The sequence below is a fragment of the Dryas octopetala genome, chromosome 7 (genome assembly GCF_963921425.1).
Source record: "Dryas octopetala chromosome 7, drDryOcto1.1, whole genome shotgun sequence".
NCBI lineage: Eukaryota > Viridiplantae > Streptophyta > Magnoliopsida > Rosales > Rosaceae > Dryas > Dryas octopetala.
This window is the reverse complement of record NC_141372.1, coordinates 15,615,573-15,687,661: the sequence shown is the minus strand read 5'-3', so window position 1 is coordinate 15,687,661 and position 72,089 is coordinate 15,615,573. Positions and strand designations below refer to the sequence as shown.

The 72,089-nt window shown below is 36.2% G+C and overlaps 4 protein-coding genes and 1 non-coding gene across 5 annotated transcripts; 1 reads left to right on the top strand and 4 right to left on the bottom strand.

Annotated features, from left to right (window-relative positions):
• Nucleotides 1-2,672: 2,672 nt before the first annotated feature.
• LOC147280049 (hydroxyproline-rich glycoprotein family protein) lies at nt 2,673-8,857 on the bottom strand. The gene is made up of 5 exons (XM_086251126.1): nt 8,471-8,857; nt 4,959-5,068; nt 4,498-4,869; nt 3,413-4,022; nt 2,673-2,834 (listed from the first exon to the last, which is right to left on the bottom strand). Exons 1-5 carry the CDS (start codon nt 8,709-8,711, stop codon nt 2,746-2,748), a joined length of 1,422 nt encoding a protein of 473 aa, XP_086107252.1. The 5' UTR covers nt 8,712-8,857; the 3' UTR covers nt 2,673-2,745.
• An 8,454-nt stretch (nt 8,858-17,311) lies between these two features.
• On the bottom strand, nt 17,312-28,584 carry LOC147280048 (putative RNA-dependent RNA polymerase 3). Its single transcript, XM_086250156.1, has 19 exons — nt 28,102-28,584; nt 27,625-27,736; nt 27,340-27,469; nt 26,539-26,613; nt 25,832-26,021; nt 24,914-25,112; nt 24,717-24,804; nt 24,457-24,597; nt 23,773-23,847; nt 23,556-23,627; nt 22,279-22,385; nt 22,002-22,150; nt 21,562-21,787; nt 20,646-20,874; nt 19,594-19,754; nt 18,890-19,052; nt 18,344-18,482; nt 18,071-18,237; nt 17,312-17,959 (listed from the first exon to the last, which is right to left on the bottom strand). The coding sequence occupies exons 1-19, from the start codon at nt 28,556-28,558 to the stop codon at nt 17,717-17,719; spliced, it is 3,123 nt and encodes a 1,040-aa protein (XP_086106282.1). The 5' UTR covers nt 28,559-28,584; the 3' UTR covers nt 17,312-17,716.
• Nucleotides 28,585-40,264: 11,680 nt separating this feature from the next.
• LOC147280045 (putative RNA-dependent RNA polymerase 3) lies at nt 40,265-61,319 on the bottom strand. Its single transcript, XM_086250304.1, has 19 exons — nt 60,830-61,319; nt 60,079-60,190; nt 59,790-59,919; nt 58,976-59,050; nt 58,269-58,458; nt 57,351-57,549; nt 57,155-57,242; nt 56,895-57,035; nt 46,444-46,518; nt 46,227-46,298; nt 44,949-45,055; nt 44,672-44,820; nt 44,236-44,461; nt 43,316-43,544; nt 42,284-42,444; nt 41,580-41,742; nt 41,034-41,172; nt 40,761-40,927; nt 40,265-40,649 (listed from the first exon to the last, which is right to left on the bottom strand). Exons 1-19 carry the CDS (start codon nt 61,284-61,286, stop codon nt 40,407-40,409), a joined length of 3,123 nt encoding a protein of 1,040 aa, XP_086106430.1. The 5' UTR covers nt 61,287-61,319; the 3' UTR covers nt 40,265-40,406.
• LOC147280046 (uncharacterized) lies at nt 50,088-56,448 on the bottom strand. Its single transcript, XM_086250084.1, has 4 exons — nt 56,344-56,448; nt 52,190-55,535; nt 51,206-52,090; nt 50,088-51,076 (listed from the first exon to the last, which is right to left on the bottom strand). Exons 1-4 carry the CDS (start codon nt 56,446-56,448, stop codon nt 50,088-50,090), a joined length of 5,325 nt encoding a protein of 1,774 aa, XP_086106210.1.
• On the top strand, nt 54,838-54,944 carry LOC147280047 (small nucleolar RNA R71). Its single transcript, XR_015123719.1, has one exon. It is a non-coding gene; the product is annotated as a small nucleolar RNA R71 (small nucleolar RNA).
• Nucleotides 61,320-72,089: the final 10,770 nt, after the last annotated feature.

Genomic DNA, 72,089 nt, shown 5'->3' with positions numbered 1-72,089 from the left:
ATGATTCAAAAAAGCTTTACTCCACAATATAAAGGCATTTCTGCCACAACTTGAAAAAGGGATGCTATGAAACTGTTTGTTGAAGGAAAATCTCAATTGCTGTCTTATTTTGAAAAATATGAAGGCATAATTTGTTTGACTTCTGATGTTTGGTCTTCTAGACAAAAAATTGGTTTTATGTCACTAACTGCTCACTTCATTGATGTTGACTGGAATTTAAATAAAAGGATTATTTGTTTTAAAATGATTGAGTATCCACACAGTGGACAGTCACTTGCAACTCATATACATGAGGAACTCAACTCTTGGAGTATCCACAATAAAAATTTTTCAATTACACTAGATAATGCTTCAAATAATAATGTGGTTGCTAAATTGCTGCCTTTATATCTTATGATTGATGATATGCCTAGACAAATGTTTCATGTGCGTTGTTGTGCTCATGTTATGAACCTGATTATGAAAGATGGTCTGGCTATTTTAGGTCCTTCTATTGATAAAATTGTTGCAATTGTGCGTAGTTTGAATTCTTCAAATAAGAGACATGAAATTTAGAAAAAATGTTGTGTTGATGTTCGTTTGGATAGGAGAAACATAGACAATGATGTTCCTCATAGGTGGAATTCCACATATGCACTGTTAGAAGTAGCCATTCACTATAAAGCTGCCTTGCATAGATATGTTCAGACAATAAATCAATCAACTAGAAGTTCTATTTTACCGATTCCATCTGAACATAATTGACTTGTTGCTCAGTTTGTTTGTGGTTTTTTAAAGACTTTTGATTCTTCAACAAAAAAATTGTCTGGTGTGTATTATCCTACTTCTAGTCGTGTGCTGACTTGTTTGATTAATATTTATTGTGCATTTCAACCATATGCTCATGTTGAAACTGCTATGGTTGCAATGAAAAGTAAATTTTGATAAATATTGGGCAACTTTCCCTAAACTGTTTTGTTTTACTACTATTATGGATCATAGGTTCAAAATTTGGGCAATTAGTGAGTGGTTAAATGTTATTGGTTGTGAGAAAGATGACATTAAGGTAAAGGTAGATGAAATTAAGTCTTTTCTGTTTAAATTGTATGACCATTACAAGTCTAATGTGCATGCTGCATCATCACGAAACTCTATTGAAACCACAACTAATTCTCAAAGTATTGTTTTTGGTAGTAGTACTAATTCTTCCCCAATTTCTATTCCTAACTTTCAAAACAGTGCTATGAGAGCCTTGAAAATGGCAAAGGTTCAATCCTCTGTTTGTTCTACTTCTGATTTGCAATACTATCTTGATGCACCAGTTTTAGATGATGTTGATGAAACTGCATTATCTGTTTTGGGATGGTGGAAATCACATAATACACAATATCCTATGCTTTCCATCATGGCTCGTGATTTGCTAGCTGTTCCAGCTTCAACTGTTGCATCCGAAGCTGCTTTTAGTGCAAGTGGTAGAATGGTATCGGAGAAAAGGGCTAGCTTGAGTCCGAACACTATAGAAGCTCTAATCTATGTCAAAGATTGGCGCTTAGCTGAAGCAAGAATGCAAGAGGCTGCTCAGGAGAAGGATTGGGCAGAGGATCTAATGAACATGAAGGTATCAAGACCTGAATTTGTTGAAGAAGAGACTCATTCCCCTACTACATCATCCACCTGATTTTATTTTTTCAGTTTTGGTAACAAAACATTAGTTTGTAATTTGTAAACTCCATAAGGAGTTAAGCACCATATCTGCATAACGTTACTTTTAGTATAATTAAATCAATACAATTTCAGTTTTGAGGGTTGTGTATGTGCCAACTTAGTTGGAATGTACATATATAATGCAAATGATAGATAGGTCATAAGTGTATAGGTTCCAACCTAGTTGGGATGTACACATTCTATAGTGATGCATTTCCCCCTCTATTTATAATTAAATTATGTGTTGTTACAATTGTGACTTGAGCGTTAACATTTCAAAATTTTGGCAAAGTTAAAACCAATGAATTAGTCATCTAATTGAATTCTAGGCTAAGTTTTATACTTAAAACTGACATAAATTAGGCAATTTGAGAAGTCAAAAAAGCCCAATCTAGGCCGCCCGGCCCGACCCTCAAAGCCCGTAAGTCTCAAACCCAATGGGTGGGCCTCAGACTTGTGTATCAAGGCCTAAGCCTAACCCGGCCCGACCTGAAAGCCCTGTTGGGCTCTTTTGATTCAAGCCTGAGCCCGAAAGATTAGGACCGGGCCAGCCCGGCCCGGCCCATTGCCGACCCCTACAGCCCACTCAATGGTTCACCATGATGTTTATATATAAAGATGTACCCAACCCTTTCACAAGTATATGATACCAACCTATACAACTTTGGGTAACAATTTTCACTTGCAGATGCTCAAAAAGAGCCTGCATATTTTACAATTGATTCAGTATAAGAGATGGTTCTTTTTGAAAATTCTGCAAGCTAAGGTAAGCTACAACTGGTCACACTACCTCGGGAGGTTTTTCCCTTGGGAAAGAACATCCCGAAATTGTGACCATCAGAAATGTAGAAGCGAGATGAGAGGCCTGCCACCTTTTGGCTTTGACCTGCAATCATCTCCTGAATCACTTTTATATGTGTTGCTTAAGGAACCTGTTCTGTCAAACTTTTCACATGGGCACTCTACCATCCTCGTGGAAACAAAACTGCGTATGGGACATCATTATGCTGTGGTGTTTTTGTATGCCTTGCAAATTTTCTTTTGTATAGTGGAAACAAACCATCAAAGTAACCAACAAAGGAGATGAAAGATGAAGAGTCCAGAAAATTCCAATAACCGGATCTCCTTGTAGAAAGATCTTACTGCCAAAGCTGCAAAAAGCACGTATCATGTGATTTAAGTTGCATGAACAAAAGTAAATATCAAGTAATGTGACATGCAAAGCTAGGCAACTGGTAAATTAAATTATGTAGGCACAGGGGCAAAAGACAATGTTCACATATGCACCAAAAGGAACATTTGCTTGTCTTGTCTTTTGTCTATAACCCCACTGTAAAATTATGAGAATCATATTTCTTTGGTCTATAAGCGTAACTTCTTGTAACCTGCATTAGGAACGCAGGGCACATTTTCTATTCTATCAAAACCATGGTATCAAAAGTCTCATAGCTGACAACCGATGGCAGGGACCTATTTCTATTAGAACGAACCTATATTGCTAAATGGAAAAATGATCAATAAAAGGTGCTTAATTTGTAATTAAAGAAGCACAGAATTGCAATTTCCCATCAACCTGAACTCTGAGCCTGCATTTCTTCAGGAATAACTAACACTACCAAAACTATAAAAAAATAAAATAAAATAAAGTAAAACCACATAATGTCACAAACTATACATGACAGATAAAAGCAGGAGAAAAATTTATTAAATCTCATTAATTGTAACTTACATGATGACAGTGGGGCAGGTGAAGGAGACATCAAGTCTTTTGCACTTCCCTTGTTGCCTGGGCTGGGAGCATAGGGCACTACAGGCGCAGGTGAGACATGAGGAGACAATTGAGATGAGGGACTCATAGACGATGGGTAAGGGGAAGCAGTAGGTGCATAAGTGGGAGGAACAGTAGGGTTCAAAAGAGAAGTTGGTGAGGAGCTTGGAGGAATTCTAGAACGATGGTATGGACATGGCTGATGAGGATGTGCAGGTACCTTGGATGGTGCTGGTGGGAGATGATGAATGTCAGGTGAGGGTGCCGGAGAGTAAATTGGAGGATCATAATATGGAGAAATTGATGGCTCTGGAGATGGAGCGGGAGAAGGAGTTGGAGGGGTTGCAGAAAGTGTACCTTTCAGATAAGAAGATAAACTGATACTTTTAACTTTACCAAAGATTGAGTTATCAAGGCCTAGATTTTTTGCGGAAAAGCCTGTGATTGTTTGAGCCAACTGCTTCAATCTCTGCGGCAGAAGGCCGCCTAAATCAGACAGAAGAGAAGCTTGAACTACAACTGGGGGAGTCGTAGTTGAACCCATTTTGTTTGTTATTTGCAAAAAGACATTCTGCATGAAGAGAAAAAATGAAGTTATTTATCATAAAGTTGAGAGCATCAACCAGTACTAGATTGTTATGCTGATACTTCAGGTACTTAATAACTAAGAAAAATCCAGATGGACATTTCAGTCTGGACCATACCCAGTTGTTTATACATTTATCTTTTTAAATCTTCTAGAAGAAAAGTCTAACACTTATGTGGCTACCTTTCTGGTGTCTTTGTTTCCTTAATTGTTGAAGAAATGCTTTCTATTGTATAGCCGAAAACAATTCTTGCATTTAAGGAACTTAGAAGCTAATATAAATGTTTGGATTTGAAATGATGGGTTCCATCATGTTAGAATATAAGATAATTGTTGGCCATGTTCTAACAGCTTAAGCTTTTGGAAATAGTGATAAACCAACAAACTTTAATACATCAAAAGCCCAAAAATTGATGCCCAAAGAGAAATGTGCAAAAAGTAACTAGAATAGGTGTTATACCTCATAAGACCGTAGATGCAGTCCAAGCTCCAACTGCTCCTTTAACTGACCAAAATTGTCCACTACTTCAGATATTGAATTATTGAGAGTAAAATTAAATAGAATCTGGGGTATCTGCCAGATCGGAGCAGATTGCCCAGGAATCACAGTGATTCCCCCAGGATACTTCAGAATCTCAAACTTAGCTGGGTGCCCGAAAATTGATGTTGTCAATGTAAGATTGGATTGCTTAAGGAACAGCTCCAGTAAAGATGACCTCAGTACGCTAAAGGACACTGGAGCAATTGGAGCATTTATTGGGTCAGAAAGAACACCAAACACCACATCAGTCCAGTTAGATGCACCAAATTGATGCATGGACAAGATAGCCACCTGTGACAATATGAAGGCTTTAGTTTGATTCTTCAGTTTGTACGAAGGCAATATGATATGGAACATAATGGAAAAAGCTTGAATTGCACCTTTGTATATGGGACACCTATTTCCCCATTGATATCATATTCTAATCTCCTGATGTGGGGAACAAGCTCCGAAACTGGCTTTTCCAGTCTGAAGTATGCCTGAACTGTGGCTGTAAAAAAGATAAACGAACAAATAAGCATCTAACTATTTACTTCTATGAGCACAAGTAAAAATAAAAAGGTCAAAGCAATAAAGAGAATGCATACCCGCTCCAAACCAACAAAAATACTATTGGAAATCAAACCTCTTCAAAGCTCTAGTTAATCTTTGAACTTTTTAAATACACTAAATGATCTCAATTTTATCTTTGGGCAGCGCAAAGGGTCGTTCTAGTATGGAAGGTATACAATACTTAAACGGATCCATCTTAAGTCAGAAGCAATTATCTCCAACAATATTAGCAAATTGGTCCAATATTACCATAATCACATATTATATGGCCTGAAAATATTAATATAATTATATGCTTTTTTATCTGAATATATAATAATACATTCCAATCATAATTAATATAATCATATTATATGGTCCAATCTTTCCTATCAAAAAAATATGCATGTATAGAATCCAGTCTCAGCACCAAGGAGTCATTAGGAGCTTAGTTGACTTTTGGAGTTCCTTAAAATAAATTCAGTGAGTTTCAGGTTTGTATCCCACTGACAACATAGGAGTTGTCTTAGACCTCTTAGTCACCCAATTTAGAAGTTGAAATATTCATGATACTTGGTGGAGTTTTAGTCCATATATAGAACATTTACTCTTGAGAATATCATATTTTAGTTTCGTTTTATAGAGGGACAATTGAATTGTATCTTTGAAGCATAACCTTGTGTTGATCCTAGACTATTGAGTTTTAGGCATGGAAGGACATGTTTATTTTTGGGGATTGCATGACGCCTAACATGTTTATGGCTGTTCCTTTAAATTTTAGTTCTTCCAAATAATTATTGTTATTATTGTTGTTGTTGTTGTTGTTGTTGTTGTTGTTGTTGTTGTTGTTGTTGTTATTATTCTGATAAGAGACAGAACACCTTTATTAAAATGAAGTAAAAGTACAGCAGTGAACAAGCAGTCCACTGAAGGTACAGTGATAAACTCTATCAGCCAGGTATCTATTCAAAGTTAATACAATACACACAAAAAGGTTTATATCTCTGAACTCTTTAGAAACCAGTGCCCATAATGAAGCCCAACTATGCACTCTACCCCACAAAAAGTCTACCACCTCACATTATTAATATGCAATCATGTACTCAGAGAACTGTTTTGAGTTGGATATATCATTCGTAACTGTGTTTTGTGCTATAATATGATTTTGAGCACCTGACTGTGCTTTGAACTCCACCAAAGGGGGTTAGACACAATGGGGGTTAGACATTGGTAGTTGAAGTTCCAAAATGAATTTGGCTTTTAACCCATGCTGTAAGAGTTATATGTGGCGACATTCAGCCCTGTCACAGGGATTATGCATGGTTATTTTGAAGAGATATTAATATAGACATATTAATCATGACAGTTTTTGTTTTATGAATGTGTTGACACCTTATGAAAGGGTTTCTTTGAGACTTTTTATCATTGCTAATTAAGTGTAGTCAAACAATGCTTTGGCTTTTGCTGTTATTAAGACTAGTTAGTTGGTGAAACCTAGCATGCTCATAAGGCTGAGCACTATGAACAGGCCTCTCTAATTAACTTGGAAAGATAATTAGCTGCCAAGCAAGCACACTCTAGACTGCTCAGAGTTCATATTTTATAAACATCAATTAGATTGCACGACCTTTTTGTACGTGTTACATTACAAATTAAGGATTTGGTTTTTTGTATTCTCAAAAAGTAAAAACTTTCGAGCATATCTATCATAAATCTATTCAAGAAAACTTAACAAGAGACTGAGTGGATTGTGGTGGAATAAAGTATCAAGACAAACAGCAGTATTCAAAAGTAGATGGAGAAAGGATTGCATAATTTTGGAGCAATTTATGTCATTTCTTGATCTTGGTAATAATGATTGTTAATTGATTTTTGTTCCTCTGTGTAGTTATAATGGCCTCTATAACTGGCCCTAGCATTAGAGTTTTGACAGACATGATAACTGAAACTAAAAACTGATAATCACCATCTTATTCTTCCTCTTCTCTCTTTCTTTTTCTCCCTCTTCTATCTTTCTTGCATCAGTAGAATTATAAGACTTCTGGTAAATTATTTCCATCTTTCTAATAAGTCTAAGTCCATTTCCTTTCTTACATAGGAGGAAATAAAAGGTACTTTTCTTGACTATCTAACATTTTATTATCTCAGTTCTGTCTAAGAACCAGCTGCAGAGAGAACATATGACAAATAAGAAAGACCATTATAAATTTACGTGATTCATTAACTGCTAATTCCACTAATGGAAATCAGGCTATTTAGCTACATGACAGAAAACTACCCAGTGAGACATCCAATTTCAGACGAATTCCATATCGACAGTCAACTACAGAAGCATTGTTCCTCATGAATGCACCCCAAAGGCCATTATAGATATTGATAACTATTAGAATAGCAGTCCTGACATGGCAGGACATCAGTCACTCAACCATGCAAACATATAGTACAATCCATCGACAACAGAAAAAAGAGAGCATTTTTAAAAATATGAAAGTTATATAGGTTTTAATGTCTAACTAGATGCATCGAACCTAAGCATCATAAATGCAAATTCAACTAAATGAAAAGGATAACACTGTATTCAGAAAATCTTTACATGAAATTCCTCTTTTCATGATTTAGCCAAAGCTACACATCTACATTTAAATTTAATAATACCTAGAAAATTAGAGCACACATCAAGTGCCTGAGCTCACGCACAAAATCACCAGAAATCATGATCGAACCCATCCCTCCCCCCCCCCCCCCCCCCCCCAACCAAAAAAAAACTCCTAAATTTAATGTGAATTAACTTGAACCATTCAGAACACAACATGAAAGCTTAATTGCACATCAAGAAGGTTAAATAGCACATAACTATCTCCCAAAACATCAGAAATGATTAAAATGAAGTGACTAAGTCATATCCTATGTATAGCCAGGTGAGTGAAACATTGCAAGACCTGAATTATAGAACATAGTGAACTACCACTTGCGCCTTCCCTAAATAATCATACACCCCATATATATTTGAAAAGCACCAAAAATCCCTAATTACTAGGTAAACTAACACTAAAGGCACACCAACAGGAAGATGAGCCGCAACACCAAGCACCCTAATCTACACAACAAGAAGATAAAATACCAGGAACCCATTTTCTCAAAAAAATCCAAAGACCCCAAATTATGCAACAAAGATCAATATTACCACATACCCATTTGCTTAAAACATAAGATGATGTAACTGTAGTACCAAAAAAAAAAAAAACATAAGATGATTTTATTATGCAAAAAAAAAATAAAAATAAAAACAATCAAAGTGAAACATATAAAAGAGAGAGAGAGAGAGAGAGAGAGAGAGAGAGAGAGAGAATATTGGACATACCACTGAGCTTAATTGCCTCTTTGGCATCAAAACCAGACTTGGTTGCATGGTGAGGAAGGATCCAGAAGATCCCAGAGAGAAAAACTGATAAGCTGAGAATTAAAACGAAGACGCATCTAAAGCTGAAATCTCTGGCGATTCGGTTAAAAACCATGGAACATCCGGGACAGATGAGTCCTGAGGAATTGTTGGCCTCATGACTCTGTTGCTGCTGATGCAGAATTTTCTCACTTTTCCCCATTTGCAGAGCATCTGGGACTCCCCTCTCTCTCTCTTTCTTTCTCAGTCTAAACAAGAAGAAGGAGGCGAAGATGTGAGAGACAAGTGTTCATGGTGGGTATCGCCCTGTTTAAACCATTAAAAAGACAAGAACCCTCTTTTCTTTTCGTTTTTTACTCTCTCTCTCTCTCTCTCTCTCTCTCTCTCTCTCTCTCTCTCTCTCTCAAGTTTAAAACACGCACTCAGTCACAGTCACAACAAGTCACGAGTCGCGCTCTATTCTTTTGTTTCTTTATACTATTATTTTATTTTTAGGCTACCGAACGTTGAGGTGAAGCAAAGCTGAAAAAGAAAGTGTGTGTGAGAGAGCATAAAGATTTAAGAGATGAAGCTAAGCCAATTGATTTTCACCCAAAAAAAAAAAAACAAAGCTAAGCCTATTGATGGATAAAATTTTACAAAAGTGGAAAATGTTCCATCCACTGTGGATTCAATTAGAAATGTGGCCATCACCTTATTGGCTTATTCATAGTGGCTTTGAACAGTATTATTTTATTTTATTTCTTTCTTTTTAACTTTTGATTAGTATCGATTAGCTATCTAGGCACTAGGGACTCTCCACCTAAGCAAGAGCATTTTAACCTTGACAACTACATTAGGGTTTCTTCAACTCAGCAACTAGGGCTAGGGACTCTTCAACCTTGGCTAAGACACTAAGGCTTTTTCATTTATTCTTTTTCTACAATGCGTGAGATAGAGATAAAGCTTGATGAAGAGGAAGTCAAAAAATAGTTTCAAGAAAATGTTGGTTCTAACACAGGATGAAGTCAATACCGTGCCATTTTGGAGAGCGGAGGCGACGTTGAATCAGGAAGTTTTGCAACTGATCTTGGTGGGTCAAGTGTTAACGACAAAGCCATTAAATCGTTTGGCGTTTAAAAACACGATTTTAAAACTCTGAGACTCCTTCAGGGCCGTTGTCACGAAGGACCTGGGAGTAAACATTTTTCTCTTCACTTTCGCCTTCGAACAAGACAAAGAGAGGGTTATTCAATAGGGCCCTAGACCTTTGATAGGGCACTGGTTGTTTTGGAAGAAGCAGATGGCAAAATTGCCTTATTGCATATGCATCTTTGTTGTGCGGAATTTTGGGTGTAGTGTCATAATATTCCGCTACTCTATATGACTGAGGAGACGTATCAAATGATTGATGACAGTATTGCCAGCTGTTTGGAGGTCATAGGCAGGGTTGAATCCCATCTTGTTATAATGCAACTGTGATGTCCCACAAAATTGTTCAAAATGAACTTGGAATTTATTTAAGAATTTGGAAATTCTTAAATTCCTATTATTCATATTGAGGTTTTTACAAAGTATATTTGTGTTAAAAAGGAATCATTTTATTATATAAATTGTTTTAAGGTTGACCATATTTTGACCAGTAATAAATATTTGATTTTTGAATTTAATTTTTGTCTAGATGGATAGAGCACAACTCTACTATCGCGTAGATGCAAACAATGCGTGAATAGAAGCAACGGTCATCAAGTTTTAGGATGTCGCGTGCTAAACTAGAGTTTGGACATGCAACAGCCGCCACATTGACCATCTAGACCTAGAATGAATTACCAAGTTCTAGTAACTTACTTCTAGAATCAAATGATCAATGCTAAATCTGATACTTGTTTTTGAATTCGGGTTGGATCATAGATAAATAAACAACGGAAAGTAGAAAGAGTATTAAATTAAATCAAATTTTTAAAACCAAACCAACCCCCAAGATTAAAGGAATTAGTGTAACTAAGATGATTTTAAATGCCAATGAGACAAAGTAAATATAAAACAACCTTACAAAACAAATTACAAAATAAGAAGATAAAATTTGACTTCTGGAATGCATACTGTCATGCGCTTCCCACACCACCTCCCTCATTTTCTACCACTCTACGAAGTAATCCCCTACACCATGGAATGTTGTACTGGGTCACATGAAAAAACCAGTAAGCTTTGACACTCGTGTAAGTGAAATCGACTCAAGTACAACATTTTTCCATAGAAGTATCCAACAAGTTTCACACAGACATGCACCACACCATTATACCCTCATGCTAAAACATGTTTTCACAAGCATCAACATTTAACCACAAGAAATGATAACTCTTTCAAACATTGGAAAACATATTAAATGATGTAGAAATAATCTTTTAAGTCACATAATATAATTATAATTAACATAAAATTGCATGTACAAGAATATCCAATATGCCACTGAAGGGAAATCATATCGAAGGTTTTAAAAATTTTTATGAAATTCCCTTGAGAAACACCAAGATTATAGTTAATAGAACATGGAAAATCAAAGATTAAAGTGAGAGAGGTGCATAATATACCCTTGAGGTCGAAAGGGCCAAGCCCTTGTGTCTACCCGTGGGGGTACCCTCTCCTTGTGGTTTTGGCCAAGGTGAGAAGGCCACCTTCTCCTCCTCCTCTTGCACCCAAAACTTTGGTTCCTATCTCCTAATGAGATCACTCAAAAGGATTAACACACTAAGTGACCACCTAGAGATGGGATTCTAAAAAAGAAACTAGCTAAACTGATTTCTCCTTTAGAACAAGGAACCAACAGAGGTAGGTGACTTAAATCATGGATCTAGGCTCATCACATGAGCATGATTAACTAGCTCAACAGGCTTTTGGTGAGAAAGATGGTTATCTAGAGAAAAAGAGAGGAAATTTGAGGTTAGGGTTCTTGAGAGACTTGAGAGAGATTAGAGAGTTATGTGAACCACACAACACAAGTGAGCCCTGAGGCCCTTGTGATGCCACACACTCCCTTGAGGAGTCATGTAATCAGTGATGTGACACACATGACATCACCATCCACTCACATCTCATCCTCTCATTTCTTATATATCTTATCTTTGACCCTTAGATGAAATAGGATAACCAATCTCATCTCTGGGATGAAATTTCCTCTCATTTAAAAACATTATGGGAAATTCTAAACATACCCAAAAATTTTCTTATTTTACCCAACCATTACTTTTTTGAAATTAATATTTTCTCATTTTACCCAACCCAAATTACTATGGTACCCTTATTAATAATATCCAATCCACTCTTTTATATGTTCTTTCCTTACCCAACTTATTAACATACCCAACCTATCCAGCCAACACATTCCCACCGAACATCCATGCTTCACCCATCGCTCCCGCCGTCCCCGCAAGACAACCCACCTTCACCGCTACGCTAGTAGATCTCACCTGCAACATCCCACCTGAAACAACCCATCATCTTCCTCCATGAACACAAAAAAATTAATTTTTGTCCTCATGAATGAATCTAGGTTCGCGCTTCATTCGGTGGACCAATGATGAGTGTGCATTTTGCATCATTTTATAATACTAATTCTCTAACCTAGAGTGTTAGAACTCGGTACTTTTGTGTCTATTGTCTTGTTTTTGTGTTTTTAGGTCAAATGAAGCATAAAAAGAAAAAAGAAGCGAAAGGAGCCGTTTTGGGACATTTCCTAGTCAAACTATGAAAAGAGCAGAAATACTAGTCAAATGAGGATTCTTAGTCGCAAGAGGAAACATCAAGCCTAGAACCATCATTGTCAAGTCAGAAATGAGAAATCTTAATTGGAGCAGGAATTCCTGGTTGAACTAGGAAACCTAACTCTATTAGGGAAATGAGTCTTAAGGATGCTAGGAGTCACTAGGGGCAATATGGTCATTATGAGAAGTTGAAATGGATAAGGAATCCTACATTTACAAGGAACGATAGTAAGACTAGGAAAAGTTCGTCAGAGTCAACTTAATCAAGTCAAGGTTCCAAAAGCTTCTAGAAGATATTGGACATCCATGGAATCAAATGTGGTGAAGAAATGAATTCGAATCCAAGAGGGAGAGAAAGACGAAATTGGAAGTCAAAGTCAATGGTCAAGGGTCAACTATGTCATGTCATAAAGTCAAATGAGCCATGGGCCTATGTGAAGTCGAAATCAAGAGGTGGCAGCTCATGCATGCATGCGCAAGCTATGCAGCCCAACAGCCCATCACGATAAGTCCTTGCAGCCAGCCATGCGCATGTTTAAGTGAAACCCTAAAGGGCCATACGCATGTCACTTAAGCCCAATGCGTTAGCAACTTGCAGCAGCCCATGTGTGTTTTAAAACCATAGCCGCACACACCCCTATGCCTTGCCTCACAAGAAATTCTTACCCTACTTCTATAAATACATCCTACTCTCTCACAATTGAGGAGTTTTGGAAGTCCTATCAGTTCACAAAAATTTAGAAAGAGAGAGAGAGAGAGAGAGAGAAGCGTGACAAGAGAGAGAGTGAGAAACCTTGTTGCAGCCCTAGCTCACCTTGTCGTGAACCTCCTTGCTACTTAGGTTCTCCTTTCTTCTCCTCTCTTGTGCCGCAGCCTCTTTGTGATGTTTTCTTTAATTTTCAGTTTTCTTTTCTTTTGGAATTCTAGATTTTAATTAGTTTGTTAACCAACATGGATTGAGAATTTATTTATCTATTTCAGTTTTGTTTCTCTATTTTAATTATGTAGTAATTTATCTTATCTCGCATGTTAAGTTGTAGGTTGATTTTCATATTTGTCATGCTCTAACAAATCGTTTATCCGTCTCTTTCTTAGAACCTGCTTGCTAGCTATATGCACTCTTTGACTGATCACCTTAGGGTAATTGCATCTAGTTTATTTGTTAGGTTTAGCTGTGAAATAGTCAAAGACACTAAATCATAAGTAACAAGGGAATACGAAATTATTCTTGGTAATGGTTTTGTAAGACATCTACAAGGAAATAGCCAAAGTTTGTATGTTGTGCATGTTTGACGTTCTCATAATGCTTAATGACTCTTACATGGGTAACAGCTGCCTTAGCTTAGTACTAGGGAACATGTAAGTTGATTAGGGAAGACCTAAGAAGCTCTTAATTATGTCTTAGAGGAACAATTGCGAGAAAGTAACTAGCCAAACCTTTTTAGCAGTCAAACTTTGATATGTTGTGTTTAAATTGATTTATCATTAGCCTTGGATGGTTAGAGTATGCTTGTTTGAATTGATGGTTGAATGCTTAGCATTGCAAGATAGTTTAATGTGTATGTGCGTGTGGTGATGTGTGCGTGCGTTTCCAACTCCCAAACCCCCCGTTTAGTTATTCTAATTGATTAATTGAATTGATTTATTGTGTATTAATCATTCCCTGTAGGATCGACCCCGTTCTTCTACGCTTTGCTATTGATGCGATTCGTGCACTTGCGAATATACTTAGAATATAATATGTATTTTATTTTGTTCTAAGAAAACAATCAACAACCAGAACCGAATATTTGTATTATGTTCGGCAAGTGCTTGCCGAACATTTGCATTATATTCAGAAGGTGCCCACTGAACGAGAGTTGTGTGATAATTTTAGACATTTATGCACTATTCAGTGGGCACCTGCCGAACATCCTATCATGTAAGATTCCTTGTCCATTTTTATGCACTAGGATTCCTTGTAGATGTAGGATTCCTTGTCCATTTTTATGCACTAGGATTCCTTGTAAATGTAGGATTCCTTGTCCATTTTTACTTCTCATAATGACCATATTGCCCCTAGTGACTCCTAGTCTCATTAGGACCCTTTCCCTAGTAGGGTTAGGTTTTTTTAGTTCAACCAAGAATTTCTGCTCCAATTAGGATTTCTTACATGGTTAGGAATTCCCTAGTAGGGTTAGGTTTCTCATTTATAGCTTGACAATGATGGTTCTGTGCTTGATGTTTCCTCTTATGACTAGGAATCCTCATTTGATTAGGATTTTTGCTTTTTTTTTTTTTTTTGCTGGTTTGACCATGAATTGACCCATTTTCCTAGTTTGACAAGGAAATGTCCCAAAACAGCTCCATTTGTTTCTCTTTCCTATTTATGCTTCATTTGACCTAAAAATACAAAAACAAGACAACAAACACAAAAGTATCGAGTTCTAACACTCTAGATTAAGGAATTAGTATCATAAAATGATGCAAAATGCACACTCATCAAACCAGTGATAGTGAGGAGGTGTGATTTGGTGGATGGACTAGTGCCTGGTTTGGGTGGGGTTGTTGGGTTTTTTTAATTTTTTTTTTCTATCTTTAGCATTATGTAAGGGTAAGTTAGGTTTAGTTGTCCCAAAAAAAGGGGTAAGTTAAGTTCTTTCAAAATGAAAGGTGTAAAGAGAAATTTAGAAGGGTATGTTTGGAATTTCTTTTTCAATATAGGAGTGTTTTAGTCTTTTTTATTGTTTTTTCCCTCTAAATTTCCAATTGTGACTAATTGTTAAAGTGCAAATTATTTGTTTGGCCGGTAAAAAGCTCTGCCAAAATTGTCCCAATAAATTCCCCACAACATTTGACTTAACTAATTTTGAGCATTAATGATTGACTTAACTTTCCAATATCACAAAATCGTATCCACTTAATAAATGCGAGGTGAAAAATATCTCACTAGTAGATACGGAATTAATTACATTTTTATAATATTATCAGAACTCTTTTTTTATTAACTATAAATGAATAGATCGAATATTAGGCTTGGTCAAGCATTAGAAAATAATCAATGAGCCAATTCAAAGAGTTTTGAAACCACCGGCCGGTGTTATAAAGTTTCTACAATTCCGGCCATGACATGTTTCCATTGTAAGATCATTTCTACAAAGTAAACTTAGTTTTCACTCAATCTTAATTTTTTTTCTCCAATTTAATAAGGTTTATGCTTCCTTTAAATTTTATATACAATCTTTTATACATGACCTTAAATACTTCCACATAATGTTCAATAGCTTATATGATCATTTTTTCTTGTACTAACTAAATGGTTTTTATAGAAGATGCTACTGTAGTTATCAATAATTCCCCAATTGGTACAAGAATTATATTGAAAATTTACATTAAACTTACTTTCAAGATCTCATAAGTGTACGATTCATTAGATCTACTCATGAATTTTATCCTCTTTTTTTTTTTTTTCTGCTAACATATCTACTTATCTTCTTATTTACAGCAATCTTGGAAGGATTTTTGGAAACAATCATGAGAAAGTCTTATTTGAAATTATGAATATATATTCAATCGGATCAATGATTTACCAGATTATCAGACTATATATATGGTATGTAATCACCTGAAATGTGTGAGAAGCTTTTAATGGCTTGCTTTGTGTAGCTCATCATAATTGTGCTAATTTTGGGTCACCTATAATTTTGTGGAACCCTGCCACAAGGGAATTTTGGATCCTCCTAGACTATCTTATTGGTACTGTCGATGTGCATAATATGTAGGTTTGTGGCATTACTTATTGATTTGGGTACCACCCACTTATTGATGACCAAAGGTTGGTGAAGATTGTATTTTTTACTTGTTTGGTTGAGCAATGCCACAGTCCTACACATTATCATAGTATGGAAGGATAAAAAATCTCTAATCTCTGGATTTCTTAAAATTATAGGTGACACAAAATTAGGAAATTATCAAGAGTTACACAAAGCAAGTCATTATAAGTCCCACAAATTTCAGGTGCTTAGAATCCATTACAGGTAACCACTTGTGCCTGGGGAAAGCAAAGGAATGATATTCTTGCGATGTTTTACCAGAAGACACCCATTTTCCTTGTTTTCTTTTCCATTGAGGTGTTGGAAAATAAAATGGGGATCGATCATCATAAGAGCTTGCGTGCTTCATATATTGATTGGACCCAAACCAGAGATTTGAAAAGAAGTCTGGAGAGAATTTCAACTGCCACATCTTTCAGTGGTTCGAACCTTCAAACGCTTTAGCCTTTGTAATTGTTAGTCAATAGCATCATCGTGTTATTGATCTACTAACAAGTACAATCAGATTTTTCAATTTTTAGGGGTTTTTTTTTTTTTTTTTTCTTTGGACTTGTATGTATTAGTGGTTTGAACATTTGATTATGCTTTCTATGACTTCTATGTATACCAGTTATATGAGCGAAAGAAAACAGCTTATGTATAAATTCGCAAATGAAGTTAAATTACTTTTTTTTTTTGGTAAAAGAAGTTAAATTACTTAAGTATTGTATTACAAAGTCTATTTCATTCGCGAAGTTAAATACCGCATGGAACCAACTCCATGAGAAAGGGTTAACTGTGGTTACTATATATGACACATGGCAAGCTTAGGAGGAGGTGGCAAACAAAAATGAAAAAAAAAAAAAAAAAAAAGGCTGAAGAAGAGCCAAGAAAGGAAGGAAATTGTCATCTATTTCTTTTCGAAAGGGGAATGAAAAAAAAAAAATTTGGCATTTTATAGCACCAATCCCTGCCCCACTAGTGTCATTAAAAGGAATCTTGGATGTTTTAGGATCTAATATCTATAACGTTATTTATTTATAGTAAGCAAAATTATTTGTGGGCCAATATATAGTAAGCAAAAATTTAAAACTGGTAATAAAAGAAACAAGTGGGCAGGAAGACCCATTTTCTTCGGTGAAGATAAATTTGAAATTTCCACCAAAAAATACTTGGGATTGTATCTAAATTTCTCCAAAATTTTTGAAATTTAATACGATGCTTTTAACATCATAGATATTTTAATAATTATAAACCGCCACAACAGTACATTAAAATTTACTAAACACTTTTTATAACTGTCTTTACTTTACAGTTGTTTTACTTCGAGAGTTTTTTTCTAACGCACGAGGAATAACAAACTAAGCCTTAGTTTCTTTCTAATGCACAAGGAAACTCGGGTTTTTCAGATTGAGACACGTATGGATTAGAGTATGGACATCTGGTCAAATGCTCCTTACTGCTTTGCCCACGTGTCCAATAAACAAAAACCTCACAAGTTGGGTTGTCATCTCTATTTTTTTGGCCAAGTTGGGATGTCATCTCTATGAATAGTGAATACTAGACACAAATGTTACACTACTTAACTGTTACACTAGAAATGTTACGCTATATACACCATTTTTCTTGACAATAATCTAGGACATGAACACTGTACACATTAATTAATTAATTAATTACAAAACCTCCTTCAAAATAGAGGGTAAAGCAATAACCAGCCTTTCACCTTGTTTTGAAGCGTGCATGGCGTGAAGCTTGAACAGAGCTGGACCTGCAACTTTCCATGCAAAGCCACATTTACTGGGAGATCCTTCCCTCCTAGCCCAGTCATACCACAAATGATATATAGCAAGTGCCTCGTTAAGTACTTCATCCATGGCCCTTGTACACTTCTCAAATTCCTCAGCACCATACAGAAGCTACAATAAAGATAATTGAGCAGTCGGTCAAACAAAAACAGTAAACATTACTAGTCCCAAAATGTTTGTTTGTCATGAATGATCAAGAAATATGAAGCTAAAAGCTGTCACCTTTTTATACTTCATAATGACCTCTTCGGCAGCCTGATTTTTGCGCTCTTTATTCTTGTCTTTCATGGCAGAGCACATCTCAGTCCTGTACCGGTGGAAGTGTGTCCTCCACTCGATCAAGCTGTTCTCAGGGACTTCAACGTCGAAAGCAGGAAGTTTCTCAACTTCTGAATAGGAGGCAGGAAGCATGTTACAGGATCATAACTCTTGTTTATTCACATGAATTTAATTTTAATAACCAGCTAAATAATATTAGAGTACTACTTTTATCACCTTTGGTACAAGGGTCTTCTGTTTGATAAGCATCCACTGTGTCATATATTAATCCCAAAATGGAAGTTGAAGTATAAGAATTTTTCTTCTCCATGTAATGCGGGAACGCTTGCACCTTCAATTCTTTGGGAACTTCAACCTGTTACACACAAGTTAAAGCAAGTTAAAGCCAATCAACTGAAAGCAAAATATATATACTTCGGAATCAAGGATCATGCCAACTGTAAATAACTGAGAATTGGCTACTGATTAAGTGATTTCTCATTCCAATGCATGAACGTAAGAACAGCATGGGAAATAATTAAGGGTGAGCTGAAGACAGATAAAATGCTCCAAAATCCAACTAGAATTAATGTTGCAGAAAATATCAAATTAGTGAAAATAGTCTGGGCCTCTGGCATATGCATTTTGTAGGATCATGCTTCAAACAATATAACACGAGTCGGCCCTCTGAAATGTTTGGTTAGACACACAATTACCATATGTAGACAACACACATGATTGCATCGTCAAACTGGCACCACCAACAAAAAACACACAACTAACCTTTTCACCTTTTTTTGGTGCATCTAGAGCATCATAGTATATATCAATCAACCGCAGTATATTTGCCTTCACAAGGTTTTTCTCGTCGATATTACTATCATCTAGTGTCAAAAAGCGGTCCATCAATGCCAGCCAGTTATCAGATGCCTCACCCATAGCAAAACTGAAACAGCAAAAATTAAGAAATTGTTATGCGCACAAGAATATAACTCACAATGGATGTGTATCCCAAATTTAATACAAACATTAACTCAAGAATAAACAGTATAGCCAAAGAATGTTGTCTCAGTTCCAACAACAAAGAGAGAGATCCACCATTCAATACCATATCAAGCAGCATGAAAACTATTCTAATCCATTTTTAAGAGTTGAAAATAAAATTTTAATTTGGCATGATTATATGCATAGCAATAATTATTTACACTAGCAGACAAATGGATTAATTTCTGGTTCATAATTAATTGAAACTTCATAATGGTCACCAACATTTGATTTAATTAAGAAAAATTATAGTTGGAAGTTTCTTTTTTGCCAAAATAATTAATGGACTATGCTTCACAATTCACATGTCATTCATAACAACACTGAAAGGTTTTGTTTAGGATAAAAGTAGTAAAAGATTGAGCAAATAGAAGATAGGACACTTTGGGAACCTAATAAAACCAGAATTTCAATTTAATACAAATAAAAAGTCAAATGCATACCTTGGTTCAAACCTAGTACTTAAGAATAGTTTAATGAGCTCATCTTCCAGGTCTTCCTTCGAAAGGTCTGCTGGTTTCTTCTTTTTGGCCGAAAGGTCAGCTGGTTTAGTAGTTGATGAAGTTGGAACCCAAGGTTCACTTGGTTTGAAAAATTCCAATAGCTGAAATAATTCCAATAATAAGCATTAAATATAAAAAGAAAATTAGGTAACAATGTAACATCAATGAATTTATGAAAATAAAAATCCTCTAAGAACTTTGGCCCTTTTTGGTGTTCAAACACATTGTGAGCTGAAGTGTTAGGGTCCAACGTTTTCTTCTTGAATCAGTTCAACAGTTCAAGAGACTACTAACAGAGACTCAGCTTTTGAAGAGACTTGAGTGATAAATTAGACCATTGACATTGTTCCACCATGTTATCACATCAGTATGGAAACAATTGAAGTGCAATGCAGGCCACTCAAATAAAGATTTAGAAAAGAACATCGGCTGTCCAATGCTCGAAAATTTTTAAATCCCAATTTTTATTCCTTGGCATGAAATGGATGGCATATAAGAAATTATTTACAATGGATGGCACATTATAGTTAAGAGGTATGATAAGCAATTATTTACAATTTAATGGATAAATTTGTCAAGATTTCTAGTGTCTTTGCACGTCGAATTTTCAAATCAATGATACAACAACCATGGTTTACATAAAACAACTTATTCACTTGTTCTGAACAACTGCAAGAAGAACCTGACAACTGATCAAGATGATTGTAATATATTAAAATGAAACGATGATGGCACCAGGGAAAAGACAACTGAAATGAAAAAAATAAGGATACTACCATAGTGAAAAGCTAGAGAATTGACTGACAACAAAAACAAAATATGATTGTTTAAACATAAGCAAAGCACTATGATGAAAAACTATCGTACCAAACACCAATTCTGTTTTTTTAATATCTATTTCTTATTATTATTATTTTTATAATGGAAAACAGTTTACCAAAAGGGCCTAAGGAATTCCCCGGTCAGAAATAAAACTTGAAGTAAACGCCAACCTGAGGGTTTCTTGAGACCCAGTAGAGACCACCGTCAAAATCTCCACCACTCATTTCATCAGCAACGGAACGTTTACCTTTGCAAGAGAAGAATATAGCATACTTGGCATTTCCAACATACGATTCCATCTCCTTCACATAGGTGGGCTTTAAAACGTGAATATCACCAAAGTGTATACCAGGATTCCGGTACACTAATACTTTCTCCCCCGACATTTGTCCTTTATCACTACATATAGCATTAGGCCCAAAAAACACCCTCAAAATATAAGTGAACCATATTCATTTACACTAAACTCCACATATATGAAGAAAATTAACATAGGAAAATCAAGTAAGAAAAAAAAATGCATCAATAACAACTTTAGTATATATAATACAATTATCAGACCTAGAAAAAAATACAATTAAAGAAGGAAAATACAGTAGCATACCATATGCTAGAAACAGTTCTACATGGGACAATTAGTTCATAATCCAATACATCATAAAATAAATTAGTGTCCCTAGAATTATCAAATAATTTTGTCAGTTGACTCGGTTCTGAAAATAATTTTGATACTTTTTCACCAAATTGCAAATATTACAATTATGGATTGCTTCCAATACAAGTGGAGAACTTTACACCTTTAAAATAGATACCTATGTTTCATCAGAAATATAACCAAATTAATTAATATCTTTCATTTATCATACAACTTTTAATTCAAGCAATCGTATTTTATAAATCATGGCAGGGTATGAAGTACTAGAGAAGTGAGGGCATTGTTATGCTATGCAATATAAAGACAAATGTGAAAGTATAATGAAATGAATATCTCAAGTTAATCTTTTAGGGTAATAGCAAATATGTTATCAAATTATTGTATGGGTTTTATATAACAGGGAGGAAAAACATGCCAGAAATCATACGTACAGGATAACACAAACTTCATCTTCATTCAAAGTCCCTGTTGGATCAGCTGTCCCCATCAAATAAAAACACTCAGGAATATGAAGTCTCCCTTTTTTAAGACTCTTGTTTTCCTCTTTCATTAGGATTGACAGACGATATTGCAAATATGATTCTTCAAGAGGAATACCACATAATATCATTCCTGTCACATTGTAATTGTCATCTATCTCACCATGGTTAGTAGCAACTGCAAAAACAGATACTGAGGTCAGGAAATCCATGAAGTAAAAATAGTGTGAGAAGTAAGTGAAACATAAAAGAAATAGAAAATTGCTAGAATGCGTTTAACCCATCAACTGATACAAACAAGAAATTAGCTGCTAATTTGATCCCAAATAATCCAAAAAGAAAGAGAAAAGTTATTGGCATTTTTTCAGTTCTAAGCAATATCATCTTAACACCTCTGAATGCTGCACGCTTATTGTGGAAAACATCCTGAGCATCTTCCAAAGCTTTCATAAGTATATCCAAGAAAAATTGGTTTGGCACCCCCCCATGGCACAGAAGTACAATTAAATTCCTCGACAAAAATGCCTTCCCAGGTGGATTACTGGAAGATAAAAACTTGAAGTTAAAAGCAATAACCAAGTTGATACAGAGCAACAGATTTCACATCAACTGCTGAAAGCAAAAGCAATGCAAATTGTGCAAATATAAGTGTTAAATTGAGGGATAGACCTTGTTCCAACAATCTCGAATGAATTCACTGTCTGACCAACTGGAATTTTTGGATCTGTCTCAACTTTAACCATTGATGGTCGAACTTCGATTGTTTTTGGTGGCAGCTACAAAGTTTGATATAGAAGATTTAAAATGGTGTACAATATTAGAAAAATCAGAGAATGAAGAGAAGTCTAGTAATCAGAACTAAGACACTATTCCTTAAATTTCGCACTATGATCAAGCATGAACTTCTTATTAGGATCGTACTACTTCCATTTACTTCAGCGATGAGACCCACATTTTAATTAACAAGGATAGAATTGGGAGTGTCACCTCCACCTGAACAGTACAAGGAAAGAATGCTCCAACTGAGATTTCAATTAACCCAGAGGTGTGTTTAAATTCAACCAACATCATCCGGGTCATGTCTGTAATGTTGTCTATTAATTTACATTCCTACCCGGGGTTTAAATGATCCTTTCCAATAAGAACACTTGGTACCAATAAAAACCAAATGACAAAATTTTTGCATTTTTACTGAGTTAAGGTTGTACTGCATTCAAAATTGGCTCATCTGGGTCCATGTTAGCGTAAACTAAAACTCCAGTGAAAAATTTGGAAAAGGATCTCTTTGCTTAAAAAAAATGACAAAATAATCAATCTAAATGGATTCTTTAAGGGTCCATTTGGATGGAAAGATTTAAAATGAGGGATTTGGATTTGAGTTTTAGTGTAAGTGGCTGAATTGGACTTTAGAAATATCAATTGCTTAGAGAATGATTTAGAGCCCAACTCTCCCTCACATGAGGTGGGACCAATAATATCGTGAGACCCACATAGGACCCACCCATGTGGAAGACTTGGGAAAAGGGTTGGGTTATATAAATTTGATTATTTAACAAAAGTATTTTTAATATTAGAGAGAAAAGTGTTATTTTAAATTTTTAACTCCCACGTTTTTCTTAAATAATCAAATTTATATATGGATTTTGTTAGCATACGAAATTAATATTCTCAAAAATCCAATTAAATGGAATCAATAACTTCCAGTTGACACATGCACATACATGGAGAAGCTCTCTCTCTCGCTCTCTCTCTCTCTCTCACACACACACACGCACGCACACTCACAGAGACGAACGGACAAATGCATACTGTGTTTTTTACAATATTACAGACAATGTGGTGAATATTAGAAAATTGTAATCATAAAACTTGGAATCAAGTTGGCTGCCAATAGAAGTAAATTTTAATATGAGGGGCATTCCATAAGAAAATGACAGATACCATACCGTGTTGTTGACAAGAACAGTTCCCTTAACAGCAGCGCCATTTTCAAAAAGTCGGAACTGTATGAGCAAAGGCTACAGAGGGGAGGAGGGGGAGATGGGGAAAACAAAAGCAAAATGAAAATGAGAATGTATTGCAAGCCCACAAGTGAACTGATGCAGCTCAACAGAATCTTCAAAAGAGAGAATAAAAATAATTTGGAATACTACATCCACATACCGGTTCTTGAGTTCTAGAACCTGGTTGTTTCTTTTCAAGAACCTTAGCCTCAAGTTCATCAGGATTAGGAAGTCTCTAACATCACAAATAACAAATAAGCCATGCACAGAGAAGAGTAGAACGTATGTGTATTTTTGGATAAGGAAAATACAGAAGATAAGAAGACAACATAAAGTTCTAAGCCATAACTTCAGATTAGTACAAGCATTAAGACATAGGCCAAAGAAATTAATTGCATAAGGTACAAAGTAATCTGGGGGCACAAGATGACTCTTGCAGATTATACATATTAGCTTTACACACCAAGAATTTAGCTGTGTAACAAACTACCCTATCATTAGCTGTTATTATATGGATGGAAGTGCTAGGCTGCATTTCTGCTTGATTTCTATTCCTAACTATAAAGTAAGTTATTAACAGCATTGGGTGACCGAACCAATACCAAAAGAAGTACTGCCGTGGACATATTCTTTCTCTGTACCCATTTTCACATTTTAAAGATGCCTGTGTCTACACTCAAAGATTGTCCATTAAGTTGAAAAACTCAATTTTTTTCAAACACTTATTTCAAAATCTTTATCTTGATAAGTCAGAGTTAAACATAATTCAACTATGATCTTAGTAAACATACTTCAAATAATAAATGTAAACCTAGAAAATGAACCACAATATAGAATCACAAACCTTGATTTGTTCATTGCTGATAAACTTTCCTTTCAATAAATTCTTCGGACAAATGAAAGCCAAATCCTCAGATATGAATCCAGTGCCGTCTGTGTGTATAAGATCTTTTCCGTCTCTATAGATATGATTACCAGATTCATCCTGCAGTTCACAGAAAAAAGAACAAACTGCATTTTCAATTGAAAAATGAACCGACAGGAAATATAAGTATAATCAGGAAAGGCAGAACTTTCATTGGAAAAATAGTTTAAGGATCATACCAGACAATATTCATCGTCAATGAGTACAACATTCACAAGTGTCATATCTACTTGCAAGCTGATTGTCTTCGATAAAATGAGTGAAAACCTGAGTCCCCAATGAGGATGGTACTTTAGAATTATAATGGAACAATGCTTCTATACAACATTTGAAAAAATAAAAATAAAAATTATTTGTGCTACAAACATTTACATACCTAGCCATGTAGCTGGCCACACTAGGCAGAGTATGTGCATGCATAAACAGGCATCTAGCTTCATAAATTGTTTTATTAGTTAACTTATAGCCATCATTCCTGTCTATAAAGGCATCAGATTCCATGCGAACAAAATAGCACTTCACAGCTGATGAAGTTGGATTTTTCTCCTTTTCTTCTTTACCACCATCTTTGAACACTAACTCATAACAAGATTAAGATTGACAAAAAATCAATTCTGCTAGGATTCTCAACTTAATACTAAAATATAACATGTTGAAGTATCGAAATACAACTTCAACAAAATATGTCGAAATTAACATAAAAATCAGTTTCCAAATATAGAATCTTAAATCCAAACCATGTCCTGATTCTTAATCCTATTTTTGACATGTGAAGTTAACAAATGGTCGAAATTAACAAAAAGTCTTATTATCCAACTATAAGAATGGCATAATATTCAAGAACAAGTGACCCGCAAATAGACAGATTTTCTAATAGACAAGTCTGTAAAAGATTATGAAGATGTATATCTACATAAATGGTAGCACGTGTTTCTGTATAAAAGAAAAATCAAGAGAAAAATATCCTCAAACACCTTAAGATGTTCAGATGGATGATTTCAATTCTGGATCATACATATATATGCATGCATATGTGTCTATGTGATCATTGTAATTACATGGAAAGAATACAGTATTATGATTTTAATAACTTGTTCTTTTTCTTCTGGAGCATTCATTATATCAAGCTTATTATTTCACATATTAAGCGTATTATTTCACATAAGGTAATTAGACTTACGAACCTAATCAAGAAAGGTACACAATAGAAATAATTCCGAAATAGGTTAGGAAATTAAAACACCTTAAACATTGGAAATTCAAAATCCACCATACGAAGGCATTTAAGGCATACCAAAGAAACGATATCGACGCAAGCCAACCAGAATCCCTTCTCTTGCAACCTTGCTATATGTAGAATAAATATTATCGGAACAAATACTGGGACCTGTCTCTGCCACCTCTTCGGCAAATTTGACCATCAAAACATTGTCATCTCCTAGAACTTTCTGTAAGTGAGTTTTTGTTTTGTCTAGATAGGGGCCCTGAATTAAAAGTCAAAGGAAATGAGAAGATATCACTTATACAACGTATGCAAAATGACAAGTCAACAATGGCAACAGAAACATGAAGATTTTAGTACAATTAAATAAAAATGAATCAGCTGATTATACATTGCGAGTGGGAGCTTTAGAACTTGAAGAAAATGGAATAAAAGCATCTAAGCTCATTTGCTGTGCATATAAAATGAATTGCTATCAAATGTCAGTCATGAAAAAGGTTCAACGTTTTCTAATTACATCGAATGCACAAGATTCAAACTTGAAACCACCCACAAGACCTAAGCTGAGCACATGATCCCTCTCGATTCCTTCAGTAGGCCCATAGTTGTTATTGATACAGTGATACCACATTTCATGATTGGATGTAAACTATGATTACCTACATTACAGTTTCTTTCAGAAACCTATCAACTTTTGCTCCTTGTGTGTACGCATATACAAATGTACAAACACATGTTTGTGTGTGATTACACATATACTGGGGAGTAGAAGTACAAACCTTGAATTTGTAGCTCCCATCTACTGAAACATAACAATGGTAGATGTGCGTTTGTCCAGGATCCCAATCAACAGCCTATGATAAACCAAAAACATGAAAGGGTCACCAGGAAGATACAGTAATGGATACAAGGTTGGGTGATGCCTATACTAAAGAAGCTAACAATGATTCATTAAAGAGTTTTTTTTTTTTTTAAATGAAGCTAACAATGATGGGGCAGAAATCTTTATCTCAATACCTTAAAAACTATGAAACAAGTTATTAATTAATACTTTAACCTCGGAATTAAGTCACTGAATTCTAGAATTACTTATAAAATTTAAATTACCAAAGTATGAAACTAATGAGTAAAAAGGTTTTAACCAGGGTAGTTTCAGCATTATGGAATTTTCAGCAAAGGTAGTTTGGCTATATAAACTCAAATAAGAATTATGATCTACTCTTTAAATTGTCAGTAATGCATCATTCCCTTATTAACTTTATTTATTTGTACTTGGTTAGGATTGCCATGAATCATTTATGCAGGGCATAAGCTATACAGCCTATACTGCTATAGCTCAAACGATCAGTGTGAAGTAAGGATCTTCTGCAACCAATTACCCAATAAATTTGTGTTTTTACAGAAAAGCACCCAAATTGAAATGCCTGAATTCCCAATGGCAGTGAACATGGTTAAAATTCCGATATTCTTTCCCGGAACTTAAATAAAAAATAGAGCAGAAAAGGAGTGAAAATCAATTAATGAAGATTAAGGTGAACTATTTATTTACAGATGAGCAAGAATCAGAGAGTTGTAGTTACCATTCTTCGGTCTTCCTTGCTGATAAAATTTCGACCCAAAACTTCCCAAACTTTCGCCTCAAATGCTCGCATTGGCAAATGCTTCCACCTCCTAATATCCTCTGCCGATATAGAACATTTTAATGTCATCCTAAAAAACCAAAACAACAGAAAAAATAAATAAATAAATAAAAACAGAAAATTTAAAGACCCGTCAAAATCAGAGTAGCTAAAAAAAAAAAAAAAAAACAAACCAAAACCAAACAAGCAACAAAAAGAGAGGAAAAGAAAAAAGCTTTCACATACACTCCACCATAACTTAGCATTAGAAACTGTTTTCTGAACTCCAGTTCACCGAGAGCTTCTAACTGTGCTTGTTCCGGTTGCTCTGGACCTGGTGACCGAGTCGGAGTCTCAGCTGTACCAACACACACTCTGAGAGCTTGTTTGACAGTGCTTTTAGATAATAAAAACGCTTTTATTTGCGTTTAGTAAAAAAATTTAAAAAGTGTTTTTGCGTTATAAAAAGAAATGCTTTTTGGTGAAAGTGCTTCCTTAGTTAGTGCTTTCAAGTACGTTTAACAAAAGCACTTGGATTTTTTTTTGAATTTTTTTCAAAAAAATCTATGTGCTTCTAACAAAAACGCTTCTAGTGAAAGCGCTTCCTATAGAAGCACTCCCAAACAGGCCAGACTGAGAGAGAGAGAGAGAGAGAGAGAGAGAGAGAGAGAGAGAAATTGATAAATATGTGGAAAATGCGAAGGTGTTAGAGGAATGAAAAACCTTGGGGACTCATTTGAAGTCGTCGAGGAGTAAGACCAGCAGACCCGCTTTGAAACGGAGAAGCCATTACAGGTTTTGAAGGCGAAGCAGAGGAATAGGAAGGAGAAGTACGGAGAGCTTTGGACGGAGAAGGAGAGTGAGGAGAGGAGGAGGAGGAATTATAGGGTGGTTGGCGGAGCAGGTAGCTGATGAAGCCACTCAGGGTTTTGATTTCTTTGCTGCTGTAGATTGTGAGGAGGAGCTTGACCGCCAGGTCCTCGCTTAGGGTGGCGAGCCACCGCCGGACATTGGCGTCCGGCTGGGTCTGGTTCCTCTCGACGCAGATTCGGTTCAGCAGTTGCTCCACGGACGGAGGTAGAAATGCATTTGCTTCTTGGAGTTGCTGCGCCGGAGAACTAGAACCGCCGCCCACGGCAGTTGCTGAAAGCTCCGTCATGTTGTTGCCGTTCTGGTACATTGTTATTGTACGACACCAACCGAGAAATCATGAAGCTAGCTGCTTGCTTTTTCTGGAAAGTGGAGAGTGGAAACTACTATTAATAGCAGCATTAATATATTAAATTTACAAGGAAAAAACACAAAGAAGAAAACTTTCATTTCCATAAAAAAAAAGTACTTCTACAGTGCAGTTGAGATTCTCTGCTCTTTGTTTTCTTTTTTGGCTTTTTTGCACAAATAGCACCTGGACTATAGGGGGTGTGCTATCATACCACCCAATCTTTTTTTCTTGCCAATTTACCACCCATAGTTTGTTTCTCGTGACAATCTGCCACCTTCCGTTAGAATACATCCATTTGAGTGTTAAAAGCAGGGACATTATCGTCAAATCAAGTTAGATTTGTGTTTCCCTCACTTTTCCTTCCACCTTAGCCATTTAAGCGCCAAATTTGGTGATCCCTCTAAAAACAACAGTTATCTTTCCCTCATACCTCTTGTTGGCTATAAAGGTAAAATGTTTTAGCTATTTTATGGCTCATCAAGAAATAAATAAATTGGCCAAAAAAAAAAAAAAAGAGACAAATAAAAAAGGAGCATAGGAGAACCATGGTTTTGCAGCACTTAATGGTATATTTTATCTCTAATATAACAGAAAAAATAAAAGCAAACAAATTTATATAGTACCATATGTTATCAGAAGAAATCAATTCATAGAATATGTGCAATACAATCCAACTAAGGTATTCAAAGCAAAGAAATTTCAAACTCCATGAAAGGACCAAAACATTGCAGAAACAAGTGTCAAACTCCAACACTAATATGCATAAACAGTTACATGAAAGGACCAAAATAAGGTAGCTACACCTGTTAATACATCAAGTTCCAAAAGAAGTTTACATAATTAAACCCATACATGTAGATCCAAAAGAAGGTCCTAAACCCTGTGCAAAGTTTCAAAAGAGCCTCAGTAGCACCAAAATACACCAAATTTATAAGAAGCACCAAATTAGATCATTAACAGCACTAAAATACAATAAATTCATCTCCTATGATTTCCAAATCCTTCTTTTCTTTGCAGGTGACTTAGTGATCATTTTCTTCAATCGAGTGGTTGTCATGTAGGACTGTGTTGGAAATGACATGTAGGCATTTGGTTGGCTGCTTGAGGCAGTTGGTCTGACTGGATGGCTGCTTGAGGCAGTTGCATTAACTGGTGCACTTGGTCTTGCATTCACTAGTGCACTTGGTGGTTCATTACTCCCTTCAACCTGAGAAGTGGCATGCACCCATATGAATTCTTTATTTAATCAAGTAATGGCACACCACATGTATCACAATCAATTCATTAGTTAATTGAACTACCTGTGGAGTATGGTAAGTTGCATTCGTAGGCTCCACAAATGAAGTTGATGCTTCTGAAACACTATCATTCACTTGACCCTACAGTTAAAAGTTTAAGACTATTAAATTAAATTAATATAAATTAATTGCTAAAAAATCACAAAGTGTAGATAATATTCCACCTGAGCACTTATGCCCTTTCTCCTCCCACATGTCCTTTGATTGTGACCTTGTTCCCCACACTTTGTGCATGAAATGGTGATGTGGTAGGTTCTTGGCAGCTTGTTCCCAGTGGGTGGTGCAGGTGGTTCACCAGCCTCTCTTATCCTATTTTTTTTAGGCCTGCCAGGTTGTTTTTTGTAGTGGGGGGGTATTATTTCAACCCCATCTTTTTGTTTTTCCCATTGATCATTATTGGGTATAGGGTGAATGAATGGCTCATATGACCTTTTCCATGCATCCTTCTTATAGCAAGAATGGACATACAGAACAGGGTCTTCATGTCTTCTTCCAATGCATGCAATTGCATGTCCACAAGGTATCCCTGTGAGATTCCATCTTCTGCAAGAGCAATGGTGCCTTGCCAAGTCTACCTCATATATTCTATTATGCATATGTTCCACTTGATATTTTTTCTCACCTGTATAATATGCAATGCACAAGCTACTGTCAACCCTATTCTTCTCAATGATAGCTCGAATTCTTGGTCCAATCTCACCTACCCATTTGTCACAAGCTGCTCTCTGATTTGCCATCCTTAACATCAAATACATCCTTATCCTCTCCAACATACTCAGAATTGGCTTATCTCTAGCATCCAAGATGGATGCATTAAAAGCCTCACACAAGTTGTTCAACAAAATATCACATTTTGGATCCTCACTGAAGTGTGATATGCTCCAATGGGAAGCATTGGTATCCCTCAACCAATTGGTAGCATGTTCATCTAATTTCTCCATTTTCTCTAACTCAGTGTCAAACCATTCTATAGTTGTAGCCCTTGCAGCTGACCATAAGATTTGTTTAAGCTCCAAACCTTGATATCTCCCTTTGAAATTGTTATAAAGATGCCTAACACAATGTCTATGTTCAGCCTTAGGCATTAAAGACTCCACAGCTCCTATCAACCCCTTTTGTTTGTCACTCATAAACACCCAGCCATGCCCATCTTCAATATCTAAGTCTTGCATCAACAATTTCAAAAACCAAGACCAACTGCTCTTATTCTCAATTTCAACTACAGAATAAGCAATAGGAAACATTCCATTGTTTCCATCTATGCCAACTGCTGTTAGAAGCTGTCCAGGATGAGGTCCTTTTAAATGACACCCATCTACTCCCACAACAGGCCTACACCCAAGTAGAAACCCTTGCCTAAGGGCTGCAAAGCATACATACAATCTCTGAAACCTAGCCTTTCTACCCTCCAATGTTGTTTTCATTTTGATTGTACTGGTAGGGTTATATTTCCTAAGAACAGCAGTATAGTCCCAAAGCTTCCTATACTGCTCCTGATAAGAACCAACAAGCTTTAGATTTGCCTTTGACCTAGCTTTGTATGCCTGCCATCTAGATATGTCACTCATATAGTCTTTCCTCACCTTAGCTTTAATTATGCCAACATCCATTGTAGGGTTCATTCTCAAATCGTCTTCATACCTTTCAGCCAACCAAGAACTTCTAATACAATTCTTGTTCTCATCCCTATTACATAAGTGAGTCCCAACAAAAGTCTTCACCCACAAAGGCTTGGTCCTACTCGGCTTCCCATCCATTGATGCATAGATAAGCCAAGGGCAACCATCCGCCTTGCACTTAGCTTGTACCTTATAATAATCATTGATTGGAAACTTGTACAATCTACCTTCATTAATGAAGTGTTCCTTCACAGCTGCTCTAAAATCATCTGCACAGGCATATGATTGACCTAATTCAGGCTTCACTGTTCTTAAATCAGTAGCTCTCCTAAATTGTTTGAATCTTGGCAACCTCTTCTTTTTTTTCTTCACAACTTGGTTAACCTCATCATCACTAGAGCTACCATCTAGGCTTATAAGCTCATCAGTGTTTGCCTCATCAGACAATGGATCCTCTGGTGGCAGCTCACTTTGAATTTCTTCCCTACTAGCAGCTTCAACATTCTCCTCGAATGTAAAATCATCATCCTCCACATGTATAGAAGTATCTGCAGGATTCTGTTCATAATCAGAATCTACAAATTCTGAATCTTCTTCATCCTCTCTCACCTCTACATCCACCAATTCATCATCCTCATGTGTAGCTTGTGGTTGAGGCAATGGGGATTGGTGTCGCTCAAGTTCAAGCACTGGTGAGTGAGGTCTCTGAGGTGGTGGGTGGTGTGGTTGAGGTACAGTCATAGAAGCCAACATCTCATAAACTTCAGATGTGAAAAAGTGAGAAATTTGACCATCTGCACAATAAACAAGTTATACAAAGTGCAATATAAAGTGCAACTCATAGTAAAATTTATACAAGTTATAGTACAAAGAATAAAATGAATTTAAAAAAATACAATGCAAACTCTAGCATTAATTTTGTGATTAATTGAACAATAAGTTTTTGCTGATAGTTGATTTTATTTGCTAATTTTGTGATTAATTGAACAATGAATTTTTACTGCACCATTTGGTTTTTGCTTATAATTGAATTAAAGGTAGTTTAATTTATTTGCTGCATGCAGACTCCAAAAAATAGCATGTTTGGTAGATTTCTTAAACAAATACTAACTTCTCAAATCTCAATATAGATATTTCTACACACCATTTAGTGCCAATAAGAAATAGCATGTTTGCTGCATGTAGTATTTGGACTTCTCAAATACTAACTAGCTTTCATTTTGGACCATTTGGTTCTTTTCAGCCTGCAGCAATTTTTATTTTTTATTTTTTTTTTGTAGCAATTTGGGCAATAATAATAAAAAACAAAAGACCAAATAGAATAGAGTAGATCAACAGCAACACAACAGACAAAACACAATGGCTTAAGCATAACAAATGTTGACAATAAAGAACCACAAGTGGAGGTCACGGTGAGCAATAAACAATTATCATAAGCAGCTAAAAGATTGAGTAATTGACAATAAAGAACCAACATAGCAAAGGACCACTAACCCATAACACCAAAAAAAAAAAAAATCAAAACCCATACAAAAGCTATTCAAGAGAATCAATTAGTAGTATATAAAGACAACACCATGGCCACACACTGTGCAAAAGCATGAGTTTATTATACAATGTCGCACAAAGGGACACATACCATAGTTTGGAGGGTCCCCAAATTCCCTATCTCGATCATCCATCAAAAGTCTACAACAATTTGCAGTCAAGATTCCCACCTCAATTGATTCTTGGCTTCAATTCTTCAACAACCCTTACCAAAATAAAAACCTAAATCTCTCTACCTCTGCCTCTCTCGCACTCTCTCTCCACCTTTACGTACTTTACCTTTTTTATCTCTTTCAGATTTCTTCAGATTTCTTTGATTGTCGTTCACCAACAGTCCATATAGTCAATTCATGTGAATTTGACATAAATGCCCTTCCACGTGACTATCACATGTTTGTTTTTAATGCTCAGATGGACGGATTCTAACAGGAGGTGGCAAATTGTCACGTGAAATAAACTATGGGTGGTAAATTAGCAAGAAAAAAAGATTGGGTGGTACGGGAGCACACCCCCTATAGTCCAGGTGCTATTTATGCAAAAAAAGCCTTCTTTTTTTGATCACCATCTTAGCTAGATTCTCTTACAAGAGAAAGCAAGCACAACCGTGACTTTTCTGATTACTCATGAAACCTATCTTTTCGTGCTACAGTATTCTTCAATTATACTAGGGGAATCCCCAAAAAAACCGCCCCGGATCTAATGATCTATTCAAAATTTCAAATTTCAACCTGAGCACTTGCTCAGGCCCACATATTTATATATATAATTTAATAAAATTAACAAGTGGAGCCTGTATATATATATTTAATTGTGTTTATATCACCTAAAGTTTGAGTTGATTCTCATTTTACTACTCAAATGTTTATTTGTCTCATTTTACCACCTACAACTATGTATTGTGTTCTACTTTATCTTTCTCCGTCCATTTTATCATCCAAACCGTTAAAAATACTAATGTGGCAAAGAGATTATTGTCATTTGTGGCAAAGGGATTATTGTCATTTCGTCAACTTTAACAAAAAAATAAATAAAAAATTCTCCTAGACAGGGATTATTGGCATGATTAACTAGCTCAACAGGGTTTTGGTGAGAAAGATGATTATCTAGAGAAAAAGAGAGGAAATTTGAGGTTAGGGTTCTTGAGAGACTTGAGAGAGATTAGAGAGTTATGTGAACCATACAACACAAGTGAGCCCTAAGGCCCTTGTGATGCCACACACTCCCTTGAGGAGTCATGTAATCAGTGATGTCACACACATGACATCACCATTCACTCACATCTCATCCTCTCATTTCTTATATATCTTATCTTTGACCCTTAGATGAAATAGGATAACCAATCTCATCTCTGGGATGAAATTTCCTCTCATTTAAAAACATTATGGGAAATTCTAAACATACCCAAAAATTTTCTTATTTTACCCAACTTCTCAATTTACCCAACCATTACTTTTTTGAAATTAATATTTTCTCATTTTACCCAACCCAAATTACTATCATACCCTTATTAATAATATCCAATCCACTCTTTTATATGTTTTTTCCTTACCCAACTTATTATAACATACCCAACCTATCCAGCCAACACATTCCCACCGAACATCCATGCTTCACCCATCGCTCTCGCCGCCCCCGCAAGACAACCCACATACACCGCTACGCTAGTAGATCTCACCTGCAACATCCCACCTGAAACAACCCATCATCTTCCTCCATGAACACAAAAAAATTAATTTTTGTCCTCATGAATGAATCTAGGTTCGCGCTTTATTTGGTAGACCAATGATGAGTGTGGATTTTGCATCATTTTATAATACTAATTCTCTAACCTAGAGTGTTAGAACTCGGTACTTTTGTGTCTATTGTCTTGTTTTTGTGTTTTTAGGTCAAATGAAGCATAAAAAGGAAAAAGAAGCTAAAGGAGCCGTTTTGGGACATTTCCTGATCAAACTATGAAAAGAGCAGAAATCTTAGTCAAATGAGGATTCTTAGTCGCAAGAGGAAACATCAAGCCTAGAACCATCATTGTCAAGCCGGAAATGAGAAATCCTAATTGGAGCAGCAATCCTTGTTGAACTAGGAAACCTAACCCTATTAGGGAAATGAGTCTTAAGGATGCTAGGAGTCACTAGGGGAAATATGGTCATTATGAGAAGTTGAAATGGATAAGGAATCCTACATCTTCAAGGAACCATAGTAAGACTAGGAGAAGTTCGTCAAAGTCAACTCAATCAAGTCAAAGTTCCAAAAGCTTCTAGAAGATATTAGACATCCATGGAATCAAATGTAGTAAAGAAATGAATTTGACTCCAAGAGGGAGAGAAAGGCGAAATTGGAAGTCAAAGTCAATGGTCAAGGGTCAACTATGTCATGTCATGAAGTCAAATGAGCCATGGGCCTATGTGAAGTCGAAATCAAGAGGTGGAAGCTCATGCATGCATGCGCAAGCCATGCAGCCCAACAACCCATCACGATAAGTCCTTGCAGCCAGCCCATGCACATGTTTAAGTGAAACCCTAAAGGGCCATACGCATGTCACTTAAGCCCAATGCGTGAGCAACTTGCAGCAGCCCATGTGTGTTTTAAAACCATAGCCGCACACACCCCTATGCCTTGCCTCACAAGAAATTCTTACCCTACTTCTATAAATACATCCTACTCTCTCACAATTGAGGAGTTTTGGAAGTTCTATCAGTTCACAAAAATTTAGAAAGAGAGAGAGAGAGAGAGAAGCGTGACAAGAGAGAGAGTGAGAGACCTTGTTGCAGCCCTAGCTCACCTTGCCGTAAGTCTCCTTGCTGCTTAGGTTTCTCCATTCTTCTCCTCTCTTGTGCCGCAGCCTCCTTATGATATTTTCTTTGATTTTCAGTTTTATTTTCTTTTGGAATTCTAGATTTTAATTAGTTTGTTAACCAACATGGATTGAGAATTTATTTATCTATTTCAGTTTTGTTTCTCTATTTTAATTATGTAGTAATTTATCTTATCTCGCATGTTAAGTTGTAGGTTGATTTTCATATTTGTCATACTCTAACAAATCGTTTATCCGTCTCTTTCTTAGAATCCGCTTGCTAGCTGTATGCACTCTTTGACTGATCACCTTAGGGTAATTGCATCTAGTTTATTTGTTAGGTTTAGCTGTGAAATAGTCAAAGACACTAAATCATAAGTAACAAGGGAATAAGAAATTATTCTTGGTAATGGTTTTGTAGGACCTCTACAAGGAAATAGTCAAAGTTTGTATGTTGTGCATGTTTGACGTTCTCATAATGCTTAATGACTCTTACATGGGTAACAACTGCTTTAGTTTAGTACTAGGGAACATGTAAGTTAACTGATTAGGAGAGACTTAAGAAGCTCTTAATTATGTCTTAGAGGAACAATTGCGAGAAAGTAACTAGCCAAACCTTTTTAGCAGTCAAACTTTGATATGTTGTGTTTAAATTGATTTATCATTAGCCTTGGATGGTTAGAGTATGCTTGTTTGAATTGATGGTTGAATGCTTAGCATTGCAAGATAGTTTAATGTGTGTGTGCGTGCGTTTCCAACTCCCAAACCCCCCGTTTAGTTATTCTAATTTATTAATTGAATTGATTTATTGTGTATTAATCATTCCCTGTGGGATTGATCTCGTACTTGTACGCTTTGCTATTGATGCGATTCATGTACTTGCGAGTATACTTAGAATATAATATGTATTTTATTTTGTTCTAAGAAAACAATCAACAACCAGGACCAAATATTTGTATTATGTTCGGCAAGTGTCTGCCGAACATTTGCATTATATTCAGAAGGTGCCCACTGAACGAGAGTTGTGTAATAATTTTAGACATTTATGCACTATTCGGTGGGCACCTGCCGAACATCCTATCATGAAAGATTCCTTGTCCATTTTTATGCACTATGATTCCTTGTAGATGTAGGATTCCTTGTCCATTTTTACTTTTCATAATGATCATATTGCCCCTAGTGACTCCTAATCTCATTAGGACCCTTTTCCTAGTAGGGTTAGGTTCTTTTAGTTCAACCAAGAATTTCTGCTCCAATTAGGATTTCTTACATAGTTAGAAATTCCCTAGTAGGATTAGGTTTCTCATTTCTGGCTATGATGGTTCTGGGCTTGATGTTTTCTCTTGTGACTAGGAATCCTCATTTGACTAGGATTTTTGCTTTTTTTTTTTTTTTTTTTCTGGTTTGACTAGGAATTGACCCATTTTCCTAGTTTGACAAGGAAATGTCCTAAAACAGCTCCATTTGTTTCTCTTTTCTATTTATGCTTTATTTGACCTAAAAATACAAAAACAAGACAACAAACACAAAAGTATCGAGTTCTAACACTTTAGGTTAGGGAATTAGTATCATAAAATGATGCAAAATGCACACTCATCAAACCAGTGATAGTAAGGAGGTGTGGTTTGGTGGATGGACTAGTGCCTGGTTTGGGTGGGGTTGTTGGGTTTTTTAATTTTTTTTTTCTATCTTTAGCATTATTTAAGGGTAAGTTAGGTTTAGTTGTCCCAAAAAAAGGGGTAAGTTAAGTTCTTTCAAAATGAAAGGTGTAAAGAGAAATTTAGAAGGGTATGTTTGGAATTTCTTTTTCAGAATAGGTGTGTTTTAGTCTTTTTTATTGTTTTTTCCCTCTAAATTTCCAATTGTGACTAATTGTTAAAGTGCAAATTATTTGTTTGGCCGGTAAAAAGCTCTGCCAAAAATTGTCCCAATAAATTCCCCACAACATTTGACTTAACTAATTTTGAGCATTAATGATTGACTTAACTTTCCAATATCACAAAATCGTATCCACTTAATAAATGCGAGGTGCAAAATATCTCACTAGTAGATACGAAATTAATTACATTTTTATAATATTATCAGAACTCTTTTTTTTATTAACTATAAATGAATAGATCGAATATTAGGCTTGGTTAAGCATTAGAAAATAATCAATGAGCCAATTCAAAGAGTTTTGAAACCACCGGCCGGTGTTATAAAGTTTCTACAATTCCGGCCATGACATGTTTCCATTGTAAGATCATATATTTCTACAAAGTAAACTTAGTTTTCACTCAATCTTAATTTTTTTTCTCTAATTTAATAAGGTTTATGCTTCCTTTAAATTTTATATAAAATCTTTTATACATGACCTTAAATACTTCCACATAATGTTCAATAGCTTATATGATCATTTTTTCTTGTACTAACTAAATGGTTTTTATGGAAGATGCTACTGTAGTTATCAATAATTCCCCAATTGGTACAAGAATTATATTGAAAATTTACGTTAAACTTACTTTCAAGATCTCACAAGTGTACGATTCATTACATCTACTCATGAATTTTACCCCTTTTTTTTTTTTTTTTCTGCTAACATATCTACTTATCTTCTTATTTACAGCAATCTTGGAAGGATTTTTGGAAACAATCATGAGAAAGTCTTATTTGAAATTATGAATATATATTCAATCGGATCAATGATTTACCAGAGTATCAGACTATATATATGGTATGTAATCACCTGAAATGTGTGAGAAGCTTTTAATGGCTTGCTTTGTGTAGCTCATCATGATTGTGCTAATTTTGGGTCACCTATAATTTTGTGGAACCCTGCCACAAGGGAATTTTGGATCCTCCTAGACAATCTTATTGGTACTGTCGATGTGCATAATATGTAGGTTTGTGGCATTACTTATTGATTTGGGTACCACCCACTTATTCATGACCAAAGGTTGGTGAAGATTGTATTTTTTACTTGTTTGGTTGAGCAATGCCACAGTCCTACACATTATCATAGTCTGGAAGGATAAAAAATCTCTAATCTCTGGATTTCTTAAAATTATAGGTGACACAAAATTAGGAAATTATCAAGAGTTACACAAAGCAAGTCATAAGTCCCACAAATTTCAGGTGCTTAGAATCCATTATAGGTAACCACTTGTGCCTGGGGAAAGCAAAGAAATGATATTCTTGCGATGTTTTACCAGAAGACACCCATTTTCCTTGTTTTCTTTTCCATTGAGGTGTTGGAAAATAAAATGGGGATCGATCATCATAAGAGCTTGCGTGCTTCATATATTGATTGGACCCAAACCAGAGATTTGAAAAGAAGTCTGGAGAGAATTTCAACTGCCACATCTTCAGTGGTTCGAACCTTCAAACGCTTTTGCCTTTGTAATTGTTAGTCAATAGCATCATCGTGTTATTGATCTACTAACAAGTACAATCAGATTTTTCAATTTTTAGGGTTTTTTTTTTTTTCTTTGGACTTGTATGTATTTGTGGTTTGAACATTTGATTATGCTTTCTATGACTTTTATGTATACCAGTTATATGAGCGAAAGAAAACAGCTTATGTATAAATTCGCAAATGAAGTTAAATTACTTAAGTATTGTATTACAAAGTCTATTTCATTCGTGAAGTTAAATACCGCATGGAACCAACTCCATGAGCGGCTTAAGCACTTTTAGGATCTAATATCTATAACGTTTTTTATTTATAGTAAGCAAAATTATTTGTGGGCCAATATATAGTAAGCAAAAATTTAAAACTGGTATTAAAAGAAACCAGTAATGCTACACTTACCACATTTTTATACCACAATTTCATACCATCTTACATGGCATTCATACATTGGATACTACAAATTAAAAAATAAAACCTAAAAAAGAAAAAAGAAATACATATCCAGTAAAATAATGACACATCAGGTGGGATACAAATGTGGGAAAAAAAATGTGGAACTACTAGCATTATTGAAAAGAAACAAGTGGGCAGGAAGACCCATTTTCTTCGGTGAAGATAAATTTGAAATTTCCACCAAAAAATACTTGGGATTGTATCTAAATTTCTCCAAAATTTTTGAAATTTAATACGATGTTTTTTAGCATCATGGTTATTTTACTAATTATAAACAGCCACAACAGTACATTAAAATTTATTGAACACTTTTTACAACTGTCTTTACTTTAAAATTGTTTTACTTCACAACAGTTTTTTTTTTTCTAATGCACGAGGAATAACAAACTAAGCCTTAGTTTCTTTCTAATGCACAAGGAAACTCGGGTTTTTCAGATTGAGACACGTATGGATTAGAGTATGGACATCTGGTCAAATGCTCCTTACTGCTTTGCCCACGTGTCCACTAAACAAAAACCTCACAAGTTGGGTTGTCATCTCTATTTTTTTGGCCAAGTTGGGATGTCATCTCTATGAATATTGAATACTAGACACAAATGTTACACTACTTAACTGTTACACTAGAAATGTTACACTATATACACCATTTTTCTTGACAATAATCTAGGACATGAACACTGTACACATTAATTAATTAATTAATTAATTACAAAACCTCCTTCAAAATAGAGGGTAAAGCAATAACCAGCCTTTCACCTTGTTTTGAAGCGTGCATGGCGTGAAGCTTGAACAGAGCTGGACCTGCAACTTTCCATGCAAAGCCACATTTACTGGGAGATCCTTCCCTCCTAGCCCAGTCATACCACAAATGATATATAGCAAGTGCCTCGTTAAGTACTTCATCCATGGCCCTTGTACACTTCTCAAATTCCTCAGCACCATACAGAAGCTACAATAAAGATAATTGAGCAGTCGGTCAAACAAAAACAGTAAACATTACTAGTCCCAAAATGTTTGTTTGTCATGAATGATCAAGAAATATGAAGCTAAAAGCTGTCACCTTTTTATACTTCATAATGACCTCTTCGGCAGCCTGATTTTTGCGCTCTTTATTCTTGTCTTTCATGGCAGAGCACATCTCAGTCCTGTACCGGTGGAAGTGTGTCCTCCACTCGATCAAGCTGTTCTCAGGGACTTCAACGTCGAAAGCAGGAAGTTTCTCAACTTCTGAATAGGAGGCAGGAAGCATGTTACAGGATCATAACTCTTGTTTATTCACATGAATTTAATTTTAATAACCAGCTAAATAATATTAGAGTACTACTTTTATCACCTTTGGTACAAGGGTCTTCTGTTTGATAAGCATCCACTGTGTCATATATTAATCCCAAAATGGAAGTTGAAGTATAAGAATTTTTCTTCTCCATGTAATGCGGGAACGCTTGCACCTTCAATTCTTTGGGAACTTCAACCTGTTACACACAAGTTAAAGCAAGTTAAAGCCAATCAACTGAAAGCAAAATATATATACTTCGGAATCAAGGATCATGCCAACTGTAAATAACTGAGAATTGGCTACTGATTTAGTGATTTCTCATTCCAATGCATGAACGTAAGAACAGCATGGGAAATAATTAAGGGTGAGCTGAAGACAGATAAAATGCTCCAAAATCCAACTAGAATTAATGTTGCAGAAAATATCAAATTAGTGAAAATAGTCTGGGCCTCTGGCATATGCATTTTGTAGGATCATGCTTCAAACAATATAACACGAGTCGGCCCTCTGAAATGTTTGGTTAGACACACAATTACCATATGTAGACAACACACATGATTGCATCGTCAAACTGGCACCACCAACAAAAAACACACAACTAACCTTTTCACCTTTTTTTGGTGCATCTAGAGCATCATAGTATATATCAATCAACCGCAGTATATTTGCCTTCACAAGGTTTTTCTCGTCGATATTACTATCATCTACTGTCAAAAAGCGGTCCATCAATGCCAGCCAGTTATCAGATGCCTCACCCATAGCAAAACTGAAATAGCAAAAATTAAGAAATTGTTATGCACACTAGAATATAACTCACAATGGATGTGTATCCCAAATTTAATACAAACATTAACTCAAGAATAAACAGTATAGCCAAAGAATGTTGTCTCAGTTCCAACAACAAAGAGAGAGATCCACCATTCAATACCATATCAAGCAGCATGAAAACTATTCTAATCCATTTTTAAGAGTTGAAAATAAAATTTTAATTTGGCATGATTATATGCATAGCAATAATTATTTACACTAGCAGACAAATGGATTAATTTCTGGTTCATAATTAATTGAAACTTCATAATGGTCACCAACATTTGATTTAATTAAGAAAAATTATAATTGGAAGTTTCTTTTTTGCCAAAATAATTAATGGACTATGCTTCACAATTCACATGTCATTCATAACAACACTGAAAGGTTTTGTTTAGGATAAAAGTAGTAAAAGATTGAGCAAATAGAAGATAGGACACTTTGGGAACCTAATAAAACCAGAATTTCAATTTAATACAAATAAAAAGTCAAATGCATACCTTGGTTCAAACCTAGTACTTAAGAATAGTTTAATGAGCTCATCTTCCAGGTCTTCCTTCGAAAGGTCTGCTGGTTTCTTCTTTTTGGCCGAAAGGTCAGCTGGTTTAGTAGTTGATGAAGTTGGAACCCAAGGTTCACTTGGTTTGAAAAATTCCAATAGCTGAAATAATTCCAATAATAAGCATTAAATATAAAAAGAAAATTAGGTAACAATGTAACATCAATGAATTTATGAAAATAAAAATCCTCTAAGAACTTTGGCCCTTTTTGGTGTTCAAACACATTGTGAGCTGAAGTGTTAGGGTCCAACGTTTTCTTCTTGAATCAGTTCAACAGTTCAAGAGACTACTAACAGAGACTCAGCTTTTGAAGAGACTTGAGTGATAAATTAGACCATTGACATTGTTCCACCATGTTATCACATCAGTATGGAAACAATTGAAGTGCAATGCAGGCCACTCAAATAAAGATTTAGAAAAGAACATCGGCTGTCCAATGCTCGAAAATTTTTAAATCCCAATTTTTATTCCTTGGCATGAAATGGATGGCATATAAGAAATTATTTACAATGGATGGCACATTATAGTTAAGAGGTATGATAAGCAATTATTTACAATTTAATGGATAAATTTGTCAAGATTTCTAGTGTCTTTGCACGTCGAATTTTCAAATCAATGATACAACAACTTATTCACAAGTTCTGAACAACTGCAAGAAGAATCTGACAACTGATCGAGATGATTGTAATATATTAAAATGAAACGATGATGGCACCAGGGAAAAGACAACTGAAATGAAAAAAATAAGGATACTACCATAGTGAAAAGCTAGAGAATTGACTGACAACAAAAACAAAATATGATTGTTTAAACATAAGCAAAGCACTATGATGAAAATCTATCGTACCAAACACCAATTCTGTTTTTTTAATATCTATTTCTTATTATTATTTTTTTTATAATGGAAAACAGTTTACCAAAAGGGCCTAAGGAATTCCCCGGTCAGAAATAAAACTTGAAGTAAACGCCAACCTGAGGGTTTCTTGAGACCCAGTAGAGATCACCGTCAAAATCTCCACCACTCATTTCATCAGCAACGGAACGTTTACCTTTGCAAGAGAAGAATATAGCATACTTGGCATTTCCAACATAAGATTCCAAATCCTTCACATAGGTGGGCTTTAAAACGTGAATATCACCAAAGTGTATACCAGGATTCCGGTACACTAATACTTTCTCCCCCGACATTTGTCCTTTGTCACTACATATAGCATTAGGCCCAAAAAACACCCTCAAAATATAAGTGAACCATATTCATTTACACTAAACTCCACATATATGAAGAAAATTAACATAGGAAAATCAAGTAAGAAAAAAAAATGCATCAATAACAACTTTAGTATAAATAATACAATTATCAGACCTAGAAAAAAATACAATTAAAGAAGGAAAATACAGTAGCATACCATATGCTAGAAACAGTTCTACATGGGACAATTAGTTCATAATCCAATACATCATAAAATAAATTAGTGTCCCTAGAATTATCAAATAATTTTGTCAGTTGACTCGGTTCTGAAAATAATTTTGATACTTTTTCACCAAATTGCAAATATTACAATTATGGATTGCTTCCAATACAAGTGGAGAACTTTACACCTTTAAAATAGATACCTATGTTTCATCAGAAATATAACCAAATTAATTAATATCTTTCATTTATCATACAACTTGTAATTCAAGCAATCGTATTTTATAAATCATGGCAGGGTATGAAGTACTAGAGAAGTGAGGGCATTGTTATGCTATGCAATATAAAGACAAATGTGAAAGTATAATGAAATGAATATCTCAAGTTAATCTTTTAGGGTAACAGATAGCAAATATGTTATCAAATTATTGTATGGGTTTTATATAACAGGGAGGAAAAACATGCCAGAAATCATACGTACAGGATAACACAAACTTCATCTTCATTCAAAGTCCCTGTTGGATCAGCTGTCCCCATCAAATAAAAACACTCAGGAATATGAAGTCTCCCTTTTTTAAGACTCTTGTTTTCCTCTTTCATTAGGATTGACAGACGATATTGCAAATATGATTCTTCAAGAGGAATACCACATAATATCATTCCTGTCACATTGTAATTGTCATCCATCTGACCATGGTTAGTAGCAACTGCAAAAACAGATACTGAGGTCAGGAAATCCATGAAGTAAAAATAGTGTGAGAAGTGAAACATAAAAGAAATAGAAAATTGCTAGAATGCGTTTAACCCATCGACTGATACAAACAAGAAATTAGCTGCTAATTTGATCCCAAATAATCCAAAAAGAAAGAGAAAAGTTATTGGCATTTTTTCAGTTCTAAGCAATATCATCTTAACACCTCTGAATGCTGCACGCTTATTGTGGAAAACATCCTGAGCATCTTCCAAAGCTTTCATAAGTATATCCAAGAAAAATTGGTTTGGCACCCCTCCATGGCACAGAAGTACAATTAAATTCCTCGACAAAAATGCCTTCCCAGGTGGATTACTGGAAGATAAAAACTTGAAGTTAAAAGCAATAACCAAGTTGATACAGAGCAACAGATTTCACATCAACTGCTGAAAGCAAAAGCAATGCAAATTGTGCAAATATAAGTGTTAAATTGAGGGATAGACCTTGTTCCAACAATCTCGAATGAATTCACTGTCTGACCAACTGGAATTTTTGGATCTGTCTCAACTTTAACCATTGATGGTCGAACTTCGATTGTTTTTGGTGGCAGCTACAAAGTTTGATATAGAAGATTTAAAATGGTGTACAATATTAGAAAAATAAGAGAATGAAGAGAAGTCTAGTAATCAGAACTAAGACACTATTCCTTAAATTTTGCACTATGATCAAGCATGAACTTCTTATTAGGATCGTACTACTTCCATTTACTTCAGCGATGAAACCCACATTTTAATTAACAAGGATAGAATTGGGAGTGTCACCTTCACCTGAACAGTACAAGGAAAGAATGCTCCAACTGAGATTTCAATTAACCCAGAGGTGTGTTTAAATTCAACCAACATCATCCGGGTCATGTCTGTAATGTTGTCCATTAATTTACATTCCTACCCGGGGTTTAAATGATCCTTTCCAATAAGAACACTTGGTACCAATAAAAACCAAATGACAAAATTTTTGCATTTTTACTGAGTTAAGGTTGTACTGCATTCAAAATTGGCTCATTTGGGTCCATGTTAGCGTAAACTAAAACTCCAGTGAAAAATTTGGAAAAGGATCTCTTTGCTTAAAAAAAATGACAAAATAATCAATCTAAATGGATTCTTTAAGGGTCCATTTGGATGGAAAGATTTAAAATGAGGGATTTGGATTTGAGTTTTAGTGTAAGTGGCTGAATTGGACTTTAGAAATATCAATTTCTTAGAGAATGATTTAGAGCCCAACTCTCTCTCACATGAGGTGGGACCAATAATATCGTGAGACCCACGTAGGACCCACCCATGTGGAAGACTTGGGAAAAGGGTTGGGTTATATAAATTTGATTATTTAACAAAAGTATTTTTAATATTAGAGAGAAAAGTGTTATTTTAAATTTTTAACTCCCACGTTTTTCTTAAATAATCAAATTTATATATGGATTTTGTTAGCATACGAAATTAATATTCTCAAAAATCCAATTAAATGGAATTAATAACTTCCAGTTGACACATGCACATACATGGAGAAGCTCTCTCTCTCGCTCTCTCTCTCTCTCTCACACACACACACACGCACGCACACTCACAGAGACAAACGGACAAATGCATACTGTGTTTTTTACAATATTACAGACAATGTGGTGAATATTAGAAAATTGTAATCATAAAACTTGGAATCAAGTTGGCTGCCAATAGAAGTAAATTTTAATATGAGGGCATTCCATAAGAAAATGACAGATACCATACCGTGTTGTTGACAAGAACAGTTCCCTTAACAGCAGCGCCATTTTCAAAAAGTCGGAACTGTATGAGCAAAGGCTACAGAGGGGAGGAGGGGGAGATGGGGAAAACAAAAGCAAAATTAAAATGAGAATGTATTGCAAGCCCACAAGTGAACTGATGCAGCTCAACAGAATCTTCAAAAGAGAGAATAAAAATAATTTGGAATACTACATCCACATACCGGTTCTTGAGTTCTAGAACCTGGTTGTTTCTTTTCAAGAACCTTAGCCTCAAGTTCATCAGGATTAGGAAGTCTCTAACATCACAAATAACAAATAAGCCATGCACAGAGAAGAGTAGAACGTATGTGTATTTTTGGATAAGGAAAATACAGAAGATAAGAAGACAACATAAAGTTCTAAGCCATAACTTCAGATTAGTACAACCATTAAGACATAGGCCAAAGAAATTAATTGCATAAGGTACAAAGTAATCTGGGGGCATAAGATGACTCTTGCAGATTATACATATTAGCTTTACACACCAAGAATTTAGCTGTGTAACAAACTACCCTATCATTAGCTGTTATTATATGGATGGAAGTGCTAGGCTGCATTTCTGCTTGATTTCTATTCCTAACTATAAAGTAAGTTATTAACAGCATAGGGTGACCGAACCAATACCAAAAGTACTGCCGTGGACATTGATAGGTATTTTTGAGATGCCTAAAAGAAGAGACAAATAAAAACCCCAAATTAAATTACTCGCAAGTGCACAAGTCCGTAGTAGAATAGAATTACGCAAGTACGAGGTCGAACCACAAGGATTGGTTAATCAACTCATTAAAACTAAGATATTGAAATTCACAATAAATAAATAAGACAATATTTAATTGAAATAAAGGCGAAGCAACAAGATAACAAAATTATGTTAACAATCAATTGAATAAAATGCTAGAGCAGAGAATCCACCACTAAAAATCCTATCTAACTTCTAGTCACCTTATCTTCAGTTCACTTAATTAATAGTGTCGGCTATCCTTTTGGACACGACTTGCCTATGGTATTTAGAACAAGTCTATTACTTTCACATGCAAGTCGCCTATGGTATTTAGAACAAATATGTCATGCAAAAGAGTCTTTTGAGTTCAAAGAATTTATTAACTAGCCATGCACATCCCAAGAGTATGGTATTTACCCAAAGCATATACAGACCTTATCCACATGAAGCTAAACCCAAACCCTGTATGGTATCTACATAAGTTTGCATCAAATAACTCAATTAACAACCCAGATGGTGATCAAACATCCATGTAATTATTCGAGTATGAATCGGTGAATAAGAATCCCACTATCAAGAAAACAACCAAAGATAAAATAACAATAGAACTAGATTATCATCTTAGGGCTTCATCCTGCCCTAGCAATGTATTTAGTTACACAAATCCATCAAGAAAAACCAATAAAAGTCATGGCAAAAACCACCCAAACTCCTACTGCTCTTCTCCAAAGTGGCGTCCTTCCTTCAGCCAACGTCTTCAGTCCAAGCCGCCTTCACGCCCTCGTCAAGAACAACCCCTTTAACCCACGCCTCTGCCCTCTTATGTAGTCCCGTTTCCAGCAAGCAATCCTCTTCCATTAGGAATGGGCTGCGGCACCACTAGGAAATAGGTGCTGACTTGGAGTCCTTCTTTCATTAGGAAAATCACCTAGCCTTGTCAGCAAATATTCACCCAAAAATTCCTCAATGGTCCCAGCAACTGAAAGTATAGAAAACAAAGCAATAAGTCCTTATTTGACCCAAAAACCTTACAAAAACCAATTAAAATAGGCTTAAAGACAGAGACATTAGACACCCATCAAATTCCCCCAAACTTAATCTCTGCTAGTCCTCGAGCAGAACACACAATAACCCAATTAAAACAGAACTAGTTACAAACCCCAAGTGTGCCTCAAAATTCCACTATGTTAACAGCCCAAGGAATCGACTAAATATTGTACGGGTTCTACACATGATGCCAAGATTAACAATATCTCACCATAGTCAAATTAAAGTGTGTATGTGAATAGCCAAAATCAGAACAAAACTTGCAATCCAATAGGCACATGCGCACACACTTTACTCACAGCCACAATTTCATACCCCATAAGCTTGCTCTTTATATCATCTCTCCACTAATGTAAATAAATGCAACAACACAAGATCAAAAGGGCTTTGCAATGGTTGTAGCACTGAGTGGGGTACTTGGCTAAGCAAAGACATGAGAATGAGAACATCAAAGTCTAGAGAACTAAATGAGCACAAAGTGGCAGCACAGAAGATTTGGAATTTGATTATGCATAGGATTTGAGAACATTTAGAACCATTTCACAATTTGCAACACTTTGAAAACAATAGTTGGCCCAATTTGTACGGCTCTTCACCCTAGATCCTCCTGATTTTTCACCTCAATGATCCCCTAGGGTCGTGACTTCTTTGGTCACACTTCACTAAATTTCTTCTCTTGTTTTTTTTTTTTTGTTTTTTTTTTTTTTTTTTTTTTTTTTTTTTGTTTTGTTTTGTTTTTTTTTTTTTTTTTCAAACATCCAACTTGTTTCTAACAGATCACACCGGGTGCAATTCCTATATACTTCCAGTGCTCCCACACACTTTGCCTCACTAGTTCTCTAGACAAGGAATAAGCAAATGTGTTTGAGGTTTAATAAGGTAGAAATGTGGGGGCTGTTAAGGAAAAGGCTTACAGGGGTAATGAGGACTTCGGGCTGGCTACCAAGAAAAACAGAATCAACAGTCCAAAGATGGCCTAAATCATCTCCCAGCTGTTGCACTTATTTAAAATTTCGCCTCAAGTGATACTTAGAACAAGTTCTAGAGTATGTCTGACATTAAAGTAGAATAACATGTGCCCTTAGACTAACAAGAACTTGCACCAGCTTGGTAGAGTGCTCAAAACAAGTTTACGATTTACCATGGGAGACATAATTAACCAAGTACTCATGTGAGAACACAACAATACCCAGCAATACCCATTTCGTTCAACATAATAGAAGTAAGAATAATGGTAAAAATTGAACCAATCAGCGTATTACCCAAATAAAAGTAAAACCCAGTAAGAATCACACCCTCAAACCCATTAATTCCCCCAAACTTAAACTGAGCATTGTCCTCAATGAGAAACACAAGGAAATCACGCAAGGACAGAAATAAAACAGGGAGATGAGGGAAAGAGAGCACCTGGTGGGCTGTGCGTTGCGGAGGACGGCCAATGAGTGGGATGACGGCGCGGGTATACGGCGTCGACGGCGCTGCTCAGATCGCCCAGGCGAAGGGCATGCCCTAGCCTCCTCGCGTCGCCTCTGCTCCCCAAAGTATCCAGCTAAATGAGAGAGATGGTGGGGACCGAATAATGAAGAAAACAAATGACCCTCTCACCCATTTAATTCCTTTAAACACTTGGTGGGCCACATGGGCCTCAACTTAAACCCACCCCCCAAACTTGTGAGACAGCATTGGAGCCTGGGCAAACAGCCACCCCCGACCCAGTAAGAACCTCTCTAAAGCATGTGCAGGTGAACACCACGACTACCGCAGAAGCTCAACGATTAGATGCAAATTCTCTGGGCAGTAGAACATGGATGAGCTTCTTCCAAGTTGGACTTGGTGGTAGAAGTGTATGCCCCTCCCAAACCTTGAATTTTGTCCTCACCCTGAAGGTAGCAACGAACAACTGAAATTGAAAAAGAACATAGTAAGTTGCAGGAGTAATGACACAATCACAGTAACAAAAATTAAACGAAAAACACACAAAGAAATAAACAAGGAAATGCTTGGGTTGCCTCCCAAGTAGCGCTTAATTTAACGTCATTAGCTTGACATATCGAATGGCTAAGGTGCTGGGGATGGTTCGGCCAAAGGTATTGAGGACTTCTCAATGTTGAATGGTGATTCCAGGTAAGGCTTTAGGCGATGCCCATTCACTTTAAAGGTCGTTCCATTCTGAATATGTCGTACTTCTACAGCACCATGGGGAAAAACATGAACCACAACATAGGGGCCATACCACCGCGACTTGAGCTTGCCTGGAAACAGGCGAAGTCTTGAGTTGAAAAGTAGCACTTTCTGTCCAGGAAAGAACTCCCTCCTTAAGATGGTTTTGTCATGAAAGAGCTTGGTCCTGTCCTTATATATTTTAGCATTCTCGTATGCATCATTTCGAATTTCATCTAGTTCATTGAGCTGGAGCTTCCTCTGTTCACCAGCAGCACCATAGTCGAAATTGAGTTGCTTGACTGCCCAGAACGCCTTATGCTCAAGCTCCATAGGAAGATGACATGCCTTTCCATAAACTAAACGGAATGGGGACATGCCAATTGGTGTCTTATAGGCTGTCCGATATGCCCACAGCGCATCATTAAGCTTAAGGGACCAATCCTTGCGGGAAGTACTCACTGTCTTCTCTAGAATTCTCTTTATCTCTCTGTTGGAAACCTCAACTTGGCCACTTGTTTGTGGGTGGTATGGCGTAGCAACTTTGTGAGTGACATTGTATTTTGACAAGAGATTCTTTAGGGGTTTGTTGATGAAGTGTCGCCCCCCATCACTGATGAGGACACGAGGAGTTCCAAACCTGGGAAAGATGGTGCCTTGTAAAAGTTTCAAAACAACTTTGTGATCATTAGTTGGGGCAGCCACTGCTTCTACCCATTTGGAGACATATTCCACAGCCACTAAAATATACTCATTGCCATATGAAGAGGGAAAAGGCCCCATAAAATCCACCCCCCAGACATCAAACAATTCAATTACTAAAATCCCATGCTGAGGCATCTCATTTCGATTAGAAATATTGCCCACTCTTTGGCACCGATCACAAGCTGAACACCATGTGTGAGCATCTTTGAATAAGGAAGGCCAATAAAAACCACTCTGTAGGATCTTTGCTGCTGTCCTTTTTGAGCCGAAATGGCCTCCACATGCATGATCATGTGCAAATTGTAAGATGCTTGCTTGTTCAGTAGTGGGCACACACCTCCTTATCATCTGATCAGAGCAATACTTGTAGAGATACGGTTCATCCCAAAAGTAAAACTTGACGTCATGGAGAAACTTCCTTCGCTGCTGGGTGCTCAATTCAAGAGGCATCACCCCTCCAGCCAGATAATTGGCGATATCCGCATACCATGGTGTGACATGTTGGACTGCAAACAGCTGTTCGTCGGGGAAGCTCTCACGCAATGGCACAATGGTGTCTTCATTTTCGTGAGTGTGAGTTAGACGGGAGAGATGGTCAGCCACCACATTCTTCACGCCTTGCTGATCTCGTAGCTCAACATCAAATTCTTGTAATAATAACACCCACCGAATGAGCCTTGGTTTTGCATCCTTCTTGGACATAAGGTACCTTAATGCAGCATGGTCAGTATAAACAACGATCTTAGAGCCAAGCAAATAGGACCTAAACTTCTCAAGTGCAAAAATGACAGCGAGCATCTCTTTCTCAGTAGTGGAGTAATTGAGTTGTGCATCGTTCAAGGTTTTTGAGGCATAAGAAATAACATGTGGAAGCTTGTCCCTCCGCTGCCCCAAAACAGCACCCACTGCGTAGTCACTAGCGTCACACATTAATTCAAATGGGAGACCCCAATCTGGAGCTATCATAATCGGCGCAGAAGTGAGTAGAGATTTCAAAGTGGTAAAAGCTTGTAAACATGATTCATCAAAGTGAAACGGAGTGTCCTTAGAAAGAAGATTGCACAAGGGTCGGCTGATTTTGGAAAAATCCTTAATAAAACGCCGATAAAAACCCGCGTGTCCTAAGAAAGACCGTACAGCCTTGACTGATGTGGGTGGTGGCAAATTGGCAATTAAATCAATCTTCGCCTTGTCCACTTCTATCCCGCGACTTGAAACCAAGTGTCCTAACACAATTCCCTGCTTCACCATAAAGTGACATTTTTCCCAGTTGAGAACAAGGTTAAATTCCTTGCACCTTTCCAAAACCATCTTCAAATTTCCAAGACAGTTATCAAAAGAGAAACCGAAAACAGAGAAATCATCCATGAAAATTTCAATTATCCTTTCGACCATATCAGAGAATATACTCATCATGCACCGTTGGAATGTAGCTGGAGCATTGCATAGGCCAAATGGCATACGCCGGTAGGCAAAGGTACCATAAGGGCACGTGAATGTTGTTTTCTCTTGGTCTTCGGAAGCGATAGCAATCTGATTATAACCTGAATACCCGTCAAGAAAACAATAATGTGAGTGCCCGGCTAACCTTTCCAACATTTGGTCAATAAACGGCAAGGGAAAGTGATCTTTCCGAGTTAAGGAGTTCAACTTCCGGTAATCTATACAGACTCGCCAACCTGTTTGCATTCGAGTGGGCACCAATTCCCCAGTCTTGTTCTCAACCACTGTGATTCCTGACTTCTTTGGTACAACTTGGGTAGGACTAACCCACTGGCTGTCAGAGATGGGGTATATCACGCCTACATCCAGAAGTTTGAGTACCTCTTTTCGGACTACTTCTTTCATATTTGGATTCAAACGCCTCTGAGCTTCTATGGTGGGCTTCGACCCTTCTTCCAAAAAAATCCTGTGCATGCAAACCGCGGGGCTTATACCCTTGATATCAGCAATGGACCAGCCGAGAGCTGACTTATTTTCTCCTAGAAGCTGCAGCAATTTCAGTTCCTCCGTCTTGCTCAAATCCGATGCTATGATCACTGGCAATGTGTCAGCTTCGCCCAAAAATGCATACTTCAAGTGAGATGGCAATGACTTGAGTTCTAATACTGGTGGCTTAATTACGGAAGGTACAGCAGCTGGTGGTGGCGTGCCAAGAGGCTCTACGGCTTGTCTCCATCGCGGTGCTGCAACGGGATTCGCCTCAAGTGCAGCCACTACCTCTGGCGTCTCATCCTCAGCAAATTCTTCAAACTCAGGGCACGTAAGGCATGTCTCCAGCTCATCACTTGCTGAAGAAATTAAAAATTGAGCTTGTATAATCGGGTCAAGAACATCTACGCGATGACACTCCTCCACCTCACTGGGTTTTTTTAAGGCGCCAAACATTCGAAACTCCACTGATTCACCATCAATTCTGAGCTTAAGAGTACCTTGCTGCACGTCTATTAATGCACCAGCAGTAGCAAGGAATGGCCGGCCGAGTAAAATGGGAAGATTCCTATCTTCTTCCATGTCGAGCACCAGAAAATCAGCCGGTATCACAAATTGCTCCACTTTAATTAACACATCTTCGACAAGGCCCTTAGGATAAGTGACTGAACGATCCGCTAATTGTAGCGAGACAGACGTCTTTCTTAGCTCTCCAATGCCCAGCTGCGAGAAAATAGAAAAGGGCATAAGATTAACACTAGAACCAAGATCCAAAAAAGCTTTATCAAATTTAGATTCACCAATAATACAAGGCAAAGTAAAACTCCCTGGATCTTGTAATTTTGGGGGCATCTTGTTGAAAAGGACGGCGCTGCACTCCTTAGTGAGTTCGATTTTTTCATGGTCCACAAATCTTCTCTTGTTAGTGCACACATCTTTTAAAAACTTGGCATATGTGGGAATGTGCTTGATGGCTTCTAATAATGGGAGATTAATTTGAACCTTCTTAAACACTTCCAAAATATCCTTCATGTGCTCACTCTGCTTCTGTTTTTGCTGCCTGGAAGGAAAGGGTAAAGTAGGCACATATTTGTTAACACAAGGCAACTCGGAAGCAACATTTATTGGGCTTTCAATTTCGCCACTTTCAGGTGCAGCGGCAGGTATGGTTTCCTCGGCTTCCTTTTGCTTTTGTGCTGCAATTTCTTCTCTCCGATCATATAGCTTACCACTCCTTAAAGTCCGGACAACCTTAGCATGCTCTAATCCTCTTGGATTCGGTTCAGGCTGGCTAGGTAGTCTACCCATCCCTCTTTCGGTCAAAGTAGAAGCTAGTTGGCTGACTTGTGTCTCCAGACTTGCTATGGCCTTGGTGTTAGCTTGCTGGCCCTTTTGAGACTCCTGAAACATTTGCTGCATCTGAATTTGATTTTGCATAAGCTGCTGCATCATGTCTTCCACCCCAAGTTTTTTCGGCTCTACTGGAGCTTGAGTCTGCTGAAAGGGAGGGTTACGTGGAGCTTGTGGTTGATTATTGTTGCTCCATGAGAAGTTAGGGTGATACTTCCAGCCAGGATTATATGTATTTGAGAATGGGTCAGTCCTAACATTTCGATTGTAGGAATTCACCAAACTTGCTTGTTCTTGTACAAACTCCGGAAAATCAACCCCATTGGGACAAGAAATCGTGGCATGACCAATGACATCGCAAATAGCGCAGATTTCTTGTGATGGCGTCCTCCCATTCATAGCAAGTAGCGCATCCAATTTGTTGGCAATGGAATCAACCTGCGCCTTTGAAGCAAAAACATTCGAATGGTTACTCTCATTCACTCCAGCACACCTTTCTCTCGCATCAGAATGTTGTGTTTCCATTGCTAGGCTGTCAAACAGAGTTTGACATTCAATTGTGGTCTTATTTTTAATGGATCCACCTGCATAGTTATTTACTGCAGCCTTACTAGAAACGGTCAGTGCCTTATAAAATATACGCATTAAAACAAGGGAAGGCAAACCATGATGAGGGCACTGAATTAACAAATTATTAAATCGCTCCCATGCCTCAGAAAATGACTCATTTGCTTGTTGATTGAATTGCATGATCTTGTCCCTTAATGCATCGGTTTTCTGGGCTGAGAAAAACTTCTCCAAAAACTTGTTTTGAATCTCGGTCCAGCTGGTTAGTGATCTCGGCCTCAAAGAATTCAGCCACATCTTTGCCTTGTCCTTCAAAGTGTAAGGAAAAATCTTCATCCTTAGGTGCTCCTCCGTGACTCCCTCTGTCAAAGGCATATTAGAAACCATGTTAAAAATGTCACGAATATGAACTAATGGATCTTCATTATTTAAGCCATGAAAGGAAGGAATCATGTTAAAATGAATATTTTTTAATTCATAATTCCTGGCTGCCGCAGGAAGAATAATGCTGGATGGTGATGTCGGAATTGTTGGGATGTCAAGGTCTCCCATTGTCTCGTTGGGTACAAGAGCCATCCTTTCTTCCCTCTGACGAATGTCCTCTTCTCTAACCTCTCTACGTTTCCTGCGAATTTCCTTGAGCTTTTGTTCAATCTCCGGCTGAAATTCTACAAGTTCACAATCCGAAGATCGTGTACCAGTCATCCACCATGCAAAGGACAGTTTAATGAATTGAATTGAGCGCAATCCCCGGCAACGGCGCCAAAAACTTGATAGGTATTTTTGAGATGCCTAAAAGAAGAGACAAATAAAAACCCCAAATTAAATTACTCGCAAGTGCACAAGTCCGTAGTAGAATAGAATTACGCAAGTACGAGGTCGAACCACAAGGATTGGTTAATCAACTCATTAAAACTAAGATATTGAAATTCACAATAAATAAATAAGACAATATTTAATTGAAATAAAGGCGAAGCAACAAGATAACAAAATTATGTTAACAATCAATTGAATAAAATGCTAGAGCAGAGAATCCACCACTAAAAATCCTATCTAACTTCTAGTCACCTTATCTTCAGTTCACTTAATTAATAGTGTCGGCTATCCTTTTGGACACGACTTGCCTATGGTATTTAGAACAAGTCTATTACTTTCACATGCAAGTCGCCTATGGTATTTAGAACAAATATGTCATGCAAAAGAGTCTTTTGAGTTCAAAGAATTTATTAACTAGCCATGCACATCCCAAGAGTATGGTATTTACCCAAAGCATATACAGACCTTATCCACATGAAGCTAAACCCAAACCCTGTATGGTATCTACATAAGTTTGCATCAAATAACTCAATTAACAACCCAGATGGTGATCAAACATCCATGTAATTATTCGAGTATGAATCGGTGAATAAGAATCCCACTATCAAGAAAACAACCAAAGATAAAATAACAATAGAACTAGATTATCATCTTAGGGCTTCATCCTGCCCTAGCAATGTATTTAGTTACACAAATCCATCAAGAAAAACCAATAAAAGTCATGGCAAAAACCACCCAAACTCCTACTGCTCTTCTCCAAAGTGGCGTCCTTCCTTCAGCCAACGTCTTCAGTCCAAGCCGCCTTCACGCCCCCGTCAAGAACAACCCCTTTAACCCACGCCTCTGCCCTCTTATGTAGTCCCGTTTCCAGCAAGCAATCCTCTTCCATTAGGAATGGGCTGCGGCACCACTAGGAAATAGGTGCTGACTTGGAGTCCTTCTTTCATTAGGAAAATCACCTAGCCTTGTCAGCAAATATTCACCCAAAAATTCCTCAATGGTCCCAGCAACTGAAAGTATAGAAAACAAAGCAATAAGTCCTTATTTGACCCAAAAACCTTACAAAAACCAATTAAAATAGGCTTAAAGACAGAGACATTAGACACCCATCAGACATATTCTTTCTCTGTACCCATTTTCACATTTTAAAGATGCCTGTGTCTACACTCAAAGATTGTCCATTAAGTTGAAAAACTCAATTTTTTCCAAACACTAATTTCAAAATCTTTATCTTGATAAGTCAGAGTTAAACATAACTCAACTATGATCTTAGTAAACATACTTCAAATAATAAATATAAACCTAGAAAATGAACCACAATATAGAATCACAAACCTCGATTTGTTCATTGCTGATAAACTTTCCTTTCAATAAATTCTTCGGACAAATGAAAGCCAAATCCTCAGATATGAATCCAGTGCCGTCTGTGTGTATAAGATCTTTTCCTTCTCTATAGATATGATTACCAGATTCATCCTGCAGTTCACAGAAAAAAGAACAAACTGCATTTTTAATTGAAAAATGAACCGATAGGAAATATAAGTATAATCAGGAAAGGCAGAACTTTCATTGGAAAAATAGTTTAAGGATCATACCAGACAATATTCATCGTCAATGAGTACAACATTCACAAGTGTCATATCTACTTGCAAGCTGATTGTCTTCGATAAAATGAGTGAAAACCTGAGTCCCCAATGAGGATGGTACTTTAGAATTATAATGGAACAATGCTTCTATACAACATTTGAAAAAAATAAATAAAAATTATTTGTGCTACAAACATTTACATACCTAGCCATGTAGCTGGCCACACTAGGCAGAGTATGTGCATGCATAAACAGGCATCTAGCTTCATAAATTGTTTTATTAGTTAACTTATAGCCATCATTCCTGTCTATAAAGGCATCAGATTCCATGCGAACAAAATAGCACTTCACAGCTGATGAAGTTGGATTTTTCTTCTTTTCTTCTTTACCACCATCTTTGAACACTAACTCATAACAAGATTAAGATTGACAAAAAATCAATTCTGCTAGGATTCTCAACTTAATACTAAAATATAACATGTTGAAGTATCGAAATACAACTTCAACAAAATATGTCGAAATTAACATAAAAATCAGTTTCCAAATATAGAATCTTAAATCCAAACCATGTCCTGATTCTTAATCCTATTTTCGACATGTGAAGTTAACAAATGGTCGAAATTAACAAAAAGTCTTATTATCCAACTATAAGAATGGCAGAATATTCAAGAACAAGTGACCCGCAAATAGACAGATTTTCTAATAGACAAGTCAGTAAAAGATTATGAAGATGTATATCTACATAAATGGTAGGATGTGTTTCTGTATAAAAGAAGAATCAAGAGAAAAATATCCTCAAACACCTTAAGATGTTCAGATGGATGATTTCAATTCTGGATCATACATATATATGCATGCATATGTGTCTATGTGATCATTGTAATTACATGGAAAGAATAAAGTATTATGATTTTAATAACTTGTTCTTTTTCTTCTGGAGCATTCATTATATCAAGCTTATTATTTCACATATTAAGTGTATTATTTCACATAAGGTAATTAGACTTACGAACCTAATCAAGAAAGGTACACAATAGAAATAATTCCGAAATAGGTTAGGAAATTAAAACACCTTAAACATTGGAAATTCAAAATCCACCATACGAAGGCATTTAAGGCATACCAAAGAAACGATATCGACGCAAGCCAACCAGAATCCCTTCTCTTGCAACCTTGCTATATGTAGAATAAATATTATCGGAACAAATACTGGGACCTGTCTCTGCCACCTCTTCGGCAAATTTGACCATCAAAACATTGTCATCTCCTAGAACTTTCTGTAAGTGAGTTTTTGTTTTGTCTAGATAGGGGCCCTGAATTAAAAGTCAAAGGAAATGACAAGATATCACTTATACAACGTATGCAAAATGACAAGTCAACAATGGCAACAGCAACATGAAGATTTTAGTACAATTAAATAAAAATGAATCAGCTGATTATACATTGCGAGTGGGAGCTTTAGAACTTGAAGAAAATGGAATAAAAGCATCTAAGCTCATTTGCTGTGCATATAAAATGAATTGCTATCAAATGTCAGTCATGAAAAAGGTTCAACGTTTTCTAATTACATCGAATGGACAAGATTCAAACTTGAAACCACCCACAAGACCTAAGCCGAGCACATGATCCCTCTCGATTCCTTCAGTAGACCCATAGTTGTTATTGATTCAGTGATACCACATTTCATGATTGGATGTAAACTATGATTACCTACATTACAGTTTCTTTCAGAAACCTATCAACTTTTGCTCCTTGTGTGTACGCATATACAAATGTACAAACACATGTTTGTGTGTGATTACACATATACTGGGGAGTAGAAGTACAAACCTTGAATTTGTAGCTCCCATCTACTGAAACATAACAATGGTAGATGTGCGTTTGTCCAGAATCCCAATCAACAGCCTATGATAAACCAAAAACATGAAAGGGTCACCAGGAAGATACAGTAATGGATACAAGGTTGGGTGATGCCTATACTAAAGAAGCTAACAATGATTCATTAAAGAGTTTTTTTTTTTTTTTTTTTTTTTTTTTAAATGAAGCTAACAATGATGGGGCAGAAATCTTTATCTCAATACCTTAAAAACTATGAAACAAGTTATTAATTAATACCTTAACCTCGGAATTAAGTCACTGAATTCTAGAATTACTTATAAAATTTAAATTACCAAAGTATAAAACTAATGAGTAAAAAGGTTTTAACCAGGGTAGTTTCAGCATTATGGAATTTTCAGCAAAGGTAGTTTGGCTATATAAACTCAAATAAGAATTATGATCTACTCTTTAAATTGTCAGTAATGCATCATTCCCTTATTAACTTTATTTATTTGTACTTGGTTAGGATTGCCATGAATCATTTATGCAGGGCATAAGCTATACAGCCTATACTGCTATAGCTCAAACGATCAGTGTGAAGTAAGGATCTTCTGCAACCAATTACCCAATAAATTTGTGTTTTTACAGAAAAGCACCCAAATTGAAATGCCTGAATTCCCAATGGCAGTGAACATGGTTAAAATTCCGATATTCTTTCCCGGAACTTAAATAAAAAATAGAGCAGAAAAGGAGTGAAAATCAATTAATGAAGATTAAGGTGAACTATTTATTTACAGATGAGCAAGAATCAGAGAGTTGAAGTTACCATTCTTTGGTCTTCCTTGCTGATAAAATTTCGACCCAAAACTTCCCAAACTTTGGCCTCGAAAGCTCGCATTGGCAAATGCTTCCACCTCCTAATATCCTCTGCCGATATAGAACTTTTTAATGTCATCCTAAAAAACCAAAACAACAGAAAAAATAAATAAATAAATAAATAAAAAGAGAAAATTTAAAGACCCGTCAAAATCAGAGTAGCTATAAAAAAAAAAAACAAACAAACCAAAACCAAACAAGCAACAAAAAGAGAGGAAAAGAAAAAAGCTTTCACATACACTCCACCATAACTTAGCATTAGAAACTGTTTTCTGAACTCCAGTTCACCGAGAGCTTCTAACTGTGCTTGTTCCGGTTGCTCTGGACCTGGTGATCGAGTCGGAGTCTCAGCTGTACCAACACACACTCTGAGAGCTTGTTTGACAGTGCTTTTAAATAATAAAAACGCTTTTATTTGCGTTTAGTAAAAAAATTTAAAAGTGTTTTTGCGTTATAAAAAGAAATGCTTTTTGGTGAAAGTGCTTCCTTAGTTAGTGCTTTCCCGTTTGGCACTGCTTTTAAAATTGTCAAAAGCGCTTTCAAATTAATAAAAGCGCTTTTAATAGCGTTTGACAAAAATAATTAGAAGTGCTTTTGAGTTATAAAAGCACTTTTAAGGGGTTTTTTGATAAGCACCTGACAGGTGCTTTCTCAAGAAGCACTTTCAAGTGTTTTTGCATAAATAACTTATAAGTTTTATAAAAATTTATATGTGTTTCTTAACATAAGCGCTTCTGATAAAAACGCTACTAAATAAAAGTGCTTCTAAAAAGCAGTGCCAAACGGTCAAGTACGTTTAACAAAAGCACTTGAATTTTTTTTTGAAATTTTTTCAAAAAAATCTATGTGCTTCTAACAAAAACTTTTCTAGTGAAAGCGCTTCCTATAGAAGCACTCCCAAACAGCCCAGACTGAGAGAGAGAGAGAGAGAGAGAGAGAGAGAGATTGATAATATGTGGAAAATGCGAAGGTGTGAGAGGAATGAAAAACCTTGGGGACTCATTTGAAGTCGTCGAGGAGTAAGACCAGCAGACCCGCTTTGAAACGGAGAAGCCATTACAGGTTTTGAAGGCGAAGCAGAGGAATGGAAAAGAGAAGTACGGAGAGCTTTGGACGGAGAAGGAGAGTGAGGAGAGGAGGAGGAGGAATTATAGGGTGGTTGGCGGAGCAGGTGGATGATGAAGCCACTCAGGGTTTTGATTTCTTTTCTGCTGTAGATTGTGAGGAGGAGCTGGACCGCCAGGTCCTCGCTGAGGGTGGCGAGCCCCCGCCGGACCTTGGCGTCCGGCTTGGTCTGGTTCCTCTCGACGCAGATTCGGTTCAGCAGTTGCTCCACGAACGGAGGTAGAAATGCATTTACTTCTTGGAGTTGCTGCGCCGGAGAACTAGAACCGCCGCCCACGGCGGTTGCTGAAAGCTCCGTCATGTTGTTGCCGTTCTGGTACATTGTTATTGTACGACACCGACCGAGAAATCATGAAGCTAGCTGCTTGCTTTTTCTGGAAAGTGGAGAGTGGAAACTACTATTAATAGCAGTATTGGTGGTACCAAGTTTACCAACATCTTTTTCAGCTTTATATCTTTTTCTTTCTCACATCAATAATCTTTTTCTCTTTTTCTTAGTACCAACATCGTACTCTTTTTATTTTTCTTTATAAGTTTAGCTAAGCTATTCCATCGATCATAAATCATAATTTGTAAAAAATCTTATATAGAAACTTTTTTTCTAAATTCTCTACTAATAACTAGTCACATCTTTCTACACATTACTATAAATTATTATAATGTATTGTGAAAGAGAGCAATAACAGAAATCTTAAATTTGTATATTTCAAATTAAATGATGTGTCAATATATTATTGATTTATATATAATTCACTTTAAAGATTATTAATTTTACAACAAATAAAATCTTGATATGTGTATTAGGGATCAAAATTTAGTATATAAATTTAGAATCTTTAATACTATTGTGAAAAAAAAAAAAAAAAAAGATAATGGGATAAAAAAAAGAAAAAAAGAAAGAAGTAATCTTATGGCTATAAGCCTATAAGTCTATAAATCTTTATAGACTGCCTTCCTCACTAAGTATCTTACTTTTATGACCAAAAAGAAAAAGAATAAAGTCATTCGGTATGACTCATACTCGCATGATGTCAACAAATTGATATACTAATTTACCAAGTTTCTTCCTCACCAATTTTTTTTGCCAAAAAAAATATTAGAATGAAAAAACCAAGTAGATTGTCATAATACTCGCATATGTCTACTTGTTTTCCCCTTGTAATTTTTTTTTTTTGCCAAAAAAAACTTGGTGAAAAAGAAACTTGGTAGATTAGTAATTTGTGATGCATACTCGCCATACTAATCGCCATAATTAGTAGCTTAGTACAAATTAATATATTAAATTTACAAGGAAAAAACACAAAGAAGAAAACTTTCATTTCCATCAAAAAAAGTACTTCTACAGTGCAGTTGAGATTCTCTGCTCTTTGTTTTCTTTTTTTGATCACCATCTTAGCTAGATTCTCTTACAAGAGAAAGCAAGCAGAACCGTGACTTTTCTGATTAGTCATAAACCTATCTTTTCGTGCTACAGTATTGTTCAATTATACAGGGGAATCCCCAAAAAAACCGCCCCGGATCTAATGATCTATTCAAAATTTCAAATTTCAAGCTGAGCACTTGCTCAGGGCCCCACTTTGAGAAGGGCCCACATATTTATATATATAATTTAATAAAATTAACAAGTATATATATATATATTTAATTGTGTTTATACCACTCAAAGTTTGTGTTGATTCTCACTTTACCACTCAAATGTTTATTTGTCTCATTTTACCACCTACAACTATGTATCGTATTCTACTTTATCTTTTTCCGTCTATTTCATCATCCAAATCATTAAAAATACTAATGTGGTAAAGAGATTATTGTCATTTGTGACAAAGGGATTATTGTCATTTCGTCAACTTGAACAAAAAAATAAATAAAAAATTCTCCTAAACCCTAAAAATTGGTGATGTGGCACCTATATGGCCATTGTAGGCCTTTTTTTTCTTATATAAGTTGTCATGTGTAAAAAAAATTAATTAAAAATATAATATACTAAAACTTAAAAAAAAAAAAAAAAACTCATCTCCTTCCTCCTTCCCCTCTCTTCCCTCATCCCAAAAAAATTCTCATATTTTTAGTTTTTAATTATTGTAATTAAATTTAATATTTTATAAAATATAAGAAATTTTAGTAGATTCTTTTGTCCAAGTAGATGAAGTTGAATGAAGAGAGGAAAATATGTCTCTGCTACGTCAGCATTTTTTAAGGTTTGAATGACGGAATGGATGGAAAAAGGAGTGTGACATGAGAAATAATTGTAGGTAGTAAAGTGAGACAAATAAACATCTGGGTAGGGGTCGGCAATGGGCCAGCCCGGCCCAAATTTTTTGGGTTCGGGCCGGGTTCGGGCTTGAATTATAAAAGCCCAATAGGGCTTTCGGGCCGGGCTTGGGCTTTATTACACAAGCCCAAGACCCGCCCATCGGGCTTTGGCTTGCGGGCTTGGAGGGCCGGGCTAGGCTCGAACGGGCAGCCCATAATGGGCCTAAAGCCTGTTTAGACACATATATATCTTTAAAAAAAAAATATAGGATTTTGGCTATATTGTGATTTGAACATGAGACCTCACATAACAAGCTTCAACTCTTAACCAACTAAGCTGATTAGTTTATTTGTCAAGTTTGTGAATCATAATAGATTTAATAGCTCTTTGGTTTGTTTACTTCAATAAATTATTAATATGGTTATTAAGTTATTATATAATACTATTATGTTAGTAATAGTGTAATACCATAAATAATAAACTTTTAAAATTATATACAACATTACAACTATAATAAAACATAAATGTACATATGTTTTATTATATATTTTATTACATATTTTTATAAACAAACGATGCAATTGTGTTGTCAACGATCCGAACCGTTCAAATTTTAGTTCCTCACTCAAAGATAATTCGTGCAAAAAATTAGCTCAATCGGAGATATAAAAGTGACATAATGGTGGTCGAATTAATAAACGATCGTGGTTTTTCTAAGAATGATTGAATGGGTAGATGAATTTCAATTTAGCCGATTTTTTGTACGGATGATCTTTGTCTATGAACATAGAAAATGAACAGGTCAGATTATTGAAATCACGTTGTGATCTTCATAATTATGGAAACAACAAGGTTTCAACAGGAAAGTTATTAAAATTATACTCTTCAAGTATATTTATATATAGAAGCTCACATATCGATCATGTTTTCAACGATCCGAACCGTTCAAGTTTTAGCTCCCCACTCAAAGAGAATTCTTGCAAAAAATTAGTTTAATCGGAGATGTAATAGTGACGTAACGGTGGTTGAATTAATGAACAATCGTGGTTTTTCTAATGATAATCGAATGGGTAGATGAATTCCGATTTAGCCGATTTTTTGTAAGGATGATCTTTGACTATGAAAATAGAAAATGAACGGTTCAGATCGTTGAATTAATGAATTGACGATCGTGGTTTAATAACTTTAATTATAGTTGTATTATAAAAATTGTATATACACATATACATTTATGTTTTATTATAGTTGTAATGTTGTATATAATTTTAAAAGTTTATTACTTTATTATTTATGGTATTACATAGTCTACACTATTACTATTTACTAACATTATAGTATTATATAATAACTTAATAAGCATATTAATAATTTATTAGAGTAAACAAATGAAAAATATATTAAATATGTTATGATTCCCAAATTGGGCTTTGGGTCGGGCTTTGGGCGGGCCTAAATGGGCTGGGCTTTGGGCGGCCCATGGACTTCAAGGGGATGGCACAAGCCCAACCCAAGAGACTTTCAGGCCGGGCCGGGCCGGCCCAAATTTCGGGCTAAATCAGGCTTCGGGCCTAATGGGCCGGGCGAGCTTCGGGTGGGCTTCGGACCTTGGGCTTTTTGGTGAGGCCTACATCTGGGTGGTAAAGTGAGAATCAACTTAAACTTTGGATGGTAAAAACACAATTAAGCCTATATATATATATATATATATATTACGATACAAATTTTTATATTATGGCTTTATTGCAATTATATACCCCAACTTTGGGTCGATTTACAACTAGATACCCCATCTTCAAAAACTGGCGCTAAGGTACCTCAAGTATGAATATGCGTCGCTAAGCTACCTCTGTTAATCTGTCCGTGAACAGGTTTGTTAAATGCCTAGGTAGCACTGACTCAGCAAAAATAATAATAAAATATATAAAATAAATTAAAAAGGAAGAATACCTGTGCAATTGATTTGAAATTACCCTGCCATCTCAAAACCACGCTCCAACCCTCTATTAAAGATCCCGAGAAAGTTGATATGCATTTATTATGAGGAAGGTCGATCTGCATGTATAAGAGTGAGGATTTTGGGGATTTTGGTAGCCAAAGCTGACTTTCAATGTCTTAATCTTCATCGTGAGTTTTGTAAAATTATGGGTTTGACCCATTGGGTTTATGTCTAGTTCTTATTTTTGGGTTTCTTTGTTGGTTTAGGGTGGACGAAATGGATTGGGGAACGTGTAGCTGCGGTCGTCGACCTACGATGCTTACCTCCTGGACAAACTTGAATCCTGGGAGGAGGTTCATCCGCTGTTCGAGATATGGATTGGAGTTGCTGTGCCGGAGAACTAGAACCGCCGCCCACGACAGTTGCTGAAAGCTCCACCATGTTGTTGCCGTTCTGGTTCATTATTGTTCGACACCAACCCAGAAATTATGAAGTTGTAGATGCTTCCTTTTCTAGAAAGTGGAGAGTGGAAAGTGGAAACTACTATTAGCACTTGCATTCAAAAAAAAAAAAAATACTAATATTTAAAATGACCAAAAGTTCATTTTTCCCTCTTGTCCCAATAGTTTCAATCCTTCTTATTTTTGTCAAAATCCTAATAGGAAAAAGTGAAAACTATAGGGACCAAAAGTAAATTTTGGCAAAAAAAAAAAACTACTACTATTTAAAATTCATTCTATGCCATTTAAACTTCAAAATTAATATTTAAATTCTTTTTTCTTTATTTTGAATCACTAAAATAGTTTAAAACATAATTGTCAATTAGATACTATCCACAATTTTTTATGCTACTAATTTAGTAATCTACAATATATACTAGGAAAAAGTCAATTAACTTAGTGTGGTTGTTGGTGTTGCTGCTGCATGATGGGTTTAATAAGGAGTTTTTCTCTTGATTTTGGGTGTGGAAAATGGAAATCCCTTCATTAACGAAACAGAAGACCAGTGGCCCAAGATAGAAGAAAACAAAAGCAAAAAAAAATTTATACATTAAGTCCAATTCTTTAGTGTCTGAAGGTTGACAGCGAGGACATATATGCACGTAAGTAGGGGAAGAGTGAAGACTGAAGTTGAAGATCGATGATGGCTCCAAAGATTTAGAGGAAGGAAGAGACGAAAGAGGGAGAATAAAAGTGACTATTGGTTGACTCACTCGGTGTACCTTTGTGGAAACGCGCTAAAACAGGCCTATAGGTTCGCCTTTCTAATAGAAGAAGAGTAGATAATTAGATCGGTGTTTTACTACCAGCCACAAGTTTCGTGTTGGACGCAGTACTCATACTGGAAATTATGATCAAAGATTACTCTATCAACCACCATCTACTTCAGAGATTCCTCCTGATAATTCAAATCGAAGCAATTGGATGTCCGACTCGGGCCTAAATGACATGACTGATCAACAGAAATACTCTAACACTCCACCTTTGCTTTGTCATATATTCCATACATCGCACTGGATAGAAGACCTCATTCAATACTTGAGAAATTGCATCCATCACAATAATGTCATTTTTATGTGGTTGAGTAATAGGGCTTAGCTTCCCAGGTTTATTGGGTTTTGAAATAAATGATCTATCTATACATGAAAAGGATAAAACCTAAAGGAATAATCCCTTGGCAAGGTGTCAGTCTAACCCCCATATTAGACCTCCCCAAAATGGAACCGAATCCTTTTGTTTTTACACTTATACTAGCTCTAGCTTTTATCTTAGTTTACCATCTCATATGTATCAAAAAATTCATATTACCCTGGTGGCGAGATCTCGGAAATAAAAATGAGAGTACGCTCTCGGATTTAAAGGAAGTCTTTTTAACAAGACTATTTGGTGCTTTCGCGTTATATCAAGGAGGACACTTTCCTTAAGCGACACCTCTTCGGTCTAGTGGCTCATTTTTTTAAGTTAAGTGGTCGAAGCCCTCTTCAAGCTCTTTTTTAGGTGATTATACCGAGAATAAGCCTATCAAATAGGCCTTTTAAGTCGAGCTCAGGGGTATGAATACTAAAAAGTAGAAATTTATATATATATATATTTTTAAATACGCTATATTATGTTATGCTTAAAAAAACCCGAATGGATAAAAAAAAAAAACACACAGATATCCTTTCATTTTTCTATTAATTTCTATGTTCATCGATCATAGAAAGGCCTCTTTACCACCGGGTGAAGACGATTGTAGAGGAAGTGCGGGGCTGAACAAAAGACATTGAGTTTCATGGTCTTGTACATGGTCTGTTCCTTAAGTTAAAGCGGGGGCAAGGAGATTTAACGCCCTGCCCCCACTAGATTCAATCTTTCTCGCTGTCTATTCTTTATTCCTGATCCTACTGCTCATTACTCCATCTTCTTACCCCGAATGGTTAGTTCAGCCGCCTCTATACACACGCTTATACCTGTGAGGGATGGGAGAAGTGCGAGAAATAGAGGGAAGGGGTCGATAACACTCTTTGCAAAGGCCTAAACTCTTTTTTTAATTAAAGAAATAATTGGAAAATAAAACAGCAAGTACAAAAAATAGTAATAACCCCTAGTAGAGACTGGTACGATTCAATTCAACACTTTGTTCGTCACGTAGGAAAGGGAGCAATTCAGTAATTTCTTTAAGATTCCACCTTGATGGGAATACTAAAATATTTGCAGGGCCCGCCACATGACCAACTATTAAGGTCCCAGGCCCCCATAGGGATGGGTAGGAGGGGCATTGAAAATGTATCAGGGCTCAAGTGATTCACCGAAGCGACGAGACCTTGAAAGCTTCTTTTTCAAGGGTCAGTAGCGGAACATTCTGTCAATCAGGGAAGGTTTTTGGTGACAAGACCTGGAAACCCCTACTTTGCCAGCAAGCATGGACTGGCAGCAAAGAGTCAACTGAATGACCAAAGCATCGGTTGCTTCCACTTGTGGCCTTCTTCAGGTCATAATTTATATGGGATTCCCCAAGTTATTAATAGAAGACAAGGCTTGAAGAATCGAAGAATTACAGATGAATGTACAAAAAGAACTCAATTGTGTAACCAAATGCTTAGCTACCAGTAGCATATGAGCTAGATCTTAACCAATGGATCTTGCTGCTAGGCCGAAGAAGGGTTTTCACGCTGCCCTTTCCGTCAAAAAAAGATGGATTCTAAGGGGTTAGAGAACTTTCCCCGCTGTCCTTCTTTCAGCCGATCCTAACTTCCTTCTCTTCTAGTTAATCCTATGAATTGGTAATCAGATCCGCAGGGGAGGAAGGCTCCGGCTCAGGAACTGGGGAGAGGTTGAGATTGGGAAGCGGCAGTTGCGAAGGGCCCTTCCGACGGAAGAGGAAATTTTTCAATGTAAGATTCGTTCTATAATCCCTTAATAGTTAAGGGGTCTTTCGGTTTGATTAATATTCCATTCTGATCAAAAACTTTATTTTTTAAAAGAATTAAATCCTTGACCTCTCAATGAAAAATTCGAGGAGATTTGTGTAACGACTTGGTGTACCAAACTTGGCTTATACATTCTCGTATTATACTGCATATGCATCTTCATAGGTATCATTAGCCAAAGAAGACCCTGGCCAATCCACATGGCCTGCTTGACGAACATCAGCGACGGAGACATCGTAAATTGGTTCGCGGGCATCGCGATAAGTGCTCTGTCCTACTATAGGTGCCACGACAACCTTTACCAAGTCCGAACGATTGTTGACCACCATATAGCCAAGAGAAACTGTGAACCAGAACAGAAGAGCTTGCCCCACCCATGAGTAAATACTTTGTAGTAGCCTCATTAGACCCAACTCGTCGGACTCACACTTTACCAGATCTTCAGTTTCTAGTCTGAAGCCAGTAATGGAAAGAAACCCTATACTACAGGAGATAAATTTTCTATTGAATGGCACATGGTTCTGTGCATTGACAAGCAACAAGAAAGGTAGCTTGGAATGCTTTCTGTTATTGATGTGAGATAGATCCAAAAAAAGAAAGGTTCTAGTTATAATCTGGAAACGATTCGTGTATATATTTCTAGTCATCTGAGCTCTCGTAAATCGTACACATATATCAATCACCCACTCCTTCGATATGATTTACCCATGTTTGGAATGTGTATCCTTCAATGAGTGAAACTCCCACGGAAAGCGCCTTATAAACCACCTCATTCATCCAAAATAGAAGGGAAGAGACCTATGTATTTGCATGACCCCTGCAGATTTAACCCTATCTACACCTGGAGCCAGTGAAGGACCGATCATTTTGCGCCAGTACTGTTTCGAGACTTGTACTTGGCGGCTCACGAGCAACATATAGACTAAGGTTGCCCATCACTCCCCTGCGGTTAGGCCTTTAGACTCTTCCTACTGTCAAGCTACTACAGGCTAAGACCCTCTCATAGCCATCTCTTTAGCATCCTAGCCCAAAGAATCCCATCATGGGATTATAAATTGACTTATTATACTCCTGACTATGAAACCAAAGATATTGATATCTTGGCAGCATTTCGAGTAACTCCTCAACTTGGAGTTCCGCCTGAGGAAGCAGGGGCTGCGGTAGCTGCTGAATCTTCTACTGGTACATGGACATGGACTGACGAGCTTACCAGTCTTGATCGTTACAAAGGGCGATGCTACCACATCGAGCCCGTTCCTGGAGAAGAAAGTCAATTTATTGCTACATAAAAATGGATTGCGCAAGAATCCACGTACAATTCCTTATTTATTTATTTATTTATTTACTTTACTGGAATAAAAAGAATAAACTAAATAAATAATAAATTAAGATAAGAAATGACACTTTGTTGATATTTATTGAGGCTTGTTGAGGACTAGGAATAATGGTGTAATGTCCTAAAAAAAAAAAAAATTAATAATAATAATAATAAGAAATAGATAAATAAACATTGGGCTACATTTCTAAGTTTGGGCTTTAGTCCAATTTTTTCTACAAGATACAAAGCCCAACTTGAAAAAAAAAAAAAAAAAAAAAAAAAAAAAAAAAGGGATAACACCAACGCCATCAGCCTTCTCAAATTAGAACACTTAAGCCTTGATCAATGGTGATGATTCCTTTAGAAGGATGAGTCCTTATCTAAATAATGATTAGATTCATCTCTTCTTAACTGAATATATAAGCCAATTAGACTATAAAGTATGCTTAAGAATACTCTTGAGCAGCAAAACTGAACAAAGAAAAAGAAGAGAGCGAGAGAGAGAGGAAGAGAGAGAGAGAGAGAGAGAGAGAGAGTGAGTGAGTGAACTGGAAAGGGACAGAAAGGGGAGGGAAGAAACTTGAGAAGGTTAGAGTTCAAAGTTAAACTCCATCCTTCTTGGTTGTTTAGACTTTGCTTAAATAATTGAACTAACATCTTTTAGTCTCTGTGATTTTTCTTTTTACTGTAGGAATCACAAGTTTTAGCCTCTTTTTAACTTCAAAGGACAGAAAGGAAGGTGAGCTCAAGGAAGCATGGGTGTCATTAGCAATTTTCTTTTGAAACTTTTATTTTTTTTAAATTTTGTTTATACCTCTTTGTTTAATATTGTTAAACTAAAAATAGGTCATTTATAACCTTATTATAGCCATAGGAATAGGTTTTGAGGGTTGAAAATGAAAGAAAATGAAAAACCAAGAAAAATGAAAAATCTGGAAATTTTTCCTGAAAATTCGCATGTTCGTATGGCCTCCTTTCGAGCCTTATAACTTGAGTTTTAACCGTCCGTTTTTCATGTTCTTTATATGGTTGTAAAGAAGTGATGCAGAGCTTTAAAACAAGTATAAGTTTGCTCAATTTGGTGAAGGTTTGATAGGTCAAAAGTCGAGTAAAAAATGAGATAAAAAAACTGAAAAATCTAGAAAACATGGGCTGTTTTAAAAAGACGATGAACAGTGACCGGCCAGCCACCTCACTCGCACCGCTGGGGCGTGGTGGCGCGTGCGGCTGTTTCCGGCGACCGTTTTCGCCCAATTTTCACCCTCCCAACTTTATTTTTCGATACGAGTCCATTGGTACAAGTTTCGCGTCAATCTGACACCTCTAAATTAGAGTGTGAGTTACACTCTTCTTAAAAAGAGAGTGAAATAAATTTAAATTTAATTAAGTTATATCTAAACTATGTTTCTTTAAACTTTTTAGACCCGAACATATAGGAACGGACCAAGAAGGAACTTGTGCTCAAGGAATTAAGGTAGGGTCTCTATTTCCCCAATGATTGGACTATATTACAATTAATCATTGTGTCATGTTGTGTGATTTTCTTGTGATAATTTATCTTTATTACTTGCGATGATATTTCTTTATTAAATGTATTAAGTGCATTATATTTGAGAGGAAGCTTTTATTATTAATCTTATGTGTGCACTGTGAAATTTCCTAAGTTTGTGACACACTTAAATTGCATAAGGTTGAATTATTATTAATGTACGATTTAATTCTCTACACATACATTAATGTTTATCTTTACATCTATAATCATAAGTGCATAAGGAAAGTGTGATTGTGAACAAGGTTAAGAAAATAATTAATTGAGACACCAAGAAGAGAGGGAGATGGACTTGGTGGTCTCGTGATTTATTAAAGACACCATGGAGAAAAGAAGATGTACCTGGTGATCTCATGATTTATGGAAGAATTATTGAAGAAAAAGTGGAATTAATAATATTCAAAATATTTGGGTTTAAGGGACGGACGAGTGTTGGCTCATACTTGGGACATTCGGGGCCACAGTGGAAGGATGCACGGTATGGGACGTGTAGGCCTGTTTGTATTGGGTATGTGTCAACATGAATGGTTAAGGAGTGAGTATACACATTCTCATTGCATATAATTGAAATTATTATCTGTATTTCTTTTCTTTACTGAGACATTGATTAAATGTGATAACTGGCCATGATGGATCACTATACCCTATTGAGCCTT

Excerpts from the sequence above, each read along its gene's own strand:
- LOC147280045 (XM_086250304.1), bottom strand. The coding sequence starts at position 61,286 with ATGTACCAGAACGGCAACAACATGACGGAGCTTTCAGCAACCGCCGTG. Across the intron at positions 59,920-60,078 it reads ATGCTAAGTTATGGTGGAGT|GATGACATTAAAAAGTTCTA; the intron begins GTATGTGAAAGC and ends TTGGTTTTTTAG. Across the intron at positions 44,821-44,948 it reads TTCGAGATTGTTGGAACAAG|TAATCCACCTGGGAAGGCAT; the intron begins GTCTATCCCTCA and ends TTTATCTTCCAG.
- LOC147280048 (XM_086250156.1), bottom strand. The coding sequence starts at position 28,558 with ATGTACCAGAACGGCAACAACATGACGGAGCTTTCAGCAACTGCCGTG. Across the intron at positions 27,470-27,624 it reads ATGCTAAGTTATGGTGGAGT|GATGACATTAAAATGTTCTA; the intron begins GTATGTGAAAGC and ends TTGGTTTTTTAG. Across the intron at positions 19,755-20,645 it reads GGGTCTCAAGAAACCCTCAG|CTATTGGAATTTTTCAAACC; the intron begins GTTGGCGTTTAC and ends GAATTATTTCAG.
- LOC147280046 (XM_086250084.1), bottom strand. The coding sequence starts at position 56,448 with ATGGAAGAGGATTGCTTGCTGGAAACGGGACTACATAAGAGGGCAGAG. Across the intron at positions 52,091-52,189 it reads GAAGATGGTTTTGGAAAGGT|TGGACAAGGCGAAGATTGAT; the intron begins GCAAGGAATTTA and ends GCGGGATAGAAG. Across the intron at positions 51,077-51,205 it reads GCCCACTACTGAACAAGCAA|CTTGTGATCGGTGCCAAAGA; the intron begins GCATCTTACAAT and ends CATGGTGTTCAG.
- LOC147280049 (XM_086251126.1), bottom strand. The coding sequence starts at position 8,711 with ATGGGGAAAAGTGAGAAAATTCTGCATCAGCAGCAACAGAGTCATGAG. Across the intron at positions 5,069-8,470 it reads AGAGGCAATTAAGCTCAGTG|CCACAGTTCAGGCATACTTC; the intron begins GTATGTCCAATA and ends TCTTTTTTACAG. Across the intron at positions 4,870-4,958 it reads TAGGTGTCCCATATACAAAG|GTGGCTATCTTGTCCATGCA; the intron begins GTGCAATTCAAG and ends ATATTGTCACAG.